We start from the raw sequence: 72,089 nt of genomic DNA on the forward strand, positions 1-72,089 counted from the left end.
TCCTCCCCGTAGAATAGCCACCGGCTAGAGGATTGCAGCCTGAGCAATGGACACGAAAGTGTCCCAATTAAGACTGTACTCCTCGAAAAGCCCCTGAAATGCGAGTAGAGGGAGAGAGGAAGTACTCACCACGTTTGCATGAGGCTCAGGGTCCACACGAAAAGACTCAAAGCCCCACGCAAGGACGCCAAAAGGTTGTGGTTTGAAGTGTTGGGGTTCGGAGTCCAGATGAGAGAGCTTAACCTCATGTGAAGGTGCCAAACTCATGTGGCAAAATGGGGGGGGGGGGGGTTGGGAGCCGGTAGCCAAGAAAGAATTCTTGAGACATCTTTGGCGCAAAAAGGTGGTTTTATTAAAACCCGGAACAGGACCCGTGGGCAGGAAGAGCTGCCCCAGGATTGTGAGGAGAGACTGGCTATATATATACTTGGGAGTTGGGGGAGGAAAAGGGGAAATTTCCGAAGGATTTTCATGTGTTAAAGAAGACTCCCAGGATCCCTGAGGCCTAGCTATTGTCAAGCTAAAGTGGTGTTTCCCTCTAGCAGAGCATTAAGACAGTAGGGAGTTCCTGGAGGAATGTTCTAGTCTGCCAGCCTCAAGTATTTGTCAGTGGGCCGCAGGTTACAAAGAAATTTAATTTTATCTGCCATTTTCCTCTGTCTTTGTTTCCCACATCAGTGACCAGTAGCAACACTTGAGGCAGAATTGCTTTTTCTTTTTTTTTTTTAATGTTTATTTATTTTTGACACAGAGAGAGACAGAGCACGAATGGGGGAGGGTCAGAGAGAGAGGGAGACACAGAATCCGAAGCAGGCTCCAGGCTCCGAGCTGTCAACACAGAGCCCGACGCGGGGCTCGAACTCACGGACCGTGAGATCATGACCTGAGCCGGAGTCAGACGCCCAACCGACTGAGCCACCCAGGCGCCCCCAGAATTGCTTTTTCATGTTCCTAGTGTCACCAGCTAGACCCCAAGACCTGACCTTTACTGCCCCCCTACTTGTACTCACCAACCTTGGTCCCACATTCTTTCCTGAAGTTCTGCTTTGACAAATTACCTCTTAACTCAGGCAAATGAAAACCCACCTCAAGCGATAGCAACTGCCCTGACAAGAACTCCACAGGCCCTGACCAGTATGAATAAAAACCTCCCTCCACTCCCCCACTCCGCCCCCCTCCCCACCGTGACTTGCACCTGCTCAGATGGACCATGGAGTGACCTCTAGAACGAATGACAATTACCTTTACATCCTTACAATACTAAAATCTCCACCCAAGGAGGGGCACAAGCTTCATTTACATAACACACAATGTATGCATAGGCAGTTTTCCTTAAGGTGCATGCATGACCTTATGCCCATCTCTACATATGATGACGAAGATCTCTCATTTTTTTTTTTTTTACGTAAGGGCTTGAACTCGTGACCCCAAGATCCAGAGTGGCATGCTTTACCAACTGAGCCAGCCAGGGACCCCCGAGAATCCCTTTTTTTAAAATATCCACCCTGGGGGCCCCTGGGTGGCTCAGTCGGTTAGGCGGCCGACTCTTGATGTCGGGCCAGGTCACGGTCTCACGGTTGGTGAGTTCAAGCCCTATGACGGGTTCTGTGCTCACAGAGTGGAACCTGCTTGTTATTCTCTCTCCCTCTGTCTCTCTGCCCCTCCCCTGCTTATGTGCTCCACGCATACACTCTCTCTCGAAATAAATCAGTAAGCATTAAAAAAATTTTTTTTAATGTTTATTTATTTTTGACAGAGAGAGAGAGAGAGAGAGAGACAGAGCATGGACGGGGGAGGGGCACAGAGAGAGGGAGACCCAGAATCCGAAGCAGGCTCCAGGCTCTGAACTGTCAGCACAGAGCCTGACGCGGGGTTCGAACTCAGGGACTGCGAGATCATGACCTGAGCCGAAGTCGGGCGCTTAACCGACTGAGCCACCCAGGCGCCCCAATAAATAAGAATTTTTAAATAAAATGAAAGTAAATGCTCCTTTGCCATTATGAAAACAGATAATGCCAAAAGGAATAAATTGAATAAATTATTTTTTCCAATATAAGATTGAAGTAATAAAACTAATACATCTAATTGAAATAATGGTAATTTAGTTAAATTGTCTGCACGATTTCAATGAATTTTTTTAACATGAAATTTATTGTCAAATTGGTTTCCATACAACACCCAGTGCTCATCCCAACAGGTGCCCTCCTCAGTACCCATCACCCACCCTCCCCTCCCTCCCACCCCCCATCAACCCTCAGTTTGTTCTCAGTTTTTAAGAGTCTCTTATGCTTTGCCTCTCTCCCTCTCTAACCTCTTTTTTTTTTTCTTTCCCTCCCCCATGGACTTCTGTTAAGTTTCTCAGGATCCACATAAGAGTGAAAACATATGGTATCTGTCTTTCTCTGTATGGCTTATTTCACTTAGCATCACACACTCCAGTTCCATTCACGTTTCTACAAAAGGCCATAGTTCATTCTTTCTCTCAATGAATTTTTTAAATAAAGAAAAACAACTTGTAAGTATGTCGCTGGGGAGTGTCATTTTCTAAAAATTAAAATTTTTATAAATAAATAAGTAAATATTAGACTTTAAAATTCTTTTTAATTTTTATGAAATATTAAAAAAAATTTTTTTTACATTTATTTATTTTTGAGAGACAGAGAGAGACAGTGCGTGAGCAAGGGAGGGGCAGAGAGAGAGAGAGACACAGAATCACGAGCAGGCTCCAGGCTCTGAGCTGTCAGCACAGAGCCCGACGTGGGGCTGGAACCCACGAACCGTGAGATCATGACCTGAGCCGAAGTGGGACGCTTAACCGACCGAGCCACCCAGGCGCCCCGAAATTCTTTTTAATTTTTAATTGAAGTATATTTGACATATTTCGTTTCCAGTGTCCAACATAGTGATTTGACAATTATGTGTGTTATGATATGCTTATCATAAGTATACTTACCATCTATCACCGCACAGTTATTAAAATATTATTGACTATATTCCTTATGCTGTACTTTTCTTTCCTGTGACTTATTTAGTTTATAACTGTAAGTTTGTACCTCTTAATCCCCTTCACCTATTTCACCCATCTCCATACTGCATTCTCCTCTGGCAACTACTAGTTTGTTCTCCATATTTATGAGGTTGTTTCCTCTTGTTGCTGGGTGTTCATTTGTTTTTTGGATTCCACATATAAGTGAAATCGTATTATATTTGCCTTTCTCTGTCTGACTTATCTTACTTAGCATAATACCTTCTGGGTCCACACCCATGTTGTCACAAATGGCAAGATTCCATTCTTTTTTATATGCATTTTTCCAAAGACATATAAATGGTCAACAGACATATGAAAAGATGCTCAACATCACTAATCATCAGAGAAATGCAAATCAGAACCACAATGAGATATCACCTCACACTTGTCAGCACAACTAATATCAAAAAGACAAAAGTGGCTCCTGGGTGGCTCAGTCAATAAAGCATCTGACTTCAGCTCAGGTCATGATTTCGAGATTCGTGAGTTTGTGCCCCACTTCCGGCTCTGTGCTGACAGTGCGGAGCCTGCTTGGGATTTTCTCTCCCTCCCTGCCCCTCTCTCCCTCTCTCTCTCAAAATAAACAAATGGACTTAAAAAAAAATAAGACAAGAAACCTGGGTGGCTCAGTTGGTTGAACGTCTGACTCTTGGTTTTGACTCAGGTCATGATCTCTCAGTTTGTGGGTTTGGGCCCCACGTCGGGCTCTGCAATGACAGTGCAGAACTTGCTTGGGACTATAGAAAGCAGTACAGAGGCTCTTGAAACTATAGAAAGCAGTACAGAGGCTCTTGAAACTATAGAAAGCAGTACAGAGGCTCTTGAAACTATAGAAAGCAGTACAGAGGCTCTTGAAACTATAGAAAGCAGTACAGAGGCTCTTGAAACTATAGAAAGCAGTACAGAGGCTCTTGAAACTATAGAAAGCAGTACAGAGGCTCTTGAAACTATAGAAAGCAGTACAGAGGCTCCTCACAAAAATTGAAAATTGAAGTACCGTGAAATCCAGTAATTCAACTTGTAGGTATCTGCCCAAGACAAATGAAAACACGAATTTGAAAAGATATATTCATTCTTATGTTTACTGCAGCATTATTTACAATTGCCAAGATATGGAAGCAACCTAAGTGTCCATCAGTAGATGAATGGACAAAGGAGATGTGCTGAAAATTAATGTTTAAAATCTGTAGTGTTCTTTTTTTTTCCGAGATTTTATTTTTCAGTAATCTCTACACCCAACATGGGGCTTGAACTTACAACCCTGAGATCAAGATTCGCGTGTTCTACGGACCAAGCCACTCAGGAACCCCTAAACTCTGTAGTTTGCAATACAAATTGGATCGAATAAAATGAAATATAACATAACTTATGAAACCTTATTTTTGCTATTCTGCACCCAGGATATTCCATTACGTTAATTATGCAAAAAAAAAAAAATAGCATGAGACATGTTGGCAAAGAAAAGTATATTTTATTTTATTTTACTTTATTTTATTTTATTTTATTTCAATATATGACATTTATTGTCAAATTGGTTTCTATACAACACCCAGTGCTCATCCCAAAAGGTGCCCTCCTCAGTACCCATCACCCACCCTCCCCTCCCAGAAAAGTATATTTTAAAAACAGTACTGGCTTGAAACGTGTTATATGTTCTAACTAGTTTACAAAGATGTTATTTTGAAAACTTGTATTGGTAAATGAATATTCCTAACTGATGGGATTCTGAAAAGTTACCCCACAACGTGGAATCTTGACAAATGGAATATTTTCAGCTGAAGGAGTTTGAAAACAGAAGCAGGAAGCTCACTCTGGACTCACCCTGCCTCCACCCCAAAGAGGGCATAAAACCCTCCCGTGAGATATGCCTTGTCTACACCCAGGGGAAAGGAACGTCCTTGTCTTAGAAGATAAAGGGACACCAAGAAGAATTCTACCAGGCCTCTCTAAATTTCCCCCACTCTACTATAATCATGTCCTATTAAATTAATGAAACAAGGAAACTGTTAGACTCAGGTGGGTCTACCGCTTGCCCCGTGTCCCTAAGCAAACCACAATCTAAGCCTTTAACTGCCTCGAGGTTATGAAATCAAAATGCTAAGGGCAACCAATCGCAAACAGCCAAGTAGGCTTTCTGCTAGAGACCATCAAATGATTTCCTTTTTTTTTTCCCTTCCGTGATTTCTCTGTATGTATTTCCCCTGGTCTTGGTCAGCAGAACACTCTTAACCACTCCTGGTTTGGTGCTGCCTGATTCAAAAAGACAAATGCTCAAATAAACTTTTCAAATTTTAATATGCCTCAATGTACCTTTTCATACTACCTATTCGTTAACATATTCTTCCATGACTGTCCACTTCTCATCAAATGTAGCATAAAATAGGGGCGTCTGGGTGGCTCGGTCGGTGGAGCACCCGACTTCAGCTCAGTCATGATCTCACGTTCCGTGGGTTCGAGCCCCGCGTCGGGCTCTGGGCTGACGGCTCAGAGCCTGGAACCTGCTTCCGATTCTGTGTCTCCATCTGTCTCTCTGCCCTTTCCCAGCTCATGTTCTGTCTCTCTCTGCCTCTCAAAAATAAAAAAAAAGTAATAAAAAATAATTTACGTTAAATAAATTTGTATGCTTTTCTCCTGTTAATCTGTCTTTGCAGTCTAACTTTCAGACCCAGCCAAGGACCCTTTTCCTACTTTATTTTTTATACTTTTCTTATTGTTTACTTTTGAGAAATTTTGGGAATGGCGAGATCGTGACCTAAGCCAAAGTCAGACGCGCAACCGACTGAGCCATCCAGGCGCCCCTACCTCTGTCATTTTAAAAATGTGTGTGAAGGGCACCTAGATGGCTCAGGTGGTTAAGGGTCCAACTCTGGGTTTTGGCTTAGGTCATGATCTCACAGTTTGTGGGTTGGAGCCCCGAGTTGGGCTCTGCGTTGACAGCAGGGAGCCCGCTTGGGATTTTTCTCTCTCCCTCTCTCTCCCTGCTCCCCCCTGCTCCCACTCTCTGTCTCTCCCAATATAAAAAAAAAATTTTTTTAAGTGTGTGATAATATTCTTTTAGAAAATCAGAAATGCTGAGTTATTTTTAGATGCTCGTTTGCCCTATGAAGTCTTTCCTACCAAAGCCCTTCCACATCTTTCTTTTCTTTTTTTTCTTTTTAATTTTATTTATTTATTTTTTAAATTTATTTTTAATGTTTATTTATTTTTGAGACAGAGAGAGACAGACCATGAACAGGGGAGGGGCAGAGAGAGAGGGAGACACAGAATCGGAAGCAGGCTCCAGGCTCTGAGCCGTCAGCCCAGAGCCCGACGTGGGGCTCGAACTCACGGACCGCGAGATCGTGACCTGAGCCGAAGTCGGACGCTCAACCAATTGAGCCACCCAGGCGCCCCTCCACATCTTTGTTTTCTTTAATATTTATTTATTTTGAGAAAGAGAGAGGGAAAGAGAGAGAGAGAGAGCACACACACACACACACACACACACGAAAGAGAGAGTGGGGGAGGGGCAGGAAGAGAAGGAGAGAGAATCCCAACCAGGTTCCATGCTGTCAGCACAGAGCCCAACACAGGGCTACCTTCCGTGAACCATGAGATCATTACCTGAGCAGAAAGCAAGAGTTGGACAGTTGGACATTTAACCAATGGAGCCACCCAGGAGCCCTAGCCCTTCCACATCTTAAAAAAAAATAGATGTGTTGAGATATGATTCACATGCCATAGAATTCATTCATTTAAATTGTACATTATATCAATTACTGAAAGTGTGGTGTTGAAACCTCCAATTGTTACTGTTGAATTGTCTATTTCTCACTTCAGTTTCATCAGTTTCTGTTTCAACTATTTGGGGGCTCTGTTGTTAAATGCATATGTGTTTCTTTCTGGGTTTTAATGTTTATTTATTTATTTATTTATTTATTTTGAGACAGAGAGAGAGCATGAGCAGGGGAGCGGCACAGGGAGGGAGAACGAGAATCTCAAGCAGGCTCCATGCTGTCAGCACAGAACCCAACGTGGGGCCTGAACTCACCAACTGTGAGATCATGACCTGAGCCCGAATCAAGAGTCGGACGCTTAACGGACTGAGCCACCCAGGCGCACAATGCATATGTGTTTCTAATTGTGATGGCATAGCACAATGCTCGTTAGTCTATTATATCATTTGTCACAATTCACCATCACTATTATGATATTGTACCTGACTCTCTCCCTACTGTGTTTCAGCTTTCTTTGCACGATATAATCTAATCAAGTACATGGGAGATAATAGTAGTCAGCAAATGTTAAATGAGCGAATGAATAAATCCTTTGTTTTGTATTTAGCCTCAAAGACATTCCTGCCATGCTTAATATTTTGAGTTCAAGATAGTGATACACAACATTCTGAAAGGCAATTTCAAAAAAGTGCAACTGACATTTGAAAATGTTAAGTGGAATTTGGATGAAATCCACCCCCCACCAATTTCCTTTGCAAATTTCAGTATATGTTACATTCAATTCAGTTGTGTGAAAAAAATTAGCACAGCTGCAGAGGTTGAGTTCTCTTCCTTTGCAGCTTCTACTTGTATAAATTTATAACATTTTTACAGAAATTATTTCATTTCTCTTGTATTTTAGAGTTTAAATTCCCCTACCACTAATGCCCTCATGCCCTCAGTGGAATGTCAGAAAAAGTAAGAAACTGGAACAGGAAAAAAAAAAACCCTCTAGGTATTAAATGTTTTCCTCATTTATGTCTATTGTATTTGCTATCTACCATTAACCAGGCTCGCAATCTAGAATTGCAACATAACAGGAAATAACAGATTATTTACTCTGCAGGAAAATACTCTCTGTACAATTTTGATAAATATGAACACAAGCTCTGATAAAACTTCAGAGTGCAGTGAAAAGATTCTATTATTTTCTTTAAAAGTTAAGTGACCCTCTCCTTACATGAATGTATACTCATACTGCTAAATATTTGGGAACATATTTGGCTATACCGCAAAAAAGAGTACTTAGAAGAAAGTGTTTTTTGAAATAATCTAACAGTATAATTAGTAATCGTGTTAGAAATATTAACTTTTAGCGGTCATGGGTGGCTCAGTTGCTTGATTGTCCCACTCTTAGTTTCGACTTGGGTCATGATTCCCAGGTTGTGGGATCCAGCCTTACATCAGGCTTGGTGCTGAGTGTGGAGCCTGCTTGGGATTCTCTCCCTCTCTCTCTCTCTCTCTCTCTCTCTCTCTCTCCTTTTGCCCCTCTCCTCCCATTCTAAAAAAAAATAATAATAAAATAAAAAGAAATAAGAAAAAGAAAAGAAATATTAACCTCTAATGAAAGTCCCTGCAGGGGGCTGCCTGGCTAAGTAGGTACAGCATGTGACTCTTGAGCTCGGGGTTGTGAGTTCAAGCCCCACCTTAAGTGTAGAGCTTTCTTAAAAGAATGAATAAATGATAATTTAAAAGGGGCACCTGGGTGGCTCATTCCATTAGGCATCTGACTCTTGGTTTCAGCCCAGGTCTTGATCTCACAGCTTGTGGGATGGAGCCCTGTGTCGGGCTCTGTGCTGACATCAGAGACTGCTTGGGATTCCCTCTCTCCCTCTTTTTCTGCCCCTCCCCTGCTCATGCTCTCTCTCTCCATCTCAAAATAAATAAATAAACAATAAAAAATTAAAAAAAAGAAAGTCTTGTTAGAAAACTTAACACTGGAGGGGCGCCTGGGTGGCTCAGTCGGTTGAGCGTCCGACTTCAGCCAGGTCACGATCTCGCGGTCCGGGAGTTCGAGCCCCGCGTCGGGCTCTGGGCTGATGGCTCAGAGCCTGGAGCCTGTTTCCGATTCTGTGTCTCCCTCTCTCTCTGCCCCTCCCCCGTTCATGCTCTGTCTCTCTCTGTCTCAAAAATAAATAAACGTTAAAAAAAAAAAATTTAAAAAAAAAAAAAGAAAAGAAAACTTACACTGGAAACATATTTACATGACAAAATATGCTAAATGTATAATGCAATAATTTTATATATAACAAGCATGAGTATATAATTATACATATATATATAACTATATATAATAATCTTATGTACCTAATAATTATATTATTATGGAAACTGGTCTGGATCAGCCAGCAGAAGAACCAAGAGGCACTTGGAGATCTTGGAAGGCAGGAGGTTTGTTTTACACTGGTGGGCTCAAAAGAGATCATTCTCCAGAGGTCTGAGCCCAGAGCATAAGCAGAGGGGACATTTTATAGTCTGTTACTTCCGCATTCCTCATTAGTCGTAATTTGGAGCCAGCGGCAAGCAAGGAAGAAGAACCCAGAAGGGGAGTCTTCAGGCAGGACTGGAATTACCCTATCAATCCTGTCGGCCATCTTATAACAGATTTTTCCCTATCAATATACGTAACTATATAACTATAACTATATATATAAACATGTATATAAACATATATATGTATAAACATATATATGTATATATATATATAGTCCTTGTAACTGGACTAAGAATTAAATTGACATGAGACGGATTAACAGGAGAAAATAAAATTTAGTTTTGTATGGGGGCGCCTGGGTGGCGCAGTCGGTTAAGCGTCCGACTTCAGCCAGGTCACGATCTCGCAGTCCGTGAGTTCGAGCCCCGCGTCAGGATCTGGGTTGATGGCTCAGAGCCTGGAGCCTGTTTCTGATTCTGTGTCTCCCTCTCTCTCTGCCCCTCCCCCGTTCATGCTCTGTCTCTCTCTGTCCCAAAAATAAATAAACGTTGAAAAAAAAATTAAAAAAAAATTTAGTTTTGTATGTACAGGAAATCCATAGAAACATGAATTGCCAAAGACAAGTCAGGCAACAGGAGATTTCTATGACATCCTGAGCTAAGGCGAGGCTTAGGGTTCTGGGGATAAACAGGGGAAGAAGACAGGAAGAAGGTGAGTGGAGAGGTTTGGAAAACAAAGGGTGTTCTCTTATGCAAATAAGTTTCTTAGGTAAAGAGGAATCTCTTTTAATAGCTCTCTTTCTGGTACAGGCTCTCCTTTTCAATGTAAATTTAGGCAGTTGAGGGGGTGGTAAAGAGCTTTTCCTGAATCTGTTGGGTTTTGATTGCTTCTAACTCAAAATAATCTTCATTTCAAAGTAGCCCTTCTTGGGGCAGCCTGTACTTGGCCCCTATAATATATATATTCATGTATATGTATATGATATGTATATGTATATGTATATGTATATGTATATGTATATGTATACACACACACATATATTTTTTTAACCATGTAACTTTTAACTACACAAAAGTTTTTACACGGAAAGTATAGCTAGGGGCGTGTGGATGGCTAAGTCAGTTAAGCCTCTTGATTTTGGCTCATGGTCCTGAGCCTGCTTGAGATTCTCTCTCTTCCTCTCTCTCTCTGCCCCTTCCCCACTTGCACACGGGCACACACGAGCTCTCCCTCTCTTTCTCAAAATAAATCGATAAGCATTTAAAAATAGCTAGAAGGAAATATACAAAATGTTTAGAGTAATTTTCGAAAATTTGATTATTCTTCTTCTCTTTTCTTTCCTTTTTTTGTGTCTTACAAATATGTGAATGAAACTGATAATTTAAGTAAACAATATTTTTAAGATTTTAATTAATCTCTACACCCAACATGGGGCTCAAACTCACCACCTTGATATCAAGAGTCGCATTGCTCTACCAACTGCGCCAGCCAGGTGCCCCAAATGAATTTTTAAACTTTGTCTTTTTAAGAAGAAGAAACTTAAGCTTGCCTTAAATATTGCTGAAACATATTGTTAGTTACTCAAGGATCAACTAATTACCTACCAAACAATAAATTACACTGTGTTCTAAAAGACATAACCTGGTGGTAAAAAAGGAATTGACAGAGGATTACCTCCATTTTGTCCTCAAACTTTCTAATTGATTAAGTTCTTCCTTCCAGCTAGTCTCTAACACAGGCGAAAGACCCTGTGGGCATAGCATCACCTGATGGGAACCAAAACTACCCCCTCCAGCTCTGAGGACTGCCCTAAGTCAGCAAGACCCCACTCATGATTGCCCCCAAGACAATGATTGACCTGACCTTTACTGCCCACCTGCCTGTACCCACCAACCTTTGTCCCACATTTTCTTTATATAAATCTAGAGGTATTTTCAGCCCTTGGGAGACAGTTTTGAGAGGTGAGTCCACCGTCTTCCCAGTGTTGGTCTCACTGAAATAAAATCCTTTCTGGTTTCACCACCGCTTGTTTTTCTGCCTTTGGATTTTGTCAGTGGCGAGTGGCCAACGTCAGTCTGTGTAGGGTCCCCCAAACTAGGTGCTTTTGCATCCTTATACCCTGGTTACAAGATAACCAATCCAAAATGGAGTCACTGATGCTAAGCCTCCTGTCAGCAAACCAAGACTTACTACCTAATCTAATTGCAGTTTCAGCCTCGCCTGGGAATGTAACCTTTAACCAATCAATCTAGAATTCCCTGGTCAGCACTAGTGAATAAATTTGCCTGATACAAACCTCCCATCCCTCTTTGGAAGGCAACCTTGCCTGAAACAATGCACTCTTTGCTAATAAACTGCCATTTATCCCCCCCCTTTCTGCCTTTAAAAAACCTTTCTTTTCCTACAGTCCTTCAGACCTCCTTTCTATTTGCTAGATGGGATACTGCCTGATTCGTGTATTGTTGAATAAACCAATTTTATCTTTAAATTTACTTAGTTGAGTTTTGTTGTTTAACAGGTTTCGTGGCAGCCAGGGCGGAAGGAGACTTCCAGCAACTTCAGAGACAATGAGAGTCAAAGGTATGATACCTGAAAACGCTTTTGAGTTTCCTTTCTTGCTATTTCTGAGGGCCATGGGTAAGTTCTTCTTAGTTCTGAGCTCTGTTCTCTTTGCATGGAGCTCCCGATCTAAGTGACTTTCCACAGTTCCCCCATGTGAATGGAATCCCTCCCTGAACGCTCTCCCTACTCTCCCAAACTTCAGGCTGGGAACTGATTGTGGTTACCAGACTGGGTGTTGAGTTGAGCCAAGCCCAACTTGAAATCTGGATTTGGTCCAGGATCAGACTGGGCCCAACTTACAAACCAGACTGGGTTTGGAACCAGACTGAGCTCAATTTACACTGGACAGGGTACAGTGAGAGGCCTTGTTTTAAGTAACGGCTATTGCTAATGGGAGTCTTGGAGGCCAATAAAAGGAGCTACAAAATTAGACAGCATGGGTCAAGCACTTAGAAGCTGACAGAATGCCTGGCACCTAACTCAAAGACTCCCATGTTAGATAAGTCGGTTGCAAAACAGTTAGATGGGCACTAGGTCACCCGCCAACTTTACGAGAATTTCCGGGCAACAAAGTACATTAGGTTGGCTCCAAGAGACCCAAAAACTTAGCCAAAAAAAAAATGAGATTATTAAAAGCAAAAGAATTAAGGACACCCCCTTCCAGCATACCTCCCCAAGACTAGGTATATCTAAGAACTACGGTTCCAGAAGCTATAGATAGCTACAAAGATGGCAAAATCTTGCTAAGTGTTCGTGTCCTGAGAAACTGGGCTTGGTAACTGCGAGGCTGAGGGTTCCAAAATACGGCTAGACAGAAATGTGAGTTGTACCCTATTTGTGGCTAGATATGACTGGACCAAATTGTGGGCTAAATTCTTCTTGTGGCTGGGTTCCTACCTAACCACTTCCAGCCATTAGGGGGAATTACAGCGACCATTTTGAGGAATGTTCAAATTAGGGTACGCCCACTATTTTTTTTTTTTTTTTTTTAGAAAATATTTATTCATTTTTGGGAGAGTACAAGCAGGGGAGGGGCAAAGACAGGCGGACAGAGGATCTGAAGCGGGCTCTGTGCTGACAGGCTGACAGCGGTAAGCCCGATGTGGGGCTCTAACTGTACCCTCAAAGAAGGGACTTCATATGGGCCCCTTCTAGCATAGATGAGACTCAGGAATTTGATGGTAAAATGTGACATTATTCTCTTAAACTACGAAAGGAAAACTAAAAATTGATGAGAAACTTTGGTGAATTCTAGTAGATACTGGAGCTACACTCTAAACCCCACTTGGCCTCTAGATGGGATCCTGGGGAAGCTAGTGAAAACTGGCTAAGGGTGAGAATGCTTACCAGACTTGGCTGTCCCAGATCTTTATCAGTAGAACCCAGTAGAGAAAGGAAAACAAAATCTCTTTTGCATCCTCTTTCTAAATATCTGAGTCCAAGGGATTGTTAAATACTGCCAGAAATATTTACTGTTTGTCCCAGCTGGAAACTGATGAGATATTGAAAGACGTTTTATTTTATTTTATTTTATTTTATTTTATTTTATTTTATTTTATTTTATTTTATTTTTAGCAGTTGGCTAAATTGGAAACTGATATTCAGAACCCGATAGGAATTTTTTTTTATTACGCCCTCTCCCCTCAACTAAAACAAAACTATGTAACCAGAGGAAAAATAAAGCTTTCTAAAGCCTTTGTGGAAGGATTCCTAGAGCTCTTAAAAATAGGGAAACTAGGGGTGCCTGAGGGGCTCAGTTGGTTAAGCGCCAGCTTCGGCTCAGGTCATTATATTACAGTTTGTGGGTTCGAGCCCCACGTCGGGTTCTGTGCTGACAGCTCCGAGCCTGGAGCCTGCTTCGGATTCTGTGTCTCCCTTTCTCTCTGCCCCTCCCCTACTTGCCCTCTGTCTCTGTCTCTCTCTACCTCTCTGTCTCTCCCTCAAAAATGAGTAAACAGTACAAAAAGTTTTTAAAACTAGGAAAACTGAGCCAAAGGTTTTGGGTTTCTTTTCAAGTTCACATGGCCTAAGACAATCTTCAGTGAATAAAAGCTACTTTAAGCTGGTGTTTTAAACAAAATGGACTGTCCGTAGAGTTATCAACATTAAATGAATGCAATACAGACATACAACTTTTATTACACCTGGCTTTCCTAACCTCATAAGTAGATGTTTCCTCTGTTACAAAATTTGTCAGTCAGAAAAACAGCGGGGAATATTGAATGACTTTGTCTAACGTGTAATAACGCTTTCATAAGTAACCTAAACATCATTATCAAGAGCAAATGCTTTAAATGGACATAAATGCATGAGAGTTTCTAGGTGAACTTTCCAGCAAAGAGTTCCCAAAATCTTTTGGATACTCAAAAGTTCAAGTTTGGGCAAGTTAGGTTAAATGATGAGTTAGAACAAATATATTGAATATCTAGGTCATCTCCAAATAAAATAAAATAAAATACTGAAACATTACTAAAAATAGATTTATCCACTTTTGGCTTCCTTTACAGAGGAACTAGTGATATTTGAGCCCATTAGTAAACATGTTTTGGGCCATACTGAAAAATGTACTATGAGAAAGCATGTGTTTCTACAAATTACAAAAAGTATTCCTATGTTTGTCAAGCCACAGAATGCTAGTGTAAGAGATAGTCCAGGATTGTTCACATCTTAATTTTCAGTAGAAAATAAGGCTTTTGAGGATTAAAAATTTTAATATACATAATTTAAAGTATTTCATTTAATTTCAATGCAGGTAAAATATATTTACATATAAATATATGTAAATGAAAGCTACTAGAAATTATAGGGGAAGCATCTCTGTGTTCAAGGAAAGTAGAATCTGTATTTTCAGTAAGAAAAGGTATGAGATGCATTTTGTTGAAGAAAAAGAAATTTAATTTGTCCTAAAGTGAAGCTGGCTATTTCAGAATGGGAAAGAGTAAAAACAGGACAAAATCTGAATGTAAAAAAGAAATTCATAGAGGGGCATCTGGCTGGTTCAGTGGGTAAAACATCTAACTCTTGATCTCAGGGTCATGAGTTTGATTCCCATGTTGGGTGTAGAGATGACTAAAAATATGTGTATATATATATATATATATATATATATATATAATAAAAATCTTTGCATAGCAACAGAAACCATTAACAACAAAAAAAGGCAACCTACTGAATGGGAGAAGATATTTGCAAATGATATATTCAATAAACACTTAATATCCAAAATATATAAAGAATTCACACAACTGAACACCAAGAAAACAAATAATCTGTTTAAAAAAAATGTGAATCAAAATCACAATGGGATATCACCTCACACCAGTCAGAATGAGTAAAATCAAAAACACAAGAAACAAGTGTTGACAAAGACGTGGAGATAAGGGAACACTCATATACTATTGGTAGGAATGCAAATTGGTGCAACCACTGTTGAAAACACCATTTAAAAAATTAAAAACAGTAATTCCACTTCTGGGTATTTACCCAAAGAAAACAAAAACACACTAATTTGAAAAGATGTATATACCCTTATGTTTCTTGCATCAATGTTTATATCGCTAAGATACAGAAGCAGCTCGAGTGTTCATCGATAGATGAATGGATAAGGAAGTGGTGTATATACATACATGCCGTGGAATATTACTCAGCCATGAAAAGGAATTAGATCTTGCCATTTGCAACAACATGGGTGGCACTAGAGGGCATCATGTTAAATAAAATAAGTCAGAAACAAAAAGCCAAATACCATATGATTTCACTCATATATGGAATTTAAGAAACAAACAAAAAAAAAAATCAAAGAATAGAAAAGAGATGAACCAAAAACCAGACTCTTAACTACAGAGAACAGATGGTTACCAGAGGGCAGAAGGGTGGGGGGATGGGGGAAATAGGTGATGGGGATTAAGAGTACACTTACCATGATGAGCACTGAGTAATGTACAGAATTGTTGAATCACTATATTGTACGCCTGAAACTAACATAACACTGCCTGTTAACTATACTGAAATTAAAACAAATATTTTCTTTATGTTGTATTTGTATAGGTATATAAGTATTCCAGAAATAAAAGTAGACCTTTGTAAACAATGATGACACATGTCCTTTTTCTCTTACATGATTCCTCCAAAATCCAGAGATTCCTGGGTCTTTTTATGGCAAAAATAGTCATTTACCTAAGTTCAGTAAGAATCTGTTTTCCTTGTAACAAGACACAATTAGAAACATTGGTTATATTACCAAGGCGTTGACTGAAATGTCTTTATGAAACCAATATGCCCTTTGAAAAACTCGGCCTGGTACCTTGCCTATGAGGTTTCAGCAAAGCAGTCTTAAAAAGAGCTCACATGGTCGATCGCTATTCTTGCCGCACTTGTGTAAATAATCATAGCATATTTAGTGCAAACAAATTACCTTTGGTGTAAAAAAGGGGGGTAATTGTATTAAGAAGAATTACGCTAGCACCTTTTTAATATTAGATTCTAATCCTATTAATTGCCTTAGGGTTTTGTTACAGACCTATCACAGAACTGGTTTCCTCAAATATCTGGCTATACATTTTCAGACTAACATTTCCCGTTTTCTCCCATCCTGCGAGTTTGGAATTGCTCAGAACAAAGACTGCCCCTTAATCTCTTTGGAAAAGACTAGACCAGGTCTTCCCCACTGACCGGATGGGAGCTGAATTTCAGGGACTTGAACCCCGGATATGTATTTCACAGCTAAAGGAGTCTTCACCTGATAGCTGGTCCTCCACGCAGCCGGAGACTTCGAAATCAAATTGGCTAACAGAAGAAGTAGCTGACCTCAAGGCAGGCTGCTCCCTCCCAAGACCCTAGATCAAGACTGCATACTTTCACTAAACACGAAACTGTTCTTTTTCTCTCATTCTTTCCTGTAGAGTGTTGTTGGCCTGAAAAGATAATGCCATCATCTGTTGCTCCCAGGCAGTTGCTAAAAAGGGTAATCCAACCTCCGAACAACCTTTGTTGGGCTTGCACGATGCCCCTGCTTCAGTTTCTCTAGAACAAACTCCGCCCTTTCACTCTTGTGTCACACTTTCTAACCTGGGGATCCATTCCTCCATCTCTAGTTCAACTCCAAATGCAGGGAACCTTGGGTCTGGGCTCTATACAGAGAAAAGAAAACAAGCAAAGGTAATCAGAAAGAAACCAGCTGGAGGTGCCTGGGTGGCTCAGTCCGTTAAGCGGTTAAGTGTCTCTTGACCTCGGCTCAGGTCATGATCTCAGGGTTCATGAGTTTGAAGCCCGAACCAGGCTCTCTGCTGTCAGCACAGAGCTCGTTTTGGATCCTCTGTCCTTGTCTCCCTCTGCCACTCCCCAACTCATACTCTTTCTCTCTCTCTCTCTCAAAAATAAACATTAAAAAAAAGAGAGAGAGAATAAAACCACTTGTGTCTATAGACCCTTACGTTTTACTTACCCCCACGTCTGTACCAGAGGCAGATTGAAAATTAGCTCCCTTTGGTGGGTCCCAACTTCCCTGTTTAGGAATAAATGTACATAAGGCTGTGATCAGGAACCTCTCCTTAATTCTTGAAAATATTACAGAATCTGTTGCTAACGCAACAGCTGTCTGACAAAAATCCTTAGACCCTCTGGCCAAAATTGTTCTTGTGGGTAGGGATAACCCTTGATTATGTTTTAGCTGCACAAGGAGGTGTTTGTGCTGTGGCCAATACTACCTCTTGTACCTGGATTAACACTTCTGGGGAAGTTGGGACTCAGTTACATAAGCTCACTGAGCAAGCCACTTGGCTTTAAAAGGTGACTCCTTCAATGTGGTCTTTCTTTGACTTATTTGATTTTAATTGGTTTGGGGCTTGGAGACCATGGCTTGAAGGGAACTCCAGACATCGGTAATTATCTCACTTGTAATAATCATAGTAATCTCCTTGGTGTGCTATACTCTCTCAAACATTTAAATGCATGTTTGCAGCCGCTAACTACCCCCCAAAAATGACGTCCCTAAAACTGGAATGCCAGGAAAAGAATAAAGAAAATCACCCACTAAAAAATTGTGAGCCTGATGTTGTGACCTGTGAATATCAGAGTCAGCAAAATCGTCATGACCTGTGAGTACCGCACAAAGAATCAACAAAAACTGGGAGAACTTGAGAGGCGGCTGGAAGTGGCACTAAAACCTTAAAATTTGGTCACATCTCTCAGCTTAGCTAAGAGTTTGATCAAAGGGGCTGAAGATGGTTAAAAAAGAGACAACCTGCCCAAAATGGAGTCACTGATGCTAGGTCCCACATCACCAAACTGAGACTTAATACCTAATCTAATTGGAGTTTCAGCCTTTTCCAAGAATATAGTCTTTTTAAAAATTTTATTTATTTATTTTGAGAGAGAGCAAGCGAGCAAGGGAGGGACAGAGAAAGAGGGAGAGAGAGAATCCCAAGCAGTCTCTGCTCTGTTAGCACAGAGCCCGGCTCAATCTCATGAGCCATGAGATTGTGACCCGCGCTGAGGTCAAGAGTTGGACACTTAACCACTTAACTGACTGAGCCACCCAGGTGCCCCATGCCAGGAATGTAACTTGTTTAACACAAATAATAGGAATCATTGCATTCTCAAAATTATCTGTTAAGAACAATATAACAGGGGTGTCTGGCTGACTCAGTTGGAAGAGCATGCAACTCTTGATCTCAGGGTTGTGAGTTCAAGCCTTACATTGGGTGTAGAGATTACTTGATAATAAAGTCTAAAAAAGAAAACATTATAACAGAACTCTTTCCATAAAGCACTTAACTTTTAAATCAAAATAATTTGTGGGGCGCCTGGGTGGCTTAGTCAGTTTAACATCAGAATCTTGATCTCCACTCAGGTCATGATCTCACGATTTGTGAGTTCAACGCCACTTCGGGACTTGCCCTGACATCTTGGAGCCTGCTTGAGATTCTCTGTCTCCCTCTCTCTCTGCCTGCACCACCCCCCCTGCTCAAATAAATAAATACATTTATTTTTATTATTAAAAAAAATTTTTTTTAAACGTTTATTTATTTTTGAGACAGAGAGAGACAGAGCATGAATGGGTGAGGGTCACAGAGAGAGGGAGACACAGAATCTGAAACAGGCTCCAGGCTCTGAGCCATCAGCCCAGAGCCTGACGCGGGGCTCGAACTCACGGACCGCGAGATCATGACCTGAGCCGAAGTCGGATGCTTAACCGACCAAGCCACCCAGGCACCCCTAAATAAATACATTTAAAAAATAAATAAATTAATTGTTATGGTACTCTGCCAGAGAAATTTGCCTAAGAAAGAATAGTTAAGTATATGTAAATTAATACCTAATTTTGTTCTAAAGTACAGTGCTTAATCTCCATTCTAGGTACATAAAACCTATGTTGCTATCACTTCTCTAGGTGGGAATGATTACCTATTTTTTCTTCTAGTATCATCTCTACCTGTTATTATTATTTTTTTTTCTTTTTCAATGTTTTTATTTATTTTTGGGACAGAGAGAGACAGAGCACGAACGGGGGAGGGGCAGAGAGAGAGGGAGACACAGAATCGGAAATAGGCTCCAGGCTCTGAGCCATCAGCCCAGATCCTGACGCGGGGCTCGAACTCACGGACCGCGAGATCGTGACCTGGCTGAAGTCGGACGCTTAACCGACTGCGCCACCCAGGCGCCCCGAGTTATTATTTTTTTTTAACGTTTATTTATTTTTGAGACAGAGAGAGACAGAGCATGAACGGGGGAGGGGCAGAGAGAGAGAGGGAGACACAGAATCTGAAACAGGCTCCAGGCTCCAGGCTCCGAGCTGTCAGCACAGGGCCCGACGCGGGGCTTGAACCCACGAACCGTGAGATCATGACCTGAGCCGAAGTTGGACGCTTAACCGACTGAGCCACCCAGGCGCTCCTCTACCTATTATTTTAAAAATCTGAGGGACTGATCAATGGTCTCTAAATCATATGACTGCAATAATTGGCCAGAGGTCACCATGTGTTTGTTTTTCCAATAGCCTCAGACTTAGAAGGAACCTCACAGATCACTGATTGTAACACATTGAACACATTAATTAATGTAACACATTAGCTTCCGCTTCAATGCTTCCAGTGTCAATACCTCAATTCAAGGCGGTTTATCTTACTGTTGTAGTTTTGTCCCACTGTTGTGGTTTACTTATTGGAGTGTCTCTGTATAGTACGCGGAAATCAATTTTCCTGTAACTTGGGCTAGTACTGCCCTCTAGTGCTGCACAAAGTGATAACTTTCCTCCCTCTTCCTAGGATTATTTGAAAACAGTTATGGTCCCCTGATATTTCTACAGACGAAACGTGTACAATCTCTTCAATCATGCTTCACAGGACATGATTTAAATCTCCCCGCAAATTTAGTTGAGTTCCTTTGTTTCATTCTAGTTTGTCAGTTAATATATGGTGGCCAATACTAAAGCAAAATTCAATGTATTATTTCTCTTATACTGGATGTTCAACTGATGCCAGCAGGAACAGCGTTCTTAGTCGAATGGGACTGACTCTGGTTGTCTTCAGAATGGAAGGAATTTACTGAAAGTCAGTTGGGTAGCTCAAGAAAGCTAAAGACTCTAGAGAACCAGGTTCAAGAAAAAAAGACAGGAACCAAGAATAGTTAGAAATCCAGAATTGCTGGGGCGCCTGGGTGGCTCAGTCGGTTAAGCGTCCGACTTCGGCTCCAGTCATGATCTCACGGTCTGTGAGTTCGAGACTCATGTCAGGCTCTGTGCTGACAGCTCAGAGCCTGGAGCCTGCTTCAGATTCTGTGTCTCCCTCTCACTCTACCCCTTCCCCTCTGCTGCTCATGTTCTGTCTCTCTGTTGCTCTCAAAAATAAACATTAAAAAGAAATTTAATAAAAAAAAGAAATTCAGAGTTGTAACTAAAATCGTACCTCAGAATTAATCTGATGAGTGCCACACACTGCTGCTGGAAACACAGCACTGCCACTGATGCCCCTAGAGATTGACTTATTGTGGCCAGAATGAATTCGACACTGTCCCTGCTTCTGTGTTGTACTAACACCAGCTTCCATGCAGGCCAAGTCTAGGTCATATGTTTCCACTCAGTTTCTCGGAAATTTTCTTGGTTTGTAATTGGAGACAGGCTCTGCCTCCCAATAAGATCCTAATGCTGAACAATCCCTGTCAAAATAACACCGGCATTCTTCACAGAGCTAGAGCAAACAATCCTAGAATTTGTATGAAACCAGAAAAGACCCCAAATAGCCAAAGCAATCCTGAAAAAGAAAAGCTCAAAGCTGGAGGCATCACAATCCCGGACTTCAAGCTGTATCACAAAGCTGTAATCATCAAGACAGTATGGTACTGACACAAGAACAGACACTCAGATCAATGGAACAGAATACAGAACCCAGAAACGAACCCACAAACATATGGCCAACTAATCTTCGACAAAGGAGGAAAGAATATCCAATGGAATAAAGACAGATTCTTCAGCAAATGGTGCTGGGAAAACAGGACAGGAACACGCAGAAAAATGAACCTGGACCACTTTCTTACACCGTACACAAAAATAAACTCAAAACGGGTGAAAGACCTAAACGTAAGACAGGAAGCCATCAAAATCCTCGAGGAGAAAGCAGGCAAAAACCTCTTTGACCTCTGTGGGGGATAAGTTTAGGAATCCCCTGGGGCTTACACCAATGGGTTAACAAGGCATAAAGACTTACAAAGTCATAAAATACTCACAACCAAGTTTGGACAAACCAGATTGGCACCCCAAGAATATGGGGGTGGGAAAAGCACCCCAAGAATAGCGAGGTACAAAGGTGCCAGGAATAGGGAGGTGCGACGGCACCCCAAAATAGAGAGGGGGTGCAGGATAGAGAGGAAGAGGCAAAGGCCCAGAAAAGGAACAGGCACAAAGGTGCCCAATACATAGGAATATGAAATAAACAAGATTAGATGTTCAGGAGGATAGGGCCAGGTTAGGTAAACTGGTGAATTGGACTATGGACCACTGAGCTGCCGGCGAAGCAGCCCAAAGAGAAGAGATGGTTAACAAAAGAAAAGGTGCCTTATTAACCCTGAGGTTATTCCCCCTATCTGTCTCATCCCCTAGGCTAGCTAAGATAAACAGAGGCGCTGCCTCATGTCTGCCATTAACAGCTATCTGCCCATTTGCCCGGCTCCAGGATTTTGTTTTATATTGACCCAAACCCCAGACACCGTATATCTTCAAAACCCCCCTTTCCTTCACGTCCACAAGTTAATGTTCACTGTTTCTTTGTCTCTTTGTGCACACCCATCCCATCAAATTTGTAAGCCTTCTGATCTGAATAAATATGGGACAAGGACCCTTATACGGGGCTCTTGTCTTCTCCTGGACATTAGCCATCTCTTGCTTTAATCCTGTGTCCGCTCTTTTGCTGGCCAAAAGAGAACTTTAGACTTAGAGTCTATGACAGACCTCAGCGGCAGCAACTTCTTATTCAAGAGTCAAGGGAAACAAAAGCAAAAATGAATTTTTGGGACCTCATCAAGATAAAAAGCTTCTGCACACCAAAGGAAACAATCAGCAAAGCTAAAAGGTAACCAACGGAATGGGAGAAGATATTTGCAAATGACATATCAGATCATACAGAAGTATGAAGATAAAGGGTTAGTATCCAAAATCTATAAAGAACTTCTCAAACTCAACACCCAAAAAACAAATAATCCAGTCAAGGAATGGGCAAAAGACATGAATAGACACTTCTCCAGAGAAGACATCCAGATGGCCAACCAACACATGAAAAGATGCTCCACATCACTCATCATCAGGGAAATACAAATCAAAATCACAATGAGATACCACCTCACACCTGTCAGAATGGCTAACATTAACAACTCAGGCAACAACAGATGTTGGCGAGGATGCAGAGAAAGAGGCTCTCTTTCTGGAAAACAGTGTGGAGGTTCCTCAAAAAATTAAAAATAGAACTACCCTATGACCCAGCAAGGGTCATATCCAAGGGATATGCACTATCCAAGAGATACAGGTGTGCTGTTTCTTTTTAAAAAAAATTTTTTTAATGTTTATTTATTTTTGAGACAGAGAAAGACAGAGCATGAATGGGGGGAGGGTCAGAGAGAGAGGGAGACACAGAATCTGAAACAGGCTCTAGACTCTGAGCTGTCAGCACAGAGCCCAACGTGGGACTCGAACTCACGGACCGCAAGATCATGACCTGAGCCGAAGTTGGATGCTTAACCAACTGAGCCACCCAGGCGCCCCCAGGTGTGCTGTTTCAAAGGGGCACATGCACCCCAATGTTTATTGCAGACCTATCGACAATAGCCAAAGTATTGAAAGAGCCCAAATGTCCATCAATGGATGAATGGATAAAGAAGATGTGGTATCTATATACAATGGAGTATATTACTCAGCAATCAAAAAGAATGAAATCTTGCCATTTGCAACTATGTGGATGGAACTAGAGGGTATTATGCTAAGTGAAATTAGTCATTCATAGAAAGACGAATATCATATGACTTCACTCATATGAGGAATGTAAGATACAAAACAGATGAACATAAGGGAAGGGAAGCAAAAATAAAATAAAGACAGGGAGGGGGACAGAACATAAGAGACTGTTAAATATAGAAAACAAACAGAGGGTTGCTGGAGGGGTTGTGGGAGGGGAGATGGGCTAAAAGGGTAAGGGGCATTAAGGAATCTACTCCTGAAATCATTGTTGCACTATATACTAACTTGGATATAAATTAAAAAAATCAATAAATTATTAAAAAAAGATTCTAATGCTGAGAGTTTCGCAAAAAAATAGGAAGGGACTTCATTTGCTGAGCAGCTGACTAATGTTTTAAAAGACTCATTTTAGCTTCTGTGTGGGGAATGAACACAAGAACCATGACAGAAGTATGAAGATTAGTTAGGAAGCTATTTCAATAATGGAGGCAAGAAATGATGATGGCTTGAATCAAGATGGTCATGGTCGATGTGGTGAGAGATGATGAGATTCTGGATATATTTTGAAGGTAGAACTCACAGAATTTGCAGATGGATTGGATATAGGGCGTGATAGGAGAAAAAAAGTCAAGAACGACTTCAAATCCTTTGTCCCGAGCAAATAGAAGAATAGAATTGCCATTCAAACCGTGAAACAGACTCTTAACTATAGAGACCAAACAGAGGGTTGCTGGGGGGGAGGGGGGGATGGATGAAATGGGTGATGGGGATTAAGTAGGGCACTTATTGTGATGAGCACCAGGTGTAACATGTAAGTGATGAGTCACTTAATTCTACACCTGAAGCTAATATTACACTGTACGTTAACTAATTGGAATTTAAATAAAAACTTGGAAAAAAGAAAAAGAATGATGGAGTTGCCATTTACCGAAATGAGACAGAACGTAGGAAGAGCAGGTTTTGTGAGGGAAGATTTGATTTTGGTCCTGGGGTGCCTGGCTGGCTCAGTCAGTTCAGCGTCTGAGTCGTGATTTCAACTCAGGTCATGATCTCACTGTTCATGAGATCAAGCCTCACACTGGGTTCGGTAAGCGGACAGCACAGAGCCTGCTTGGGATTCTCTCTCTCCCTCTCTCTCTCTCTCTGCCCCTCCCCTGCTCTAGTACACGTGCCTGTTCTCTCTCTCTCAAAATAAATACACTTTTTTTTTTTTTAAGCATCTGGTCTTGAAAACTTAGGATCATGATGACCGTTGTATATCTGCGTAGATATGTTGAGTAGGTATATCAGTTACACAAACTTTCAATGGAGAGGTCTGAGCTAGAGATTCGAATTTAGGAGTCATCTCTGTACAGCTGCTTTTGAAAGCCGGGAGACTGGATGCGATCACTGAGGCAGTATATACGTAAATACAGAAACTCTCTAAGGACTGGGCTTTGGCTCCTGTGTTTAAAGCATTGCTTCTCAAAGCATGGTCCCTACACCAGCAACATCAGCATCACATGGGAACTTGCTAGAAATACACATTTTTCTTCCCAATTCCTGACCTACTGAAATCAGCATCTCTGGGGGTAGAGTCCAGCAAGCTGTGTTTTAGTAAGGTGATTCAAATGTATGCTAAAGTTTGAGCACCAGTGGTTTAGAGGTCAGGATGAGGAGGAGCCAGAAAAGAAAACATAAATGGTGCAGCCGGTAAGGTAGAAGGAAACCCAGGAGGGAGTGGCATCTTAGGAGTCAAGAGAACAAAGCATTTCGAGGACGAAAAAGTAATCAACTACATCAAATCCTGCTGGTGTATCAAATAAATTAACCAGTTCTGCTCTTTTGGGAGGATAAACTAAAGTTCACACTGTTGACCTTCCCTGGATTCTTCTAATAAATCTTCCTTTTTGTTCAACCTAGTTGGAGTAGGCTTCTGTTGTTTCCCATCAAAAGATCCTTGACTAAAAGATACCCAAATGTTCTACAATTGATTTAAAGAAACGTTTTTTTATGTTTATTTTTGAGAGAGAGAGAGAGAGAGAGAGAGAGAGAGAGAGAGAGAACAGAGCGTGAGTGGCTGAGAGGCAGAGAGAGAGGGACACACAGAATCCGAAGCAGGCTCCAGGCTCCCAGCTGTCAGCACAGAGCCCCATGTGGGGCTCCAACTCATGAACCACGAGATCATGACCTGAGCCGAAGTCAGACACTTAACTGACTGAGCCACTCAGGTGCTTCTCTCTCTCTCTCTCTTTTTTTTATTCTAAGTTCATTCATTTATTTTTGAGAGAGAACATGCATGTGTGCACATGCAAGCAGGGGAGGGGCAAAGAGAGACGGAGAGATAGAATCCCAAGCAGGCTCAGCACTGTCAGCCCAGAGCCCAATGCAGGGCTCACAAACCATGAGTTCCTGACCTGAGCTGATCCCAAGAGTTAGATGCTTAACTGAGCCACCCAGGTGCCCAGAGGTTTAAACAAATGAATATTTGCAAAGCTCTTAGAACAGTGCCTGGCAGATAGCAAATGTTAAAAGTGTTCATTAAATAAAAAATAATTAATTGATCAGTCTTCAACTTGTGACCTGTTAAAAGTCTGCTGAAGGTTAGGAAAACAACCAACCAGCTCTTAATTACTAAATTTAATGACTTCTCCGGTTCTTAGCTAACTTGATCATTCAGCAATCCTTGACTTGGTGGACCACTAGGTCCCTCTTAGAATTTTCCCTTTATTTCCTGGATGCTTCTTTGCTAGTTCTTCCCATAGCTCTCTGACACTTTCTACTCAATTTCCTTTGTAATTTCCTTGGGAGCCTGTCTTTGGTCCTCCTCCCTTCTTATTCTATAATGCAATAAATCCGATATTAAAAAATGCTCCAGGGGCACCTGGATGGCTCAGCTGAGCAACCGACTTCGGCTCAGGTCATGGGCTCACGGTTCGTGGGTTCCAGCCCTGCGTCCAGCCCTGCGCTGACAGCTCAGAGCCTGGAGCCTGCTTTGGATTCTGTGTCTCCCTCTCTCTCTGTTCCTCCCCTGCTCGCAATCTCTCTCTCTCTGTCTCTCAAAAATAAATATTTTTCAGAAAAAATTTAAAAAATGCTCCAAACCGTTTGCATACAAATCTCTCCATAATCTATTTTCTGCTGATCTCTTCAGATTCGTCTTTCAGTACCTCACCACATGAAGTGACTTGACCTTTTCAGAGTGTTGGGAGCACAGTGTCCCCTGTCAGGAAATACCCTTTCCACCCTTAGAATTATTCCCTATCTTTTCAAGTCTTAAATGAATTTTTCTGGATACCTTAGGTGATTTTCTCCTGTAGGTCTCACATATATTTTATAGATACCTGTATCCTCAGAGACTAATATAGTAAGGAACCCAGATATTTATATTGTGATTTCTGTGACAGCTTGAGCACGTTTTCAGCTCTCAAAATGTATTAATTTTATTTTTATTTCCTCTGACGAACCAGTGACACCCCGGATTCTTCCCACACTTAAAAATAGTGTAGACCGAGCAGTATTGAGGTGATAAGAAGAATAGTTACATTTTTTTTTTTTCTTAAGACATGTCACGGCCACATCTTTAGGGAAGTCATCAAAAGGTATGTGGTTGGGGCGCCTGGGTGGCGCAGTCGGTTGGGCGTCCGACTTCAGCCAGGTCACGATCTCGCGGTCCGGGAGTTCGAGCCCCGCGTGGGGCTCTGGGCTGATGGCTCGGAGCCTGGAGCCTGTTTCCGATTCTGTGTCTCCCTCGCTCTCTGCCCCTCCCCCGTTCATGCTCTGTCTCTCTCTGTCCCAAAAATAAAAAACGTTGAAAAAAAAATTAAAAAAAAAAAAAGGTATGTGGTACTGCAAGCCTGTGGATGGATCCTAACTGCTAAATTTGTGGTAGCTCTTCAGATTTGAGGGAAGCGGCGAACCTATCACGTCAAGAACATAACGTTTTCTTCACCAAGAATGCCAACAGCAAAGAGGACAAATGGGTTTTTCTGAGTTCTGAAAAGCGAAGGTCAAGGTGTCACAGAAGAAAAAGAGTTGTTCCTGACAGGACGGGGGACGCACAAGACAAGAGACGGTTCTTAGAAAGATCGGTAAAAAAAAAAAATGCGAGGGTCTTTTTTTGTTGTTGTCGTTATGAGCCAAGATCCCGTCCAGAGATCTGTGGGGGAAGGCGTGGTAATTGCTAAGCTCCACCCCCTGAGCCTTAGCAACAGTGACGGAAAGGACTGTGATTGGGTGACAAGTTTCGCCAGAACCCTACGGAGCAGGGAGGGGGCGCACTTACTACGTAAGCCTAGCTGAGAGCCGTGTGCAGTTACGCTGTGAAGATGGCTTCGATTTTCAACCCAACGCTTTCTGGAATTGTGCTGGAAGAACCTGACAATGGGGGAAAGATGGCTTTTCTTGCTTTAGGTATGTAGACCCCAGCCCCCAGCCCCAACTAGTCAGGGCTCACTGGTTTCGGACAGAAGACCTCGAGTGGCGGGCGCCATGAGGCACACGCCGCGGGGCGAGACGAGGCCAGTGCTCTGTGCGCCATTCCGGGCCCCCAAGTGGGTAAAGCCCCATTCCGGGTCCCCAGTTGGGTAAAGCTCCGTTCCAGGCCCCCAAGTAAAGTACGTTGGGTCAAGCCCAGACCTTTCTGCTCCCATTTTATACAGAGCCAATAGGTGCGAAGTTTTCGGAAGCTGACAGAAATTGTGTGTGGCACAATGGCTGCAAAGGTTCAGGCTGAGGGAAATAAAAAAGCCAGCCGTCTCCATATATTTTGTTCTCTTAAGGGTGGATAGCTAGCTACCTGCCCACTTCGTATGTGGGGCCACATGCTCCTGGAAGTCCGAGAGCCTGTCGCAAATTACTGGATTCTAGGGACTAGTTTTCGAAGAGGGATAATGGGCAGCAAGAAAAGGGGTGGTGTATTCGCTTGCTTGTTTCTTGCTTGTTTTTTGTTTCTTCGCTTGCACCTTTCCTCTCTATTGGCACCCTCGAACCTCCTAACCTCAGAACTCTTCACGATTAATACCCGCTTTGGGAAATGGGGAAGGGGAGGGGGAGATGGGCGGACTTCGTAAATGAAGTTGGGAGAGCTGAGCAGGGACCGCTAAACTTAAAAATGGCGGCAGGTCGGGTGAGGTACGGGGAGCGGGGGTGGGGGGGAGGGATTAAGAGGGGGGAAAGGGGGGGGAGGGGAGAGGTGGGGGAGGGGGAAGGGGGAATGGGTCGAGTGGAGGGGGGAGGGGGAGGGGTGGGGGAAGGGGGGAGGTATGGGGGGAGTGGTGGGGTGGGGGAAGGGGGAGGGTAGATGCAGCGCAGGGGTTGCAGCGCGGGGGGCGGGGGGCGGGGCGGGAGAAGCAGGGGAGGAGAGCGTGCCAAAAAAACGAGGTGGGTAAGGATAGGGAGGGCATGCCTTATTAGTAGAGGGGACAGCCATGCGCGTGGAGAAGAGCAGGAGAGGCGAATGTTAGACGTGGGAGGGGCAGAACACGTCGTGGGGGGGATTTAGAGATGAGTGGGGTAGAGTAGGAGAAAAGAGACCCAGGCTTCCGGAAAAAGAGAGGAAAGCGGAGCAAGGAAGGGGGGGGACCTTAGTGGGGTGGGAGGAGTAAGAAAAGCCCACGTTAGAAGTGGGGTTGGAGCGAAGCAAAAGACCTTAGAAACGGAAGAAGTAGAGCAGGGATGGAAGAGCCTAGAAGTGGGGGGCTGGGGCGCAGTGAGGGTGAAACTTTGAAATGGAAAGGCACAGCGCGGGGGAGAGGTGACCTTATTATAAGTGGGGAGGTAGGGGGGACTTCAGAAATGAGGAAGGAGCAGGGGTTCAGATCTAAAATCTGAGACAGGGAGCAGCTGTGAGGGCAATTGTTAGAAATGCCGAGAACGACAAACGATCAGTCAGGGAGGATCTTGTAAGTGGCAGGGAGCCGGCGGAGTAGACTTCTGAAATGAAAGAGGATTGTTTGCCTTTTTATTGGCGTAATAGTTTTTTTTTTTTTTTTAACATATTGTGGCCACTAGACCCCTCTCAGGTATACAATTCATAAATATCTTCTCCTGTATTCTGGGTTGGCTTTTTACTTTCTTGATGGTGTCCTTTGAAGCACAAGAATTTTTACTTTGGATGAAGTCAAGTTTGTTTTTTTCTTTTGTGGTTCATGATTTGGTATCATAGATAAGAAATTATGACGATTTACCTCTAGGTTTTCCTCTAAGAGTTTTCCAGGTTGGCCTTTTACATTTACATCTTTGACCCATTTTGAGTTGCTTTTTTGCAAATGGTTGAGCTAAGATCCAACTTCATTCTTTTGCGTGTACAGGTCCTCTAACATCATTTGGTAAAAAAAAAAAAAAAAAAAAAAAAAAAAAAAGACTATTGTTTCCTCTATTGGGTGGTCTTGGTAGAATTGCTTTCTTTTTTTTTTTAAATTTTTTTTAATGTTTATTTATTTTTGAGACTGAGACAGCATGCGAGCAGGGGAGGGGCAGAGAGAGACACAGAACCTGAAACAGGCTCCAGGCTCTGAGTTGTCCAAACAGAACCCGATGCGGGGCTAGAACCAACGAACCGTAAGATCATGACCTGAGCTGCAGTCAGCTTAACTGACTGAGCCACCCAGGAGCCCCTAGAATTGCTTTCTTGATTTCATATTTGGAAAAAAAATTTCATATTTGAATAGTTCATTGCTGGTGTATAGAAATAGGATTTACTTTTGTGTATGGATCTTCTGTTCCACACTTTTGCCAAGCTTGTCAATTGCCTCTAATTTGTGTGTGTGTGTGTGTGTATCTTTAAGATTTTCTTTATGTAAGATAATGACATCTGAGAATATAGATATTTCCACTTCTTTCCTTCAAATCTGGTTGCCTTTGATTTCTTTTTCTGGACTAATTCTCCTGGCTACAATTGCCAATGAAATGTTAAATACATGTGCTAAGAGTGGACATTCTTGACTTGTTTCTGATCTTAGGGGGAAGGTTTTCAGTCTTTCGCCGTTAATCATCATTTTACCTGTGGGTTTTTCCTGGATGCTTTTTATAAGGTTGAGGAAATTTCCTATTCCCTGCCATCCCCCCTTTACCCCTGAGGGGGAATGGCCCAGAATAGTACCTAAGACATTTTCTCGCTTTTTTTCCTTTAAAGTGTTTTTAACAATCTGTTTAATGATGGGTATCGGTAAGCTTTACTCTTCTAAGACATAATCCGTGTAGATTCCGGACTGCAGATCCTGGCTTCTTGCCCTCCACCACAGGCTCCACTGTGAGTTCTGAAATATTTTGTGGCGTTAAAGTAACATTTATTTATTTTATTTTCTGATGTGAGAGAGAGAGAGAGAGAAAGAATCCTTAGCAGGCTCCACACTGAGTGTGGAGTCTGATGTGGGGCTCGATCCCACCATGCTGGGACTGGGACCTGAGCCGAAATCAAGAGTTGGATGCTCAACTGACTGAGCCACCCAGACATCCCTAAAATGACTTTTAAAAAAGAATACTGGGTCACTGGGCAGGGCTGGGACTATGGTGAGACAAGTGAGGCCCTTGCCAAAGGTGCAAAATTTAGGGAGGCAATACAAATTTGACGATTGAGATGATATTTTTAATGCAATATTTTAAAAAATCAAATGGACAAACTTCAGCCCTCTGGCTGGTCGTGTATTTCTGTAAAGGAAAGGAACTGGAATGAAGTAAGTGAGGCAAGGTTGCACCCACACGGTCTGATCTGGTTTCTGGTGTTGATATTTTATTCATCAGGGATTGTTCTTGTGTTGATTTAAAAAAAAAACATTTTTAAGATTTTATTTTTAAGTAATCTCTACACCCAGTGTGGGGCTCAAACTCACAACCCCGAGATCGAGAGTCGAATGTTTTACCAACTGAGCTCTCCCACCCCCGCCCGCATTAGTTTTTATTTTTAAAAATATTGTGTTATAAATACTGAAGGTTTTTTTTTTTTCCTTGGAGCATCCTAAAAATTATGCGCGAGGTGAGTGCTTCATTTGCCTTAGTCTGGGCTCTGCCCGGTCACCCGGAGCCTGAATGGGGGGGAAATTCCAGAGCCAAGGAGAATCAATAGCACTGAAATCAAACCTAATGCTTCCTGTGCTTTTTTCGGTGTTGATTTCACCGTCTTATACTCTTAAACGTTGGTTCCCCAGATCCATATTTATACCATTTCAGACAGACGGGGAACAGGCAAAACTGGTTAGTCATGAAAGGCCCTTCCAGTTCAAAGCCAAGAAAAATACATCATGAGGGAGCAAATACATGTTGCTTCTACGAGTTGACGAGAAATCCATACTTTTCTAGTACATTTCCCCATGATTTTATTAAGGTGAAAATATTACTCTTAACAATGCATACTTGTCTTTGGATAGCTGCACATGTATCTTAGAAAAGCAGTTTGGGGGCACCCGAGTGGCTCACTCGGTTAAGCTGCGGACTCTCGTGTTCAGCTCAGGTCACGGGCTCACGGTTCGTGAGATCGAGCCCCACACAGGGCTCCCAGCTGACAGTGCACGGAAACTGCTGCTGATTGTCTCTCTCGTTCACTCTCTGTCCCTCCCCTGCTCGCCCTTACTGTCTCTCAAAATAAATAAATTAAAAAGAGAAAAATTTTATGTTATTTATATCATTCACATATTATATATAATTTTATATTATCTGTATCATGTATACTGAATGCAAGATTACTACTTTCATTGTAAGAAGATGTGATAAAATAAGAAAAGGCTGTACAAATGTATTTTTGTCCTTGTCCCAGTAAACATTTTTAGAACGTATTATAGTGTTTTCTTAGAAATAAAAGGCAGGGCGCCTGGGTATCTCAGTCGGTTGGGCGTCCATCTTCAGCTCAGGTCATGGTCTCACGGTCTGTGAGTTCGAGCCCCGCGTCGGGCCCTGTGCTGACAGCCCGGAGCCCGGAGCCTGCTTCGGATTCTGTGTCCCCCTCTCTCTCTGCCCCTCCCCTGCGTGTGCTGTGTCTCCCTCTGTCTTTCGGAAATGAATAAACATTAAAAAAAAATTAAGAAATAAAAGGCAAAAATATGGGGCGCCTGGCTGGCTCAGGTCACGCAAAAATATGACCAGAATTGGAACTGGCCACAGCGCTGCTCGGTCTACAGGAGACTAAGGCAAAAGTACTGTAGTGTCAGAGAAAAACGACTACTTTCTGCTTGCTAGATGCATTGGGTCCCAGATCCATAGACGTTTATAAAGCATCCACTCTGTATTGAGCCCTGGGCTGGGCACTGGGTACTCTGATGAACAGTGGCCTCCTCTCGAGTGGCTCATGATTCAGTTGCAGCGACAGCTAAGTGCAGACGTGCAGTTCTGTGTTGTGTTCAGTGTTCTGGAAGCATATACAAAGTCCGTCAGAAATGGAGGGGAACCGAAGTCACGCGTTTTGAGGTTTCTAGTATTTTAAGTATTTAAAAAATGACAGGACAGTGTCTACAAAAACCAGAGTACATTTTAAATGTTCACAAAGAGTAAAATAGTGATTTCAACACGTTCTAAAATACAAAGGAATATAATTATGCTTTTTAGGGGCACTGGGTTGTAGGACCTGACATACATGAGACACTCAACAAATGCTTGTTCAGTTTTTAAGATATTAAAATTTTTTTTATTCATTATTTTTGAGAGAGAGAGAGAGAGAGAGAGAGAGAGAGAGAGAGAGAGAGAGAGTGTGTCAAGGCACAGGAGCGGGGAGAGGGAGACACAGAATCTGAAACAGGCTCCAGGCTCTGAGCGGTCAGCCCAAAGCCCGCTGCGGGGCTCGAACCCACAGACCGCGAGATCATGACCCGAGCCGAAGTCGGACGCTCAACCGACTGAGCCACCCAGGCGCCCCAAGACATTTTCTGCCTTGTTTAATCCTTCTGTGACTCTAAGACCGAGCTCGCCATTAGTTTTGGTGACTGGGAGGTCAGGAAAAATTAAGTCACTGAGAATTGTCCGGGAAAAATTAAGTCACTGAGAATTGTCCAGGAGTGCCACTAGGCAGACTGGCCCCGGAGCACTCTCTCGTGTCATTGTGAAACGTACCTCTGACTCAGGAAGGAGCTTGCTCTTCCCTTTCTCCTCTCTGAAGTTTTGCTCTCCTGTTTAGGAAGTCACCCATTGCACTGGGTCCCTGAGAGCTGGGTGGCAGCCATTTTAGGGCCTATGAGGGCGAGAGGTTGGAGATGAAAAACTCTTCCTGCGGTGTCCTCTAAGATGTTTTGATTCGTGCGCTCGCTTACTCTGTAATGAGAAAAAAACTCTGCCCAGAGATCTGTACAGACTTTAAATGTAGAATACAGGGGAAAGAACGGAGGGGAAAAAAAAGAGAAGGTAAGAGAATGCAGAAGGAATACAAGGAACCGAAAATCAAAGGCTATGTCTTTGCGAGACGTTAACAACCGTTGGTTCCCGACAGGCAGACAGAACCAGGGCTTAAAACCCGTTTGTCAAGAAATGATACTCGATTGTTGAGTTTTTTTTTTAATGTTCATTCATTTTTGAAAGACAGACAGAGACAGAGCACAAGCAGGGGTGGGGTGGAGAGAGGGGCGGGGGGGGGGGACACAGAATCTAAAGCAGGTTCCAGGCTCTGAGCTGTCAGCACAGAGCCTGACATGGGGCTCGAACCCAGGACCGCGAGATCATGACCTGAGCCGAAGTCAGACGCTCAATCAGCTGAGCCACCCAGGCGCCCCAAGAGTCAGACGTTTAACCGACTGAGGCACCCAGGTGCCCCAGCTTGTGCCCATTTCCAAAGATAACTTGACCTAAGTAAGCTTGCATCCATTGATAGAACATCCAACTTTTAAATCTTCCCATCGCAGATATCAGGAGAGAGATTTTAAGGCAGGTTGTATGTGTCTCTCATCCTTCAAATCGTGCCATGTAAGTGCTGTCTATCTGAGAGCGTTAAGAACATGCCTGACTACAAGGTAAAGTCTGATTGCTCCCTGCTATTTATGCTAATCTTGGTTCCTTGCCTCTTTGGTGTTTCCTGTGAACGTCCATCACTATTATTTCCTTTCTTACAATTCACAAAAATGAATGTAACTAATTGTCTAGCACTGACATTTAATCAGGAATGACTCTACTGCTCTGTGTTTCTCTCAAGCTAAAACAACGCTTAGTAAAATCATTCATTTAAATGATTTCCCCTTTAGGCTACGTCACTGTGAAGGAATTTTATTTTTGCATAAATGGTGTTACTGTAAATCTGTTTAACGGGAATCTTTCTCTTTGGTGTTTCAGGAAACTGACTCTAAAATGTCTGCATTGTTTGATCTTTGTTATGGTGTTACAAGTTCCTTATTATACAGGTGTCATGTTTTAGGGCTTCCAGTTTTTACAGTGTTCTAACGTATGGTGAGGTAGAATATAGATTATTCACCTGAGACGCGTCGTAATTCGGCTTTTTCTATTGTCTTCATTTTTTTTTTGTATTTTCTAACACAGATGACACTACAACGCTTAATAAGGTAGAAAATGTAAACAGTGAATCAAGCAAGAAAGGGAAAGAGAGCGATGAGAAAAGGAGCCCAACTTCAAGACAGCCATCAAATGCTCGTAGATGTCCCCAGAAGAAAGGTAAAAGTTTACTAAAAATCAAACATTGTAAAGAGTCTGAGATATTTGTGAATAACTAGGTAAGCAAATTCACAGACTTGGAATGTATTCTAAAATTGCCTTATGCTGCTAGTTTGATTTTTCTTGAAAATATAGGCATGTTGGTTCGGTAAGAATGGATGCCATGACAAATGAAAACACATTTTTAATTTCTGTGTGTTACTTCCTTAAGGGAGAGCACGATGCGAGTAAGAAATATTTTGCGCCAGTTCACAAGCCTGGCTTGTTGGTCCCATTCTGCTTTTGGGAGGTAACACAGGAGGCATAAAGGCATGGTTAGTAACCTGAGCACCATGGCATCCAGATTTTGAAAAAAATGAACGCTCGTACAGCAGAGTACAGAAAAACATGAAAAAAGTCTTCTTTTTGTACTGCCAATCCCATTGGTTAGTGCAGTGTGCATATTTTAATAAGAGCGTGCTATAGATTGCCATTGTAGAGAAGTCTGTTCAGCGGTTAAGGATCTCCATGGTTTAGTCAGCAGCCTGGAACCATCCTGACAGTGTGCATGCTCTAAGCCCCCGCCAGTTCCTACCCAGCGTCATTACAGTCCTTGTCTGAAACTTTCAGTGGCTTAATGGGTTCTGAGAAAAGGAGGGATGGTGGTTATTACAGGAACCAATCTGCTAAGAATGGGGAGGTAGCCCATTCTCCTGTTTCTAACTAAATGTAAAATCGATCTTTGTGAGCCTTTTGGAGATCCATATTCTTTGTTTCTGCACCTGTCTTTACACCCAAAGCACAGCAGACAACTGAGGCGAATATTCGTATGGTTAATACAAAGCAGATAGTTTTTTTTCCATCCCTCCTTCTTCTGGTAGGGTATTCTTGCAGTTAATTTCAGATACCATGCCCCAACTTTGTTGTCATATGAAAACAAATTTGAGGTATTGCATACAAAAAAGACTACTATATTAAGATACGCAAATAGGAACAGTAGGGCAAAGACTGTTCTAGAATTCAGTGAGACTCTCAGATGATATCACACTAATGAAATGTCACGTTTTGCAAAACCCAGGGTATAGCCTTGAAACAGTGAGATTGCAGATAATACTTCTGAACAATATGTTGAATTTACTGACTGAAAATACAGAAAATAATCATTTTTCAAGGACTCTCACAATTCACAAACAACGTCGACAAAGGAAATCAAGATGAAAAACCTTGCCAAGAATCTTCTGAGTTCAAGTCTGAACAAAGCACTTCAAACGAGCAGCCTGTAGATAATCAGGTAAATGTAAATGCTGAGAATTAACCAATATAAACGGTCCTAAATTTAATATAATTCTTAATATTAAAGATTATTTTCAGTTCCATTGAAAGCAGAGATTGTTTCATAGTACTCCCTCATGGCGCCTTGAACATAATTGAAACCCAATATTTGTTCATTGATTTTTGTCCTCCGTAACTGTTTTAATAAACACTTAATTTTTGCTATTTTCAATCATTGCGAGAAATTTTGAATTTACAAAATGCCAAAGTAGATGATTGGTTTTGTGACTTGTCTTGCATAATCATTCTCGTTTTTGCCCTCATCTAGAGTCTTTGATCTTTGGGTATAGTATAAAACAGCTTTAGTAGACTTGTGAATGAATCATAAAAACTAGAAGTCGGGCACCTGGCCTGGGTGGTTCAGTAGGTTAAGCGTCCGACTTCGGCTGAGTTTGTGAGTTTGAGCCCCACATCAAGCTCTCTCCTGCCAGTGCAGAACCCCATTCGGATCCTGTCTCCCTCTGTCTCTTCCCCTCCCCAGCTCACGCGTGCTCTGTCTCTCTTTTTGTCGAAAATAAATAAAAACCTGAAAAAAAATGAAAAACTCTACTTACCAAAAAAAAAAAAAAAAAACCCCGAGAAGTCAGATGATACAGGATATGAAATACACTCTGGGTCCAACTGGTGGGGCATACTGTAGTTGTACAAATTCGTCACCTCTGAACTTGTGTTAGTGAGCCAGTCACTGGACAAGAGTTTGCGAGATCCTCATATCCAGATTCATAAGCTAACATTCATGCCACTCTTTCGGCTGGGCCTCTAAGCGGATTCTTCTTAAGGCATTATGTGGCCATTTAGTAAAAAGCATGGTGGTTCTGGGAAATTAAACCATTTGGGGTCAGATTACATAAATGCCAGTCTTTTCCTTTTTTGGAGGGCATCATGTTGCATTTTCAAATAAAGGGTTAATTTAAATTGATTTAGCAAATACTGATTAAATGTCCACCCTGTGCAGATGCTATGCAAGATATTAGAGCGATCCTGCTTCAAATATTATATGTGGGGATAGGAGAAAAAGATAAAAGAATTTAGTGCCAGGCAAGTTGCAATATATGTTCTAATGTGTACATTGTATATTGTGATCATTCTAATTGGGAGGACTTGAGACAGTTTGGTTTAACAAGTGACCTATAAATCTGTAGGGTGAGGAGTTTTTTCATAACGTTTGGAAAGAAGGATATGAGTTTATATCTGCTAATGTCTGAGGTGCATAAATGAACTGAGAATTATTGTAAAACAGTATTTACTTCTTTTTTTAATGTTTATTTATTTTTGAGAGAGAAAGAGACAGAGTATGAGCAGGGGCGGGGGAGGGGCAGAGAGAGAGGGAGCCAGAACTTGAAGCAGGCTCCAGGCTCCGAGCTGTCAGCACAGAGCCCGACTTGGGGCTCAGATTCATGAACCATGAGATCATGACCTGAGCCAAAGTCGAACGCTTAACCGACTGAGCCACGAAGGCGCCCCCCCACCCCGCCTTTTTTTTTTTTTTTAATTTTAATACCAGTATAGTTAACAACGGTGTTATATTAATTTCAGGTGCAGAATATAGTGATCCAAAAATTCTCAGTATTTTCAAATTTAAAGCCTGTTTTTTAATGCTTATTTATTTACTTTTGAAAGAGAGAGAGAGAGAGGCAGAGAGAGAGGGAGACAGAGAATCCCAAGCAGGTTCCGCACTGTCAGCACAGAGCCAGATGCGGGGCTCGGACTCACAAACCGTGAAATCATGACTTGAGCTGAAATCAAGAGTCTGACGCCCAACCGAGTCCCCCAAGTGCCCCTAAAGCACCTTTCTATCTCTCGTACTTTTGAGACTTTTGAGACCATTATAGCAGAACTCACCAGAAAAAAAAAAAGTACTCTGAGGTTAAGAAATATATTAAAATTTAAGCACGATTATTTCACCGATTAATTGAATAACAATTATAGTTTTCAATCATGTGTTGAAATTCTAATAACCTGGTTTTATACCGCACAAGATTTAGTCTCGATACCAGTGGAATACAATTGTATGTATTCTGCAGAATTTTTTTTGATAGTACCTGTTGTTTACAAGAAAACGAACGTGCGTTTCATTTTTGAAGGGGGGAAATTTGTCATAGCCAAGTGGATGAAAACATTTCTAAAAATCGTGCAGGCTCCTTTGGAGGTATTTGCTGCATGTGGGTCTTTAGGAGATGGGTCTCAATCCTTCCTGCCGTCTCTATGCTGCCAACACTAATCGCTTAGAAAAGGGAAGAGGTACCTGTGCATTTTACCCAGTCTCCTTCTGTTTTATGGTAGAAAGGCTGGAGAGTAAGTATCGTTTTGTGCTTTCGCGGAGTAACAAATTTGTCTTTTTTTTTTTTTTTCCTTTTTTAAGTGAGAGTGAAGAGCTGTTTTTTAAGATTGTTACGTTGATTTAGTTTTTAAGGGAGAGAGAGCAAGCCGGGTAGAGGCAGAGAAAGAGAAAGAGAAATTCCAAGCAAGCTCCGCACCGTCAGCGCACAGCCCGATATGGGGCTCGAACTCAAGAACCGTGAGCTCGTGATCTGAGCTGAAACCCAAGAGTCAGACGCTTCACCGACTGGAGCCACCTGGGGTCCCCTGTCATATTTTTCATTTTACTTAAGTTTTATGTGAATAATATTCTTTATATCAGTACTTTCCTGTCTTTTAACAGTTGCTCTCAGCTTCCGCTAGTGTTCTGTTAGAAAGTCATAATGGCTCATCTAGGGCATGTTTTGTTTGCCAGGCAATATTTCCTAGTGGAAAGCTTGATTTCTCAGCACGGTCCATATGGTTTCATCCTCTTGCATTTATATAACATCGTAGAGATTTGTGAAAGGTTTCATTATTTCCACGTGGCTGGTTCATTCTACTGCCCTTTTGTTTTAAAAATGGAAAAGGCTTGGGGCGCCTGGGTGGCGCAGTCGGTTAAGCGTCCGACTTCAGCCAGGTCACGATCTCGCGGTCCGGGAGTTCGAGCCCCGCGTCGGGCTCTGGGCTGATGGCTCGGAGCCTGGAGCCTGTTTCCGATTCTGTGTCTCCCTCTCTCTCTGCCCCTCCCCCGTTCATGCTCTGTTTCTCTCTGTCCCCGAAATAAATAAACGTTGAAAAAAAAAAATTTAAAAATGGAAAAGGCAGAAAGGCTGATTTGTTGCCAGGCCGATTTATTTATGGAACGGTATTAAGTCAACCTTCTGCTTTCTTTGTTGCTACCTTTCCCCTCACGTATTTGTCTTTCTCTCTAGAAGTAAGTATTAATTTATGTTGAAGAGAGAGTTTCTTTTTCATGAGCCCAAGCAAGTGAGGAATAAATAGTACGATTTTGAATACTTTCCTTTGGTTCGAGGGATTTGTACTACAAAATATTAAATATTCTGTCTCTCTTCAGCTGTAAAGTCACAGAATCTGTTTCTTTACATAAAACACCTTGGAATATATCCAGATTTGCAAAGTAACAAATTTTCTATATGTAAAACGTTTTTTTGTTTTGTTTTGTTTTGAGAGAGAGAGAGAGAGAGCGAGCGAGCACGGGAGAGGGGCAGAGGGAGAGGCAGAGAGAGAATCCCAAGCAGGCTCCACGTTCAGTGCAGAGCCTGATGCAGGGCTCGATCTCACGATAGTGAGAGCATTTCCTGAGCTGAAATCAAGAGTTGGACACTTAACTGACTGAACCACCCAGGCGCCCCTATATTTAAAACCTTTTATTCGACTTTTATATTTTTATTAAAAATATTTATTTATTTTTGAGAGACAGTGAGAGACACAAAGTGTGAGCGGCAGAGGGGCAGAGAGAGAAGGAGACGCAGAATCCGAGGCAGGCCCCAGGCTCTGAGCTGTCAGCACAGAGCCTCACGTGGGGCTCGAACTCACAAACCATGAGACTGTGACCTGAAGTTAGATGCTTAACCAACTGAGCTACCCAGGTGTCCCTAATTCTATTAAACTTTTATATGCGTGATATTCTTTGTGCCAGTGACATGGGCTCTGAGTTTTCTCTGCAAATTAGTTCTGAAAACTGTTTATAAAAGTAGGAGCAATGGAATTCTTAAAAAAAAAAAAATTGTCCTTAGAAATGGCTTTGACAAAACAGTATTATATTTGTCTTGCAAAATTGTGATTTTTTGCAGGAGAAGTGCAGTGACAATTCCAGCTCCCAAACAGAGAGGAGTGGGAGCCTGTCGGAAGAGAGTCAGCAACAATTGGAAACATCTCCAGGCCAATCGTCAGAAAACCAAGATAATTCAGAAAGATCTCAAAGCCAGTCGGAGAGTTCTAGTGATCAGTCAGAGAGTTCTAGCCAGTCGGAGAGATCTCATGGCCAGTCAGAGAGTTCTGATGAGCAATCTGAGACATCGTGTGACCAGTCAGAGAGATCTTGGGCCCAAACAGAAAGATCTCGTGGCCAATTAGAGAAAGCTCGTGATCAGCCGGAGACATCTCGTGCCCGATTGGAGAGAGCTCATGACCAGCCAGAGAGATCTCGTGCCCGATTAGAGAGAGCTCGTGACAAGCCAGAAAGATCTCATGCCCAAATAAAAAGATCTCATGGCTACCCAGAAAGATCTCATAGCCGATCAAAGAGATCTCGTGGCCACACTGAGAGATATCATGGTCACTCAGAGAGGTCTCGTGATCATTCAAAGAGATCTCGTATCCCATCAGGGAGATCTCATTTCCCATCAGGGAGACCTCCTGTCCCATCCAGGAGATATCCTGTCTCATCCGGGAGATATGTCCCATCAAGGAGATCTCCTGTCCCATCAGGGAGATCTCCTGTCCCGTCAGGGAGATATCATTTCCCATCAGGAAGATCTCCTTTCCCGTCAGGGAGATCCTATTTCCCGTCAAGGAGATCTCCTTTCCTGTCAGGGAGATCTTATTTCCCGTCAAGGGGATCTCCTGTCCCATCAGGGAGATCTCCTGTCCCGTCAGGGAGATATCATTTCCCATCAGGAAGATCTCCTTTCCCGTCAGGGAGATCCTATTTCCCGTCAAGGAGATCTCCTGTCTCATCAGGGAGATCTCCTGTCCCGTCAGGGAGTTCTCATTTCCCATCAAGGAGATCTCCTTTCCTGTCAGGGAGATCTTATTTCCCATCAGGAAGATCTCCTGTCTCATCAGGGAGATCTCCTGTCCCGTCAGGGAGATATCATTTCCCATCAGGGAGATCTCCTGTTTGGTCAGGGAGATCTGTCTCATCAGGGGGATCTCCTTTCCCGTCAGGGAGATCTTATTTCCCGTCAAGGAGATCTCCTGTCCCGTCAGGGAGATTTCAATTCCCATCAGGGAGATCTCCTGTCCCATCAGAGAGATCTTATTTCTCCTCAGAGAGATCTCATCTCCTATCAGGGAGATATCATGGCCAATCAGGGAGATACCGAAGATACTCACCAGTAGAAAGATTCAAAACATCACCCAAATTTGAGTCTGAATTTGACAGGTAAAGACATAATAAATATTTACTTGTTAGTATCATGTGTAGAGTAATATGGAAATGTACTTTATATATCTATATTTTAATGGGTGAATATGTTTTTGTAATAGATGTTGCATTGGGACTAAGGTATTAATAGAATGGAGGTAACATATACATGGCATCAATATTCTTTCAACTTGCTCATCTCTAGTATCATCCAGATTCCCAAGGTGCCCTCATTAACTTGTTTCATCTAGGTGGGCTTGGCCTGGCAGAGCCCCATGTACTCAGCCTTTCCTATTGAGCCTTCCCGACAATCAAAATACATTGACTTGGTGTCCCATTCCCTTTGAAACTGTCCGGTTTCTAGGCTAGCTAATCTAACAACAGACTATGCTAGATTGATAATATAATCTCTGATAATGAATTTCTATCTTTCCTTCTCTGTCTCCTCGAAAAGTCTTCAGAGAGTCCTCGGCATACAAATGATAGGCGTGTCTTTGGGTAGCTGAAGTTTTCTGCTTTTCTTGAATCAGACCATAGGAGAGGATGCTATTCTGTGCATAGATGCAACACTCACCTTCTGAGTACATTTAGAATAGATCATGTGCATTTACTTGCCTCATACAACGGATAGGTTAGGTCTGTCTGCCCTAGCAAAAAAAAAAAAAAAAAAAAAAAGAAAGGGAGAGAGAAATTTAATAGTATTGCAAATTATTTGAGTTTTTTTTTACTCATATTTTTTTTTTCAACGTTTATTTATTTTTGGGACAGAGAGAGACAGAGCATGAACGGGGGAGGGGCAGAGAGAGAGGGAGACACAGAATCGGAAACAGGCTCCAGGCTCCGAGCCATCAGCCCAGAGCCCGACGCGGGGCTCGAACTCACGGACCGCGAGATCGTGACCTGGCTGAAGTCGGACGCTTAACCGACTGCGCCACCCAGGCGCCCCAAATTATTTGAGTTTTAAAAACGACAAGACGCTTGTAGTATGATTAGGTAATTGAGTAAAAGTTTATTTTCAGTTCCAACTTCTCAGTGATTGCCTTCAGCTTTCATTGCCCGTAAATGTCTAGTCAGATATTTTAGCACATATTAACAACTGCACACAATTGCTAGTTTCAGCTACATTTTTCCCCCAAAATGTAGGGGTAGGTTATTGTGTATATAGGCAATGACTGATGTAGGCACTATTTTAATGCTGACGGCCTCATCCTACTTACATTAACAGTACACAAATGATTTGCTATAAAAATTAAAATATGCTTAACGTTGATGATAGGCAATTAATATTTCTGCATTTCTTCAAGATTTTTATGTTTTGCTTTATTTTACATGGTAATTTTTGTCTGTCAAGTGGCATAATACTTCCACCGAGGTGCTGCAATTCCATTTACGATGACATTATTTCTGTCATTGTCCATTTTAAAATTTAATGCACAATTCTGTTCAGTTGTTTCTCCTTTATTTTCTATTATTACAATTTCTTGTATTCTCAGCACAAGTAAGAGTATTTGCTTGGTTAACTTTAATAGTTATCAAATGCAGAACTATTATAAAAGAACGTATAAAGTACAGAAAATTCGTGTACTCTTGTAATCGATCCCTTGGAGATTAATTCTTCAACTCCATCATTTTCCATTCTAATACTATACATGAGTTGACCAGTTAGGTGTAATAATACTCTTCAGACCTGGAGTTGGCTTCTGCACCAAGTATGAAATGAAGACTTCAGTAATTTCATGCCCTCACGTGAAATTTTCCCCGCAGGCCAACTTCACCAGAAGATAAAGACAAACCAGAAGTGTTTAGCGCACTTCTGCCTTAAATACGTCACCAACGTACAAGCCCAGTGTGGTTTGGATAAAAGGTAGTTGTGCAAATCTCTGGAATAAAGAATGAGAGCCTATTCAGAATATTATTTATTTATGGAGACTCGCAATAACGAGTTTCAATTCTGAAAAAAAACCTATATGATTCTCAAAAACTCTAAACAGAATTTATCGTAAGCAGGATGTGGGTTTGGATTTGTGACACTCCAAAAATACCAGATTTCAGCTTTCAATACTTTTCTGATACGGTTCATTATATCCACAGACAGATGCCTTCTTTCTTGGCTGAAGTGATACGTAAATAGAGAAGCGTGCAGAACAAAAACTGTCTTTTGTACCCTCCACTAAGTAATTTCCATGAAGCGAATGGCAGAGTGCACCTATCTTTACATGAGCTGGGCTGTCCCCCTGATGAAAGCTTTTCTAAATACAGATAACAGCTTCAGAGGAAATGAGCCTTTTAGTTTCAGAGTGCTTGCCATTTAAACTCCCAACTACAGAGTGACAACTGACATCTTAGTGCCACTCCACCATCCCAAGTCATTCTTGAAACAGATTCAAACCTGACGATGATTGACAGGTCAGATCTTTGAGTCTAAAATCCCTAATTTACTGTGCACCACTCTGAAAAACAGAAGTCTTTTCAGACTAATTACTTGGTTTCCCGATTTTTGTTCCCACATTCTTCACTATTCCCTAGCCTCATTTGTTACTCAGTTGTTAGTATTTTTCTTACTTCTTGGAAGATGATGCCAGTGAGCATCTGGTCCGTGAGTTTTAAGGAAACGGCCCTTCTTGGAGTGAGTAGAGACAACATAAGACTATGAAAACACGGCTTTATGTCCCAATTCTGTCACTAAGGGCATTGGGCAAATTACTTAGTATTTCTGGATCTCAGTTCCCTGATCAGTGCAAGGAGAAATTTGGGCTACGTGCCTCAAGGTCTAGACCAACTGGAAACATCTTACAAGTTTATGAATTTTGGGTTTTTTATTTCAAAAAAATTGTAAAAAGCCACATAAAATGACCATCTTCATCATTTTCAGGTTTACGCTTCAGTGATGTGAAGTATATTCACAGTGCTGTGAAACAGACCTATAGAACTTCTTCGTCTCACAAAACTGAAACTCTATACCTGTTAATAACTTCCCATTTTCCTTTCACCCCAACCCCTGATAGCTCCCGTTTTCCTTTCTGTTTCTGTGAATTTGACTACTCTAGATCCTTCCTGTAAGTGGAATCATGTAGTGTTCCTTTTTGTTTTTGTTTTTGTTTTTGAGTGGCTTGTTTCACTTAGCATAATATTCTCAAGGTTCATCTACGTTTGTAGCCTGTGACAGGATTTCCTTCCTTTCGAAGGCTGAACGATATTCCATTGTGTGTATATACTTTATTTATCTGTTGATGGACATTTGGGTTGCTTCTGCTTCTTCAAATACCCTCTCTGCTCCTCCGTCCCCTTCGGAGATTCCCATAATGCATGTATTGGCCTGCTTGATAATATACCATAAATCCCTTAGGCTCTCTTCATTTTTCTTTTTTATTCTTTTCATTTTTTTTTTTTTATTTTTTATTTTTGGGACAGAGAGAGACAGAGCATGAACGGGGGAGGGGCAGAGAGAGAGGGAGACACAGAATCGGAAACAGGCTCCAGGCTCCGAGCTGTCAGCACAGAGCCCGACGCGGGGCTCGAACTCACGGGCCATGAGATCATGACCTGAGCCGAAGTCGGACGCTTAACCGACCGAGCCACCCAGGCGCCCCTGGGCTCTTCCTCTTCTTATAAGGACACCAAATCCCATCATGGGGACCCCATCCTCATGACCTCACCTGAGCCTAATTACTTCCCAAAAGACCCCTCCTCCAGGTACTATCGCATTGGGGGTTAGGTCTTTAGCATATGAATTTCGAGGAAACAAAACACTGAGTCTGTAAATGCTGTCTTGCTGACGTTACTCTGAAATAAAAATTTAAATAGAAATATTCAATTGCCTGGTTAACTTCTGATCTTTGCTATGCATGCGGTGAATAAAAATGCACCGCTAAGCTGAAAATCACTTAGCGAAACACTATTCTGTATTCTAATCGCATCTAGCATTCAGTCTTCAATCAGATGTTTAAATATGTATAATAAAACAATATTGCTTGAAGACATACATTTTACATAATTTCACTCAGTATAAAAGGTTGTTGTTTTAAAATATCACCATTTATGATTTGTGTCAGGTTTTTAACAATGAAAAGAAGGCGTGAACACTTCCAGAAACAGGTGTATCGAAGACATAATCAAATGAACAGGAATCGAAGGGTAAGTATCAGCCTTTGCGATTTTATAGCACAGATTCTATGTAGATTTTTTTATGTCGTTTTCATTTGAACCGGCTTTCTTTTTTGTAGCCATTTTTCTTCTAGTAGTTAGTTTTGGCATCTGCTTATATTGATGATTACTGTATTTAGTTAGTATTTAGTTATTTATTTTACTCTTTATTAATTTTATTTTTTTAACTTATATCCAAATTAGTTAGCATACAGTGCAACAGTGATTTCAGGAGTAGATTCCTTAATGCCCCTTAGCCATTTAGCCCATCCCCCCTCCCGCCACCCCTCCAGGAACCCTCAGTTTGTTCTCCGTATTTAGGAGTCTCTTCTGTTTTGTCCCCCTCCCTGTTTTTGTATTGTTTTTGTTTCCCTTCCCTTATGTTCATCTGTTCTCTGTCCTAAAGTCCTCATATGAGTGAAGTCATACGATATTTTTCTTTCCCTGACTGACTAGATGATTACTGTAATATGTGGTAAAACCTGTCTACCAACATCAGTGTAGGAAGAAACCTTGTATGTCAACCGTGTCTGCATGTTTCCAGCCTTGCAGTACAGGTGCTTGCAAAAGGTTCCCCTTCCCTTCCGTTACCCGCATTTCTACCTTATATTATTTAATTTAGCTTCGAAGTGGGCATTAGACAAAAATGAGTTGGGTTACAAATAAAACTTACTCGTAGTATTTATTTATTTATTTTTAAATAAGCTCCACACCCAACGTGGGACTTGAATTCATGACCCTGAGATCAAGAGTCACATGCTCCACTGAACTGAGCTACCCAGACTCCCCAGTAGCATATGTTACCTTAAACATTCTCTTACAGTCCTTCAATCCCCAGGGCATCGTCTTTATTTTATTACTTAGTTACTTATTGGAGTGCTGTGAGTAACAGTTGCAAGAAATGCTGTATATTGACTGAGCCAATTAAACCTATTTTGCTGGAAACGTCCATCTTTATTACAGAGCTCACGTTTGACCTAAGTATTTATTTATTTATTTATTTATTTATTTTATTTTATTTTTTTTTTTCAACATTTATTTATTTTTGGGACAGAGAGAGACAGAGCATGAACGGGGGAGGGGCAGAGAGAGAGGGAGACACAGAATGGGAAACAGGCTCCAGGCTCCGAGCCACCAGCCCAGAGCCCGACGCGGGGCTCGAACTCCCGGACCGCGAGATCGTGACCTGGCTGAAGTCGGTCGCTTAACCGACTGCGCCACCCAGGCGCCCCTGACCTAAGTATTTAGATGAAAAGCTCTATTAAGTAGGTGTAGCTCTTACATGAGACACCTAATACTTGCTTACTCCTACACATGCCACTCTGGTATTTTTCCCGATACCTCTTCACCTATAGGAAAAGACAGGGTGGCTTAGATGGCAATGTGATACAGGGTAAACCGTTCTGGTTTGGGTCTGAGAGACGTCACTTGCCTTCGTGGCTAATCTCCTTACGAGCTGTGTGTATGACCTTGTACAAGACACTTTCCCTGCTCTCGGTATCAGTTTTCTTTCCCTATAAATAAGGTTAACATGAAAGACATCTATAAGATATCCGAAGAGATCTAAGTGGTGTGGTGTGGTGACTAATGACAGGGGCTTTGGACTCACACTTGGATGGAATCGTATTTCTACCACTTAATACCAGTCTAATCAATTTCAGGATATCCACGCTTTTTTCAGTGTTTATATCTCTGAAAGCAGGAAGTGCCTTACATTTGCTATGGTATACCATAGTTAAATTGGAAAGTTTAAAAACTTTTTCCGGGGCATCCGGGTGGCTCAGTCAGTTGAGCACGTGACTCTGGGTTTCAGCTCAGGTCACGATCCCAGGGTCACGGGTCGGGCATGCGTCAGGCTCTGCGTTGAGCTTAGGTTCTCTCTCTCACTCTGTCTGCCCTGCTCTCCCTCTCTTTCTCTCAAATAAATAAAATAAAATAAAATAAAATAAAATAAAATAAAATAAAAGCTCTTTCAGCGATATGTAAAATAACAGTGCATTTTATAATCATTGGTATCTTAGATTCGATGAAACGTGGTAGCAGAGGTACCCTGGGCCCGTCCCTTTGAGCCTGCTTCCTCAGCTATAAAATGGCGATAATATTGACCTCATAGGTTGTTGTGATGATTAATTGAAATACGTGTAAACATTTTAGGATAGAGACTTATGGTAAGCGTTCTATAATTGGAGTTCTTATTATTTTATTATTGCTCTGATGATGATTATATCGAATTATACATTATAATTACCAAATGTTCATGATGGCCATATAGACATGATTACTTTAAAAATCCATGGCTTTTTAAAAGTTCTTACATTCTGGGGCAGCTGAGTGGCTCAGTTGGTTGAGTCTGACTCTTGATTTCGGCTCAGATCATGACCTCACAGTTGTGAGATGGAGCCCTCCGTCAGGCTCTGTGCTGGGCACGGAGCCTGCTTGAGATTCTCTCTCTCCCTTTCCCTCTGCCCCTCCCCTGCTCTCCCTCTCTCTCTCTCAAAATAAATAAAGTCCTTGCAGGGGCGCTTGGGTGGCTCAGTCGGTTAAGCGTCCGACTTCAACTCAGGTCACGATCTCACGGTCCGTGAGTTCGAGCCCCGCGTTGGGCTCTGGGCTGACGGCTCAGAGCCTGGAGCCTGCTTCGGATTCTGTCTCTCCCTCTCTTTCTGACCCTTCCCCGTTCATGCTCTGTCTCTCTCTGTCTCAAAAATAAATAAACATTACAAAAAAAAAAAGTCCTTGCATTCTAATTCATTTTATGTAATAGATAGATAGATAGTCAAGAGATTTTCAATGTGAAGTAAAAATTCCCCTTGAGGATATAGGGGCAAATATGAATATTTTTAAAATAGGAACAAAATCTCTAATAGGCTTCCACGTGGATACAGCTACAACCTCGTAAGTGTTTCTGTTTGCCCATTCATTTCTTGAATCTGACTTCGGTTCCTAGCTTTCTAACGAATTTTGCTGTCAAAAGGTTTTCAGTACTTCTTTGTTGTCAAATTCAATGTCCTTTTCTTGGTCCTTTCTTTCTCTTTGTAGTATTTCATGTCTTTATTTGACACTTTTGAGTTCTCATTACATTTCAGAAATGTGCTATGTACTTGAGAAAGAAAGAAAGAAAACGAAGGGAAGAAAGGGAGAAAAGAGAAGGAAGGAGGGAAGAGAGAGAAGGAAAGAGGGAGGGAGGGAGAGAGACAGACAGACACACACAGAGACAGAGACAGAGAAGCATAGCAAAAATACTTAGAGGTGGGCGCAAGGTACAAACCAGCTAAGGAAATTATAGGAAGGGAGAGAGTGTCTGAGTTGAAGCCTAAAGGCCGAGTAGAAGTAAGCAAAGCAGAAATGATGGGAAAGGCATTCCGATCAGAGGAAACAACATGGTTAAAGTTACAGAAGTGGGGCACCTGGGTGGCTCAGTCGGCTGAGTGTCTGACTCTTGATTTCGGCTCAGGTCATGATCCCAATGTGGGGCTCAGGTTGTGGGATTGAGCCCCACATCTGGCTCTACGCTGAGCATGGAACCTAGTTGGGATTCTCTCTCGGCCTCTCTCCCCAACCCCCTAGAAAAAAAAATTAATGGTACAGAAGTGAAAGAAAGCACGGCATGTTTGGTAAACTGCAATTAGCTTGGTTTGACCAGACTGCAGTAGTTTTCCAACTCTGTACTTGCAGAGGTCTAGGGGTTTTGAAGAGGTGCCTTAGGGGCCAACGAAGGCACTTTTGCTTTTCAGGATTTTGCATATTGGGATACCAAATTAAGATTTTGTTAGAACTAGGTTTTCTACCACTTTATTTTTTTTGTTTTTAAAGATTATTTTTTAATCGTTATTGATTTTTGAGAGAGACAGAGCGAGAGCGGGGGAGGGGCAGAGAGCGAGAGAGGGGGAGACACAGAATCTGAAGCAGGCTCCAGGCTCTGAGCTGTCCGCACAGAGCCCGACGCGGAGCTCGAACTCACGGACCGTGAGATCATGACCCGAGACCAAGTCGGGCCGCTTAAGTGACAGAGCCACCCCAGGCGCCCCGGTTTTCTACCACTTTAAAAAATTAGTTTGAAAAATCACTGAGCTGAAGTGGAAAGCGTGTGGGCAGAGCTGTTGAGAGGTGAGCGTGAAGAGGTAGGCTGTCAGGAGCCAGATCACCGAGGGCCTGCGTGCCACGCTGGAGTATGGATTTTATATCGAGGGCAGTGTAGAAGTATGTATGGAAAGACCTTAAGGAAGGAACTGGCATTGATCAATTTATTTTCAGAAATAATCACATTTAGGGGCGCCTGGGTGGCGCAGTCGGTTAAGCGTCCGACTTCAGCCAGGTCACGATCTCGCGGTCCGTGAGTTCGAGCCCCGCGTCGGGCTCTGGGCTGATGGCTCGGAGCCTGGAGCCTGTTTCCGATTCTGTGTCTCCCTCTCTCTCTGCCCCTCCCCCGTTCATGCTCTGTCTCTCTCTGTCTCAAAAATAAATAAACGTTGAAAAAAAAATTTAAAAAAAAAAAAGAAATAATCACATTTAGCTCAAATCCCTTTTTTACAATAGTTTCAAGTTCTAATTCCTGTTCCTTTCCCCCCATTTCCTCCTATTCTTCTGTCTTCTACTTTGGCCTCTCTATACCTAGTTAAGCTCCGGACTAATCTGCTGTGATTGCGACTGGTTTGCATATAAACCATAGCTTCATTCTCGAGGCATCCTTATCCTTCTTTAGTTCTTGGCAAAGACCCCATTAACTGGCGTTGCTGATAGAACATGGCTGAGCCTATGTGAGACTCTGTTTAACTCCTGGAGTCATTGCCATTAGACACGCATCCGTATCGAATTCAGGGCTGTCTTCCATGGCATATTTACGTGTAAACACTAATATGTGCTTCCAACCTAAACACGAACTTTCCGATAAGAGGATATTTGATCTGTACCCGTTAACTTTGAAGAATAACTACGTGTGTGATGGTGCTTTTTTTAAAAAAAAAAAGTTTTTATTTATTTTTGAGAGAGAAAGAGAGAGCAAGCAAGGGAGGGGCAGAGAGAGAGGGGGACCGAGGATCTGAAGCGGGCTCTGCGCTGACTGCAGAGATCCTGATGTGTGGCTCGAACTCACGAACCATGAGATCACGACCCAAGCCAAAGTCAGATGCTTAACTGACTGAACCATGCAGAAGCCCCTGTTATGGTGCTTTTATAGTCTACTGGCTCGATGGACTTTTGGGCTGCTATTATATTGTTTGTAAGGCTGTTAGTACCAAATCTGCTTGTGAACTGTAATTGTGGTTACAATTTGATACAAAAACCGTTGGATCACCAAACACCGGTTACATATAAGCAGCTGCACTGAAACCAGTTCAGTTATGGAGTGATCTGGACCAATTCATGTTTGAATGGAATGTTTTCATCATGCTTTGGTTTGTTTCATTGACCGCACGTAGGTGTAAACTATGTTGTCACTTACAAAGTAATTACACGGATAAGGGATTTAAGGTAACTATTGGAAAAAAATCCTAATTTACACATGAAATGTCTGACCGGGATACAGGTAAGACTTTCTAAAATTATTAGGATGATACAATTCTCCATCTCAGCTATTTTTTGTTCTTTTGTTTGTTTCAGAAGTAGAATTTAGCGATTCATCACTTACATATAACATTGAGTGCTCATCCCAACAAGTGCCCTCCTTAAATGCCCACCACCCATTTAGTCCATCCCCCCACCCACCTTTCCTCCAGCAACCCTCAGTTCTCTGTATTTAAGAGCCTTTTATGGTTTGCCTCCCTCTGTGTTTTATCTTATTTTTCCTTCCCTTCCTCTATGTTCATCTGTTGTGTTTCTCAAATTCCACATAAGAGTGAAATCATGATATTTGTCTTTCTTTGACTGACTTATTTCACTTGGAACACTCCTGTTAATTCCACGTTGTTGCAGATGGCAAGATTTCATTCTTTTTCATCGCCAAGTAGTATTCCATTGTATGTATGTATGTATGTATATATACGTACATATATATGTGTGTGTATATATATATATATATATTTTTTTTTCTTTAGCCATTCATCAGTCGATGGACATTTGGGCTCTTTCCACAATTTGGATATTGTTGATAGTGCTGCTATATACGGGATATATATGCCCCTTCAAATCGGCGTTTATATATCCTTTGGATAGATACCTAGTAGTGCAATTGCTGGGTCATAGGGAAGTTCTATTTTCAATTTTTTAAGGAGCCTCCATATTGTTTTTCAGAGTGGCTGCACCACTTTGCATTCCCACCAGCAGGGCAAAAGAGTTCCTCTTTCTCTGCATCCTTGCCAACATCTGTTGTTTCCTGAGTCGTTAGTTTGCCATTCTGACAGGTGTGAGGTGGTATCTCATTGTGGTTTTGATTTGTATTTCCCTGATGATGAGTGATGTTGAGCATCTTTTCCTGTCTGTTAGCCATCTGGATGTCTTCTTTGGAGAAGTGTCTGTCTGTGTCTTTTGCCCATTTCTTCACTGGATTATTTGTTTTTTGGGTGTTGAGTTTGGTAAGTTCTTTATAGATTTTGGATACAAACCCTTTATCTGATATGTCATTTGCAAATATCTTCTCCCATTCCATTGGTTGCCTTTTAGTTTTGTTGATTGTTTCCTTCACTGTGCAGAAGTTTTTATCTTGATGCGGTCCCAGTAGCTCATTTTTGCTTTCATTTCCCTTGCCTCCAGAGACATGTCAAGTAAGAAGTTGCTGTGGCCAAGGTCAGAGAGGTTGCTGCCTGTTTTCTCCTGTAGGTTTTAGGTCTTACATCCGTATTGAGTTTATTTTTGTGTATGGTTTAAGAAAGTGGTACCTGTTCATTCTTCTGCATCTCACTATCCAGTGTTCCCAGCACCATTCGCTGAAGAGACGGGGTTTTTTCTGTTGGATACTCTTTCCTGCTTTGTGGAAGATTAGTTGGCCATATATTTGTGGGTCCATTTCTGCGTTCTCTCTTCTACTCCATTGATCTATGTGTCTGTCTTTGTGCCAGTTCCATACTGTCTTGATGATTACAACTTTGTAATACAGCTTGAAGTCCGGAATTGTGATGCCTCCAGCTTTGGTTTTCTTTTTCAAGATTGCTTTGGCTATTCGGGGTCTTTTCTGGTTCCATACAAATTTTAGGACTGTTCTAGCTCTGTGAAGAATGCTGTTGGTATTTTGATTGGGATTGCATTGAATGTGTAGATTGCTTTGGGTAGTATCGACATTTTAACAATATTTATTCTTCCAATCCATAAGCATGGGATGTTTTTCCATTTCTTTGTGTCTCCTTCAATTTCTTTCATAAGCTTTCTATAGTTTTCAGTGTACAGATATTTTACCTCTTTGGTTAGGTTTACTCCTAAGTATCTTTTGGTTTTGGGTGCAATTGTAAATGGAATCGATTCCTTGATGTCTCTTTCTGCTGCTTCATTATCGGTGTATAGGAATGCAGCTGATCTCTGAACATTGATTTTATATCCTGTGACTGCTGAATTCATGTATCAGTTCTACCAGTTTTTTGGTGGAGTCTTTCGGGTTTTCCATGTGAGAGTAGCATGTCATCTGTGAAGAGTGAAAGTTCGATTTCTTTCTTCCCGATTTGGATGTCTTTTATTTCTTTTTGTTGTCTGATTGGTGAGGCTAGGACTTCCAACACTATGTTGAATAACAGTGGTGAGAGTGGACATTCCTGTCATGCTCCTGATCTTACAGGGAAAGTTCTCAGTTTTTGTGGGCCTTTCATATATGACTTTGGCGATGTTGAGGCATGTTCCTTCTATCCCTACTTCCTTGAGGGTTTTTATCAAGAAAGGATGCCTTATTTTGTCAAATGCTTCTTTCCACACCTATTAAAAGGATCATATGGTGATCTTTTCTTTTATTAATGTGGTATATTGGGTTGATTGATTTGCAAATATTGGACCAGCCCTGCAGCCCAGGAATAAATCCCACTTGACCATAGTAAATCATTCTTTTAATGTGCTGTTGAATTCGATTTGCTAGCATATTGCTGAGAATTTTTGCATCCAGCTTCATCAGGGATATGGGCCTGTAATTCTCCTTTTTAGTGGGGTCTTTGTCTGGTTTTAGCTATCTTTCAAAAAAAAATTTTTAAGTAATCTCTACACCCAACATGGGGCTTGAACTCACAACCCCAAGATCAAGACTTGCACGTTCTATTGACTGAGCCAGCCAGGCACCCCTATCTTAAATACAATCAATATTACAGGCTTATTCTGTAAAGGTTATAAGGACACGCTTTGTGGATTTTATCTACAATTATTATCTTTCCCCTAGATCCAGACCAGTACTGTGGCATTTGACTTTTCCAAATCCCCATTTCTTAATTTGTTATGTGAGGGGGTTGGACTGCTTGATCTCTAAGGACCCACTGGCTTTGACATTCTTGCATCTGTGAATAGGGGAGAAAAATCTGAAATTGAATGTTAGATGGAAGATCAAGCAACAAGAATATTGTCACTGAAAATGTCAGTCAATTTAAAATAAAGAAAATAAGCATCTGGTGCTGAGTAAGGATGGCTTCTGCATGATTTGTCTCCACTTTTCCCATTTAGATATCACCAGAAAATGGCCGCAGATCTGACGAAAGCGATCGAAGACGTGAAAGGTAATTGCAGATGGACATCGGTACAATAAATTTAACTCTTCTTAGGGGAAAAAATGAAACAAAGATAAATACAGGTAGCTTACAGGGAGAGGCTTCTAGAATGATCCTGAACAATCCATACCAATCTGTTTGATAATCCCAATATCGAACCAGAAAATTCGTGATTAAAACGGCCAGGCTTGATTTTTACGGTTATGTCTGAGATGTCCTGGCTTCGTTTTCCTATGGCGAATACACATGTCTTGGTGTTATATCCTTTCTACTTAACGCGTGCAGGAATTGTCACCTGAAGACTGAAGAATTCGGTACCATGAAGGATTTTCATTATCTAATCTGAAAATTAAACCCCCCTGCCCTTTATAATATATACCAGACATGCTAAGTAAATTTCAGTGTTCCAGATGATCTTGGTTTCAAGCATGCAGGGCTTTGCCAGGTGAAATTGTCAGGAGCGTTTGTGTAACCCTTCAGAACTACAGCCATGAAAGAAGGAGTCCTGTTATATACCTTTAAAATGGGCCTAACCAAGAGCATCTGCGGAAGGGCTCAAATAGCTGTGGACGTAGGAGCAGATTCATGATAATAGATAGTATTTACGGAGTGCCGATTATGTGCTAGGCCCTGTGCTTAGCACTTTTACGTTTGTGATATAATTTAATCCCCGGCAATCCTGTGAGGTAGGTACGAACATGTCCATGTTACAGATGAATAAAATAAGCTCCAGACAGTATATTAACTTCCTTGAAGCAATACGACTAATAACGTAATTCAGATTTTGAGTAATTTATTCAAATTTGGTTTGCGTGGCTACAAAGCCGTGGGCCTTCTACTCTCGTATATTGTCTCACCCCAAGTGCAAGTAAAGACGAGGTTAAATTCTTTAAAAGCCTGGCTTATTAGTTTTCTGTTGTTGCTTAACCAAATGACCACAAACCGTTGAAAACCACACTCGTTTGTGATCTCAGAATTCTGTAGCTCAGACGTCCAGGGGTGCTGGGCTGGTTTTCCACCTAGGGCCTTATGGGGCTGAAATCAAGTTGCTGGCCCTGGGATGTACTCCTATCTGGAGGCTCTGGGGAAGAATCTGCTTCCAACCTCCTTCTAGTTGTTCCTTGAGGTTGTGGGAATGAGGTTTTCTGTTTCCTTCCTGGCTGTCAGTCAGGGGTCACTCTGCTTCTAGAGGGAGCCTGAATTCCCTTGCATGCGGCTCCTCCATCTACCAACCAGCAACAGCATGTCATGTCCTTTTCTTTCTTTCTCTTTCTTTCTTTCTTTCTTTCCTTTCTTTCTTCTTTCTTTCTTTCTTTCTTCTTTCTTTCTTTCTTTCTTTCTTTTCTTTCTTTCTTCTTTCTTTGTTTCTTTTTTCTTTCTTTCTTTCTTTTCTTTCTTTCTTCTTTCTTTCTTTTCTTTCTTTTCTTTCTTTCTTTCTTTCTTTCTTTCTTTCTTCTTTCTTTCTTTCTAAGATTTTTATTTTTAAGTGATTTCTATACCCAACGTGGGGCTTGAACTCACAGCCCCAAGATCCAGAGTCACATGCTCTACCGAGTGAGCCAGCCAAGTGCCCCTCCTTCTTACTCTTTGCCCCCTCTTTTGCTTTTATCATGTGATTAGATTAGGCCAACCCAGATAAACCAGGATAATCTCCTTATTTTAAAAGTCCATTGAGTTAACTAAAAAATAAATGAATAAAGTAAAAAAATAAAGTCCACTGACTTGTAACTTGAATTACATCTACAAGGTCTCTTTTGCCAGATAAAGTAATATATTCATGGATGTGCCATCTCATCACAGTCGCAGTTCTGGTGCAATTCTTTGGGGACTATTTTTGAAATTCTGCCTGTCGCATTTAGAATGTTACACTTACGTGCTTTTAAAATTAGCAATGGGATATATTGTGTTCAGTAAATAAAAAAAAACATTTACACGTTCTGTGGAATGTTAAGGAAAAGGAAAGAGAACATGTGACTAAAAGTTAATTAGGAAACTAATATCTATTTAATTACTCAGAGCACTCTCTCTTTTATCTTTTTTTTTTTTTGAATTTTTTTTAACGTTTATTTATTTTTGAGACAGAGACAGAGCATGAACGGGGGAGAGCCAGAGAGAGAGGGAGACACAGAATCTGAAACAGGCTCCAGGCTCTGAGCCGTCAGCACAGAGCCCGACGCGGGGCTCGAACTCACGGACCGCGAGATCGTGACCTGAGCCGAAGTCGGACGCTTAACCGACTGAGCCACCCAGGCGCCCCGCACTCTCTCTTTTTTTCAAGTCAAACACTGTTTTTGGTCCCGTTGGGTCCCAGCAGGAACAATATTTATAACCAGAAAAAAGAGCAACAGTGAAAAAAATCACCTGACTTATTTTAAAACCACTGACTACCCCAACTTAACTGATAATATCAAGATAACCCCCTAGCAGTTAGGCTTTAGTTATTCTCTGCTTCTTACAGAGGGTGGCTACTCTTGAGATAGCCAGGCTGCTCCTTCTATTAATTTCTGTGTATCCACATGTTCCAGCTACTTAAAAAAAATTGTTTTTTAAAGTTTATTTTAATTTTGAGAGACAGAGAGAGCACACACAGGCAGGAGAGGGGCAGAGTGGGGGAGAGAGAGAGAGAATCCCAGGCAGGCTCAGTGCTGTCAGCAGAGAGCCCGATGGGGGACTGGAACTCACGAACTGAACCGTGAGATCATGACCGGAGCCAAAACCGGGAGCTGGACGCTTAACCGACTGAGCCACCCAGGCACCCCCAGCTACTTTTTAAATAACAACTTTATTGAGGTATAATTTTCATACCATAAAGCTCACCCACTTAAAGTATACAACTCAGTGGCTTGTGGTATATTAACAGAGTATGTCACCATCACAATAATCTAATTATAGAACATTTTCATTAGCCCCTAAAGAAACTCCTTGTACCCATTAGTAGTCACTCCCTCTTTTTAAAAAAAAAAATTTTTTTTTAACGTTTATTTATTTTTGAGACAGAGAGAGACAGAGCATGAACAGGGGAGGGTCAGAGAGAGGGAGACACAGAATCTGAAACAGGCTCCAGGCTCTGAGCTGTCAGCACACAGCCCGACGCGGGGCTCGAACCCACGGACCGTGAGATCATGACCTGAGCCGAAGTCGGACGCCCAACCGACCAAGCCACCCAGGCGCCCCTAGTCACTCCCTCTTAACTCCCTTACCTCCCTCCCCACTCCAGCCCAAGGCACCTACTAATCCATTTTCTTTATATATAGAGGCTGTGGCTACTTTTGTTCCAAAATGCTTCTAGGTATGACCATACTGAAATAATAGCAAAGCTGCTTTGGCATTTGAGGAGTAGTAAAACTCGTGGTTTTGAAGAAACAATATAAAAAAAGGCTAGGTTAATGCATACAAGTGATCTTCTTGGATGCTATGCAAAGATTCCTCAATTCAATACTTGGAACCTTAATGCTAAAAGGAACTTTGAAGATTCTTGAGTAAAACGTCTCATTATGCAGCTGGTGGAAATGAGACCTAGAGAGGTTAAGTTGAATGGCCCAAAGTTGCTCATCTAATTGTCCCCGTCAAATACATTTTTATTAAATATTATACTTAATTGACAGATACACGAGATGTGATGCTAAAGCTTTACACCTAAGAAATAAAAATACTTCAACCAATAGTTCTCTGCAGCAGCCCAAAGAAATAAGCCCGAAATTCAACTTTCAAGCAACTGGTCATCAGGTAAATGTAATAGAATAGCACCATAAGCTTCGCCCATGAGATGTTAAAGAATCCATGCGTAGTTTAAATATATATAAGGATTATCTGTTATGTATAGGGGAAAAAAGTAGTTAAACAAAGCCTGTCCGGCGCCCTTTGATACACAAGAAATTTCTTCCCTGTATTTCACTTCTTTTGCTAAGGACACAAAGGTCAAGAAAACAAGCTGACCTCAATTATTCATTCTCAAGGTGAACTTCAAGTCAGATACGGATTTAGTTCAGTCTACTGTGTGTTCACATCTGTAGTGGCCTTAAGGCTCAAGATGGTCGAGGCACCTTTCCAAGGAGATAATGTGTTTACCAAACTATATACTACAGCAAAAACAAAAACAAAAATGCTAATGTATAATGTTAGCAACAGGTGAAATTAACCAGAGGACCCTGTTCCACTCATATTCTGATTAATTGTGTTCTGCATAAAAGCATATATGACTCAGAATTAGAAAATGGGCAACATATAGTAATGGCTAGACTGCCTATGCCTCAGAGCAGTATCAGTCTGGCTTCTGATTTAGGTTTCGGGGTGGTGTTAAAAGGGTATTGCTTGAAAATGGAGAAAGAAACGTAGGCTCAGTGACCGTCTGTACAAGGAAGAAACTGGAAGTTAAGTCTTGGGAGATCTTTGAGGTATTCCAGCTGGTTATAGACTAATAATACCACTTGGAAGTCACTTAGCCCCCGGGGTGTCTTCACAAGGCAGATTACCAAATTCCTGGGCACAGTTAAGGCATTCAGTCTCCACTGCATAGAAGCAAGCCTGACCCTCATCCTGTGGAAGCTTACTCACTTACTCTATGAGTAATTGCTTTCTTCACTACCTCTTCAATTAAAGCCGTTTGATGACACTATTTAGCCTGTAAGAACCCAAGAGGTGGCCTTGGTGGTCTACCTCAGAGCAGACAAAGTCTCTCATGCTTTTAGGGTCGCAGCACAGAGTGCTGTATAGTTTCTTCAAACTCACAATCTTGTCTCTGGTCGCTCGCAGTCTCCTCCAACCACCCCCTGTCTACTTTAACAATCAAGTTTCGTGAGTATTTTTAAATATTGCTAAACCACTAAAGCCATAGCTTTTCTTTCCTTCACAGACTAAGCTTTCACTAAATGAAAGATTCTCTAAGCTGACAGCGAAGAAAACGCCAGAATCCGTTGGCAATTCTGAAGACCAAAAAGTCCTTTCCTCTTAAAGTTTCGCTGTTAACAAGGATATTGTAGCGAGTTTATGCTAGACGATAGACATATGCTTTCAGTATTTACCTTTTTGCTTCTCTTGTTAATGTATCTTTTCTTAAGTACACTTTGATGCAAGTAACCTGTCAACAATGTTTACATAAGGGAAAAAAATGTTTACTTTGTGTGCATAAAAGAACGGAGAAATGAGTAAGAAGTAGGAAAGATAATTTAGAATGAGACATGTTAGGAAGACAGCTAGGTTTTCAGAATGACTTGTCTTCAATGGTAGAGAATATATTTCTTTTCTTTTCTTTTTTATTTTCTGTTGCTTTGATTTTAAGTTGTTCTTTGAGCTCAAGAACCCACATGGGAATCCTAAATAGATTGTATTTCAACAGTAGAGCAAGATTATTGATGAGCATCTTTGATGATAAAATATTCTCTGCCTCAAAAGTTAGTAAGATTGAACTGTAGTCTTCATGCAAAAGATAAATTGGTATCCAAGCCTTTTCACTTTTTCTGGGAAATTATGCTTTTGCTTTTGCTATGAACTTATAAGAATTTCAAATTGTTCTACTGTAATGTGCTGTGAATGTATTAAGGTAATAAAGTTTAAATACAAATGTGGCTTTTTGTCTTTCCGTTGATGTTTGGGGTCCAAAGTACCGATGATCCTGAATAATGATACACACAGACTATCGAAGTGTAATTTGGATGTCAACTGTGTCCAGCTAAGCCTGTTGTTATAATACGCTAAAAATACTGGTTTATTAGTATTTCCTACTTCCATAAGACTTTCAGCCTCATTTAATAAATCTTGCCCTCACATTTATTTGTGGGAAGAAAATGAAATGCAATATAGAAATATAAGAATAGTTGGATTCTAGTCTGACTCATTTATACCATTGTTTTCTGAACCAAATTAACAAATGGTCGAAACATTGAGTTGAAAAGCAAAGCCATGATCAGTTTGACCCAAGGTCTCTACATTTTGTGGTAGCTTTGCTCCGAGGGTCTAACCTTGAATATGGAGAATGACGACGTGCATGAAGCTTCATACTGTAATTTGCAGCAAGTGATTTGGGAGAGGATGTTTCTTCAGATCACAAAACCAATACACGTTCCTTGAAGAAATTTTAGAAAACACAAAGTACCGTAAAAACCCACATGCATAACAACTGTGATCTCTACCTCCATATGTATTTTGTTGACACAAAGATTTCTTCCATAGCAAAGCTTTCTTTCCGCGGTAGGTATCCAGTTTCCCATTGCTAGACATTCGGGCTGCATCTAGTTTGAGTTTTTGTAAATGAAACTTGTGATGACCATCCGTGGAGCTAGATCTTTGCAGCAGATCTCCAATTTGTTCCATACGACCATTTTCTAGAAGTAGAATTGCTGGGTTAAAGAGTACTTATTTAGAATGTTACACATATTAATAAATCGCTGTACAGAATATGAAAAGCCTTGTTTTCCCATACTCTCATCAACAGAGAATGTGGGATAGATGTACTGTTTTCAGTGTCTTGCTTGCTGATGGATAATACCGGGTGAAAAGAAACAGCATAAGTCAACGAACTTCGTAATACCTTCCCAGCTCCAAAATGGTCTCTTTTCTGTATTGAACAGCAGCCACATAATTCACACATCTCTCCCTCTCTACCTTGAATAACGTTAGGAGTACAGGAGCATAAACAACCGGTTTGGTCCATGCCAAGAGATAAACACTCTGGGTATTTGTCAGTACATGAACCAAGAGACAGGCTGAACTTCCCATGTTTGCCTCATTTGGCAACAATCATAGCACTGATTTTTTAATGTTTATTTCGTTATTTATTTTGAGAGACAGGGTATGAGTAGAGGAGGGGCAGAGAGGGAGGGAAAGACAATGCCAAGCAGGACACGGGGCTGGATCGCATGAACCCTGAGATCCTGTCTTGAGCTGAAATCAAGAGCTGGACGCTTAACGGACGGAGTCGCCCAGGTGCCCCCGTAGCATTAATTTTTGAAGTGAGATCTTCAGACCAGCGTGGTCAGCATCACTCAGGAAGTTGCAAACTCTCCAGCCTCACCCCCAGACCTACTGAATCTGAAACTCTGGGCGTGGGCCTCAGCAATCTGTGTGATGCGTGCTCAATTGTGAGATTGTACAATACGCTGCTCCTCAGTGGTAACTAAAATTCCTACCCGCAACCAGGTAGAAATTGTAGAGCCTACCCCATCTCCCTCTCTTCTGTTTTGATCTTTCTGCTTACTACTTTCTTTTTAAGTTTAGTTAGTTATTTTGAGAGGGAGAGAGAGAGGTGGGGAGGGGCAGAGTGAGAGAGGGAGAATCCCAAGCAGACTCCACGCTGTCAGCACAGAGCCCAACGCGGGGCTCGAACTCATGAACTGTGAGATCACGACCTGAGCCGAGATGGATAGATGCTTAACGGACTGAGCCACCCAGGCGCCCCTCTGCTTATTACTGTCTACATATGTCCGTACCTGCACTCTCTCCCCTCCTCTCCACTTCCACTCTGAAACGCTGTCCAGTGGGTACGAGTGCAGGTTGGAGGACTCTTTCTGGGAGGTTCTTGGGCTTCCTTGTTGGATCCTGCCCATCCTTCAAGCTACAGCTCTGCTATGTTAAATGGGTTTAAACGGGGTACAGAGTTGTCTGTACGTGACTTGGCCCCTTTGTGATTTTTTTTTTAATTTTTTTTTTAACATTTATTCATTTTTGAGACAGAGAGAGACAGAGCATGAACGGGGGGAGGGACAGAGAGAGAGGGAGACACAGAATCCGAAGCAGGCTCCAGGCTCTGAGCTGTCAGCACAGAGCCTGATGCGGGGCTCGAACTCACGGACCGTGAGACCGTGACCTGAGCGAAGTCGGACGCTCAACCGACTGAGCCACCCAGGCGCCCCTGCCCCTTTGTGATTTGATCCCTGGCTTTGCCCTCTAATCTTTTTTCCTTCCAATTTTCCTCCCCCACGTACCTTTCCAGCCACACCAGCTTCCTTCTTATGCCTCGAACCCAGTAGGCTGCTCCCTGCCTCAGACTATCTGCACTTGCGTTTCCATCAGCCTAGGACACTTTTCGCCCTACAAGACTCTCCCTCCAGACATTGGCATGGCTCCCTCCCTCTGATCATTTGAGAAGCTCAAATACCGCTTTCCCACCACCTCAGAGGGACCTTCCATGACCACCCTATCTAAAACAGCACTGCAATCACTCTGCCCCCTCATCATGCTTTCTTTTTTTTCTTTTTCTTTTTCTTTTTCTTTTTTTTTAATGGGTACCTATGTTTGAGAGAGACAGAATGCGAGTGGGTTAGGGGCAGGGAGAGAGGGAGACACAGAATCAGAAGCAGGCTCCAGGCTCCGAGCTGTCAGCACAGAGCCCGACGCGGGGCTCGAACTCACAAGCTGTGAGATGGTGACCTGAGCTGAAGTCGGGGACGCTTAACTGAGCTACCCCGGTGCCTCTTTTCTTCATTGTTTTAATCTCCAGTGCCTAACAAAGTGCCTAGTATATAGAAGGTGCTAATAAACCTTTGTTGACTGAAAGAGTATTGCCAAAAAAAAAAAAAATGTATTAAACAAAGATTGGGAAGAAAACGCACCATCATCTTTTAGAATTTGGGAACTACAGGAAGTTGGTGTTACTACTTTTCCAGATTTTACAAATTTTCAGAAATAATCACATTTCACTCATGTCAGAAATAATACATTGTGAGTAAACTAATGAGCCATAAAAGTATTAAGTTGCTTTTTGGGTTTTGCGTCTGGTGCCTTCAGTTGTGTGGGTTTCCTGTTGTTTGCTGTGTGAGTCCGGCAGAAAGATTTCCTTGCTCCAGCTGAGTGCTGCCTCCTCACCCAGCAGATGGCAGCATAAAACTTCTAAAATACAGCCTTCCACAAAACTGCAAACCTCCATAAACAAAAAGGAAGGAGGGAGAGGAGAGGAGAGGGGAAGGGAGGGGAAGGGAGGGGAAGGGAGGGAAGGGAAGGGGAGAAGAAAGAGACTTCATGGTTAAACAAGCTGTGGAATGTTTGGATCCTTCAGAAAATGGATATTTCTAAAAAACAGCCTAACACAGATTTCTCAGTTTGACTCAGACAGATGATCTTCAGGTTGTTTATTTATCTCTTTGGGTTTTTTTGGTAAGGATTTTATTCTTAAGTAATCTCTACACCCAACGTAGGGCTTGAATTTACAACCCCCCCATCAAGAGTCTCAAGCTCTACTGATTGAGCCACCAGGCACCCTGTCTGCTTATTTTTTTTTAATGTTTATTTATTTGGGGAGGGGGAGAGGTAGAGAGAGGGGGGAACAGAGGATCCGTGAAGCAGGCTCTGTGCTGACAGGAGAGAGCCCGATGTGGGGGCTCGAACTCACAAGCCATGAGATCACGACCTGAGCTGAAACCGAGAGTTGGAGGCTTAGCCGACTGAGCCACCCAGGCACCCGTTCTTTCTTTTTTTGAATATTTATTTATTTATGAGAGAGAGAGAGAGAGAAAGAGAGAGAGAGCGAGCAAGAGCGCTCAAGAGTCGGGGAGAAGCAGAGTGAGAGGGAGACAGAGGATCCGAAGCAGGCTCTGTGCTAACAGCAGAGAGCCCGATGTGGGGCTCAAACTCACAAACGGCAACATCATGACCTGAGCCCAAGTCGGATGCTGAACCGCCTGAGCCACCCAGGTGCCCCTGTTGTTTTTTCTTTCTTAGGGAAAGAGGTCTGAGACTAAGGGCTTAAACACGTTGGCTATTGAGAGCTAAACAAGGCGTAGGCCTCCTACCTTCAGCCCAGTGTAGCTTTATGTTTATTTGTGTTTTGCTATACCATTCTGCTTTTCTTTAAGAATATATACCTTTGCTGTCTAGGACTGGCTTTAAGATACCCGAGCAATAGTGGCGGCTGGGTGACTCAGTTGGTTAAGCATTCGACTCTTGATTTCGGCTCAGGTCGTAATCTTGAGGTTCGTTGGTTGGAGTCGCGCGTTGGGCTCTGTGCTGGGAACGCAGAGCCTGCTTGGGGTTCTCTCTCTCTCCCTCTCTCTCTCTCTGCTCCTCCCCTGTTTGCGCTCTCTCTCTCTGAAAATAAATAAACATTAAATATATATATATATTTTAAAAATTAACAAATAAAATATTCCAGCAATAAATAACAAGTTGGTAAAATATCATTATAGGTAATTTGTAAATAAGGAATATACCAGAAAGCAAAGAGTGGGAAACGGAGAGGCTGAGGATGAGGAGAAACTTCTCCCAGTTACTTCGTCACCTAGTCTTGGTTCTTGACTTCACCAACAGTGTGATCTTAGGCAAGTCGCTTCTCTTGTGGAAGTTTCAATTATCTGGTGAGGTCTTTAGAAAAGATGGCCTTTCAGGGCCCTGAAAGCAGTACATATCTCAGCTCCCTACAGAACCCTGAAATATTTAAGTTCCTCTTTGCATTTTCTGAAAATGAGGCCAAAGGAAGCCTCGGGTCAGAAGTCCCATGGTCTTGGCCGTATCATTATTTATTTATTTATTGTTTAAAGTTTATGTATTTACTATGAGAGAGAGAAAGACAGCAAGCTGGGGAGGGGCAGAGAAAGGGAGAGAGAGAGAGGAGAGAGAGAGAGAGAGAGAGAGAGAGAATCCCAAGCAGGCTCTGAGCTAACAGCCTCAGAGCCCAATGTGGGGCTCGATCTCATGAACCGTGAGATCAAGACCTGAGCCTAAATCAAGTGCTGGACACTTACCTGACCGAGCCACCCAGGTGCCCCTGGCCATATTATTTCTTACAGCTAAGCAACCCTACAGCCCTATAGTTTCTCAGAAGGACTAAGGCCACCAGCAAGCAGACATACTCACCATGGAGGTCTCCCCTGGGACTGGGGGTACCCAAGGCAAATGGCTATGTACCACTCCCATGGCTATCCTCAGCTTCCATTTGAGTACAAGAGCACGGGCTGTGGTAGACCAAAGTTGAAATCCCATCTCTGCCACTTCCTGGCTGTGTGTGATCTTGGCTATTATTCCCAGTTCTCAATTTCCCCATATATAAAAGGAGCACGATAAGAACGAATATGGGGGCCCCTGGGTGGGTCAGGCGGTTAAGCGTCCAACTCTTGATTTTGGCTCGGGTCGTGATCCGCGGTTCGTGGGTTCGAGCCCCGCGTCAGGCTCCACACTGACGGCACAGAACCTGCTTGAGATGTTCTTTCTCCCCGCCCCTCTCTGCCTCTCTCTCTCTTTCTCAAAACTAAATAAACTTAAAAAAATTTAAAGAATTAACGTGAGTAGGAAGGTGTACAGAGAGGTGATATAGAAAAATACACTTGAGATACTGTTGAACTTCGATCTTTTAGGGTTCACGCCCTTTCCTTTCAAGTTGCCAGTCATTGCCTCGGTGGTGGCGGTGGGATCTTTCGGACTTTGGAGGAACAAAGTATTCAGGCAGTGGTGTGCTTAAGCCAGCTTCCCGTGGGTCTTTATCTTCTGCCTTGAGGTGAAATTAATATGAAATTAACCGTTTTAAAGTGAACGATCCAGTGGCATACATCTAAGCGCCAAAACGTTTCCATCACTCCGAAATGAAACCCCACATCCATCAAGCAGTTACTCCCCATTCACCCTCCCCTCGGCCCCTGGCAAACAGCAATCTGCTTTCTGTTTCTATGGATTTACCTATTCTGGATATTTCGTATAAATGGAATCCTGTGACCTTTGTGTCTGGCGTCTGTCACTGAGCATAATGTTTTCAAGATCAATCCATCCCGGAGCAGATATCGGTACTTCACTCCTCTTTATGGCGGAATAGCATTCCCTGGTACAGGTGCACCGCATACCGCATTTTGTTTATCCGTTCATCAGCTGACGGGTATTTGAGTGGCTTCCACTTTTTGGTTATTATGCATAATGCTACCGTGAACATTCCCGTATAATTGTGTGTGTGCGAACATGTTTCGAATGCTCTTGTGCACGTACCCAGGAGTAGAACTGCTGGGCCATAGGGTAACTCTGTGTCACCAGGGTTTGAAACCGATGCCTGTAGTCAGCTTTCAAGAACCAGCTGGAAAGGTATGCCACATCATCGGCCGGCAGGGAAATGCAAAACTAAACCACAGTGAGACACTGCTTCACAGCCAGTAGGATGGGTACAATCAAAAAGATAGGGGCACCAGGGCGGCGCAGTCAGTCGAGCCTCTGACACTTGATTTTGGCTCAGGTCATGATCTCATGGTTCACGAGTTCGAGCCCCGCATCAGGCTCTGTGCTCACAGAGCAGAGCCTGCTTGGGATTCTCTCTCTCCCTCTCCCTCTGCCCTTCCCCCAAGTCTCGCGTGCGTGTGCACACATGCTCTCTCTCTCTCTCAAAATAAATAAATAAACTTAAAAAAAAAGACGATAGCACATGTTGATGGGGATGTGGACACATGGGAGCCCTCATACTTTGCTGGTGGGATTGTAATACGGTGCACAAAGCAGTTCAGCAGTTCCTGAAATGGTTAAACATACAGCCCTTGCATTTGCGAATGTTTCTTGGGCATGGGGATGGGGCAGTGGTCAGGGTGTGAACAGAATAGCTAGAGAGCCCCTCCTTTCCCCGGCGGTGGGATGGTCATTAAACATGTGCCCGTTCAGACAGATGGATAGATATACGGATATGATATTCATCTCTTTGGTGTCACCTCACGTCATATCCTCCAGCCCTACGTCCACCTCGCTTCCTCAAATGGCAGCATTCTATTTTGCAATGGGAACTCTTCTCCCCTAACCAACTGGTACGGAGAAGGCGCACTTTATGTATTTTCCTGTTTCTGGATCTTTCCACCCCCCGCCCCCCCACGTTTTATTTATTTAAGTCACCTCTACACCCAACGTGGGGCTCGAACTCACGACCCCTAGATCAAGAGTCGCATCCTCCTCCGACTGACCCAGCCGGGTGCCCTGTCCTGCGTCTGGATCTTATTTGTGCTGTTCTACCCGTGCAAATGCGTCTCTCGTTTCTTTCGGCCTGTCTAAATCCTTCCCACCCTTTGAGAGCGGGGTCGGATCCCACCCCTGCCCCCCTTGTAAACACTTCGCTCAGTCAAACTCGGGATAGGAGCACCCAGTGACTCCGTGACGTAACTCCTTGATACCATAGTACTCTGAACTAAACACACCACAAAATGCTGTTGTATTTTAACCTAGGGGAGTTAAATACATCATTTTTTGGTATATGTATTTCTGCCTGATGCTAGACAAACTGTGGAACCAATGTGAACGAAATTTGTTTTTTTTTTTTAATTTTTATTTTACTTGGAATCATTCGATTTTACTTGGAACACTAGGGCTTTGTAGCCGTATTGTGTCACTTCTTTTGGGTGGCCAAGTAAGTGGGGTGAGAAATTGGCAGGTTTGGGTCCTGGTCACCGCTTTAGTAGCTAATTAGGTATGTAATCTTTTTTTTTTTAAAGTTTATTTATTTATTTTTTTAATATATTTTTTTCAACGTTTATTTATTTTTGGGACAGAGAGAGACAGAGCATGAACGGGGAGGGGCAGAGAGAGAGGGAGACACAGAACCGGAAGCAGGCTCCAGGCTCTGAGCCATCAGCCCAGAGCCTGACGCGGGGCTCGAACTCACGGATTGCGAGATCGTGACCTGGCTGAAGTCGGACGCTTAACCAAATGCGCCACCCAGGCGCCCCAAGTTTATTTATTTTTGAGAGAGAGAGAGTGCATGTGTGTGCGTGAGCTCACAGTTTGTGTGTTCCTGTGTGCATGTGTGCACAAGTCAGGGGCGGGGGGCAGAGAGAGAGGGAGAGAATCCAAAGCAGGCTCTGCGCTGTCAGCACAGAGCCCGACGCGGGGCTTGAACTCACAAACCGTGAGACCATGACCTGAACTGAAGTCGGACGCTCCACAGACTGAGCCAACCAGGCCCCCCAGGTATGTAATCTGAGCTACCTTAACCCTCCCTAAGGATCAATTGGAAAATGGGGATGGTACACCTAGGAATGAACAATTCCTGTGGATTCTGTCTTTTTTTTTTTTTTTTTTTTTTTTTGCTGCTAGCTCTTTGCTCCACTTTGATTTCCCTAGTTCAGGGTCTCATCTTCCTTAGCCTAGGCCCTTGTCACTCAAAATATAGTCTGTGGCCACGCTGCAGCATGATAGAAATGCAGAATCCCAGGCTCCACTCCAAACCTACTAAAACACAATCTGCACGTTAACAAGATCTTTTTTGTTTGTTTGTTTTAAGTTCACCTATTTATTCTTGAGAGAGAACACGAGCCGGGGAGGGGAGAGAGAGAGGGAGAAAGAATCTCAACCAGGCTCCACGCTCTCAGCGCGGAGCCCGACTTGGGGCTTGAACTCACAGACTGCGAGATCGTGACCCGAGCCGAAGCCGAGAGTCGGATGCCTAAACGACTGAACCACCCAGGGGCCCCTGTTAACAAGATCTTTAGGTGATTTCTATGCGCAATCAAAACCTGAGACGAAGTGGCTTACGTTCATTATAGTGTCTTGGCCAGTCTCTCCGTCTCCACTCTGGCCCCTTCCAAGCGACCTTCTCCATTGCGACTAGGTAGATCTTTTCAGTTATTTAAAATCCCTCAGGGGCTCCCTAGCATAGGATATTGTCTATGTCGCTTTCTCTTTTGGGGAGTATTTACCCATCTTTGTTTCCTTATAATCTTTCAACGCTCCTCTTAAGTGTAACCCCATCATGGAAACCTTTTCTGTTCCTCCTGTAGTTAGGTCCCTACTCTAAGCAGCCTTTTCCGAAGGCATCGGCACTAGATTATTGTGTGTACTTGTCTATGTCCCTTTCCCAGCTGTGAACTCTACCCCCACCCTGCTATGTGTGAGGATTCAGTGGGGAAGAAGACAAAGTCTCAATCCTCTTTTTTTTTTTTTTTTTAAAGTTTATTCTTGAGAGAGAGAGAGACAGATAGAGCACAAGCAGGGGAGGGGCAGAGAGAGAGGGAGACACAGAATCTGAAGCAGGTTCCAGGCTCTGAGCTGTCAGCACTGAGCCCGATGTCGGGCTTGAACCCACAAACCGTGAGATCATGACCTTATAGCCGGTCAGACGCTTTACATACTGAGCCAGCCAGGCGCCCCAAGTCTCAACCCTTTTGAAGCTTCCAGCGCAGGTAGGGAAATGAGACAAGATACAAGCAAGTCTGTAATTAAACTGTGATAAGTCTTACGATGGATACAAAGCAGGATAGGCTAAGAGTGGGGTGGGGGGCAAAGTCCTCCCTGGAAAAGTGACGTTCGCCTTGAGGTTGAAAGGCTGGGTAGCCATTAACCTTATTCATTTGCTTAAGCTGACACCCAGTATAAAACCTGGCACATAGTAGGATGCATAAATACTTACTGAATGTGCAGCCTAACTCCGTGTGGTAACATCTGCACAAGTTCTTTGGAGAGTATGAAGTGCGACAAAATGCAGCTTTATTACAGATTCTGTCTTGAGAGTTTAGGAAGCAGAATTCACTCCTCTCCTGGAGGGAGCCTTAGAAAACATCCACAGACCGGCAAGTTCTGTCCTAGCCAAGTATATTCAGGCATACGATCTTCTCCCCAAACATAATTTTCCCGTTCTGTTTGGATCATCAACATGGCCTTTAATAAGATACCGGAGGGAGTAGACACATGGCTTGTGTGGGTGTAGTTTTGGATGGAGTCCTATGTCAGGAAGGCAGCCAGTTCTAGCGCATTGACTTGAAGATCAGACTGGATGGCCTTCAGGGGAGGAGGGGGGAAGCTAAGGGCAGTGGGAAGTGGGGACGGTGATTAAGAATGGTATTAATGTGGGGCGCCTGGGTGGCTCAGTCGGCGAGGCATCTGATTCTTGATTTCGGCTCAGGTCACGATGTCACGGTTCGTGAATTCGAGCCCTGCATTGGGCTCTCTGCTGTCAGCACGGAGCCCACTTGGGATCCTCTGTCCTCCTCTATCTCTGCCTCTCCCCTGCTCGTGCTCTCTCTCTGTCTCTCTCAAAAATAAATAAATACACTTAAAAAACAGTATTAATGTTGTTTTTGCCCCTCAATATGATCGGATTCCGTATTTAAGTGTTTGAGTTCCTTTCCTTTACTTCCCTAACTTTCTTTCTCTGAATCGAGTATTCCCCATCAGCGATGGGGATAATCTATCATAGAGTTGTGAATAGGACTCAGATAAGTATTTGATATAACATTTATTGAGTATAGATACTCAATAAACGAGTGTCGTTAGGGCAGCTATTCCTTGTGGATTGATTCCCGGATTGAGCCACGGTCAGTGTCAGGACTTTCTTCCATGCACAGGTTTCTATGTCTTTCCTTACAGGCTGGTTGCTTAGGCCCACAGGGATAATAATAGATGAGTAGACTGCCTTGGTCACTCCCAGTGATCGCCAACAGTGCTGTTGTACTGGCTCCTTAAGAACCCTTGCTGGTTGACTAGTTAATTAAATCTTCAACAAACGTTGAAGTACCTACTGTGAGGTACTATTGAGTACTTGCTATGTGCTAAGTCCTAGAATCAAAGAATAAATAAGATAGTCTGGGGTCCGGTTCAACTGTTGCTTCTCAAAGTTGAAGGTGGGGCTCTATTGGCAGTCTTACAGAGGACCATAGCCTTAACCTCAATCTTGGGGGACCAAAGAGAGGTAGAAACAGAAAGAACACTGTGATATATAGCCAGCAACTGTTGCTTGTAAGCCCCTGTACTCCAGCACATAACGAACATAGTGATCCAAGGTAGTTTGACACTGGCCTTGGCTCCATTCGGGAAGTACAAATAGAAACTGGGAAAATAAATTGCTTCTAAGGAGGGGGAATGGGAAGAGAGACTTGATTTGTTACTGTGTGCATATATTACTTTGACCTTACTTTGATAAAATTCATAACACAATTAGTAAAATATGAAACTGACTCCAAAAGACTAGAACCTAACCCTTCCTTCCCCATGTCCATTTTGACCGGCCATTTGATACAACGAGTGTTTGGGATGAGGTAAGGCTTGGGAAAGGGGACGTAGAGTGGAAAAAAAAAAAAACATATTTATTGGGCCAGTTGCTTGACAATATTTTATTTAAGCTTGAAAGGTTGTTTCTTTGTTCTTATGGCCCAAATATTTTCACATCAAAACAGCAGAATCAAGACAACCTACTTAGTGTATTTACCCTAATTCAGACACTTTGCATCTGATACAGTATCCTTACCTATCTCCAGTACAGGAGGGAAATATATTGCCTTGTATATTTGCCAATATACAAATACATTGTTGTATATGGGTTGTGTGCTTTCTAGTCCCAGCTCTCCCTCCTATGAGTTGGAGGACGTGAGGCAAATTCTTTTCCCTCTCTGGATCATCGGCCCATCTGAACATGAGAGTGTGGATTATATAAGTAATTTTCATATTTTAAAACCGAATTTCTCTGGGAATCTAGGGTTATGAGCAAGGGCCTCATAGAACTTTATGAGGGTAAAGAGGAGGAGAATTGTCAGGGAAATTAGAACATCCACCTTTGCTTCAACCAGAGCAGCTAAATCCTGCTCCTGTCTTTTATTTACTGCTTTTTCTAATAATATTACTACTGAAATAAGGGTTTTAAATATTTTAAATGTTTTTCTTTTTTTTATTTGAGAGAGAGAGAGAGAGAGAGAGAGAGAGAGGATCTCAAGCAGGCTCTATGCTCAGCACTCAGCTCAGAGCCCAACACAGGGCTTGATCCCACAACCCTGGGATCACAACCCAAGCAGAAATCAAGAGTCAGATGTTCAACCAACTGAGCCACTCGGGAACCCCTAAGATATTTTTCTAATAGTCAAATATTGAAAGCAATAATGCATTTCTAAAGGAAAATAGCTTAAAAATCACTTTGACATCATTATCTCATTTGATACCCAAAATAACAATATGGGGGGGGGGGTAAAGAAGGCG

General features: G+C 42.4%; 1 protein-coding gene across 1 annotated transcript; it reads left to right on the forward strand.

Annotated features, from left to right (window-relative positions):
- The first annotated feature begins 27,420 nt into the window (after positions 1–27,420).
- On the forward strand, positions 27,421–54,837 carry LUZP4 (leucine zipper protein 4). The gene is made up of 9 exons (XM_045050390.1): positions 27,421–27,611; positions 34,647–34,778; positions 35,930–36,048; positions 40,205–40,727; positions 40,822–41,004; positions 43,264–43,363; positions 45,552–45,633; positions 54,205–54,257; positions 54,729–54,837. Exons 1-9 carry the CDS (start codon positions 27,527–27,529, stop codon positions 54,835–54,837), a joined length of 1,386 nt encoding a protein of 461 aa, XP_044906325.1. The 5' UTR covers positions 27,421–27,526.
- The last annotated feature ends 17,252 nt before the right edge of the window (positions 54,838–72,089 follow it).

The sequence above is a fragment of the Felis catus genome, chromosome X (assembly GCF_018350175.1).
Source record: "Felis catus isolate Fca126 chromosome X, F.catus_Fca126_mat1.0, whole genome shotgun sequence".
NCBI classification, from domain to species: domain Eukaryota; kingdom Metazoa; phylum Chordata; class Mammalia; order Carnivora; family Felidae; genus Felis; species Felis catus.

Excerpts from the sequence above, each read along its gene's own strand:
- LUZP4 (XM_045050390.1), top strand. The coding sequence starts at position 27,527 with ATGGCTTCGATTTTCAACCCAACGCTTTCTGGAATTGTGCTGGAAGAA. Across the intron at positions 40,728-40,821 it reads TGATCATTCAAAGAGATCTC|GAGATCTCCTGTCCCATCAG; the intron begins GTATCCCATCAG and ends TGTCCCATCAAG. Across the intron at positions 54,258-54,728 it reads AGCGATCGAAGACGTGAAAG|AACTACAGCCATGAAAGAAG; the intron begins GTAATTGCAGAT and ends GTAACCCTTCAG.